Source organism: Cygnus atratus, chromosome 1 (assembly GCF_013377495.2).
Source record: "Cygnus atratus isolate AKBS03 ecotype Queensland, Australia chromosome 1, CAtr_DNAZoo_HiC_assembly, whole genome shotgun sequence".
Lineage (NCBI taxonomy): Eukaryota > Metazoa > Chordata > Aves > Anseriformes > Anatidae > Cygnus > Cygnus atratus.
This window is the reverse complement of record NC_066362.1, coordinates 115,052,115-115,113,062: the sequence shown is the minus strand read 5'-3', so window position 1 is coordinate 115,113,062 and position 60,948 is coordinate 115,052,115. Positions and strand designations below refer to the sequence as shown.

Below are 60,948 nucleotides of genomic sequence, written 5' to 3'. Positions count from 1 at the left end.
GGCCCGAGCTTCTCCTCCCCGTCGCCCACGGAGGCGGCGGGGCCAGCGCCATGGCGGCGGGGCCGGGCCCGGCCCAGGAAATGACGGCGCCGCCTCCCCCCCTTGGCCGCACCTGACTCACCTGGGCCGGCGCTGGGAGGGTGGCGGTGCCGAGCCGAGCCGAGCTGTGCCGAGCCGGGCAGGGCAGGGTCGGTCTCAGCCATGTCGCGGGACAGCGGCTCCCCCTGGGCCGTGGGGCTGCTGAGAGCCTTCGAGGAGAGCGAGTTCGGCAGCTGGGAGAAGATCGGCTCGGGGGGCTTCGGGCAGGTGTACAAGGTGCGCCACCTCCACTGGAAGACCTGGCTCGCCATCAAGTGCTCGCCCAGCCTCCATGTGGACGAGAAGTAAGACGGGGACCGGGCACGGTGCGGGGGGAAGGCGGGGTGGAAGGGCTCGGCTGTGCCCGCTTTGGGAGGAGACCCCCAAAACCTCGGGAATTTCGCTTTCTTATTTTATTTTTTTTTTTTGGTTCACCTACACAGTGCATGCAAATGCGTAACGGCAGTTCAGACGCTTCCGAGGCCAAACTGGGTTGTAATGCTGTCTGCCCTGCCGGGGTAACCTTATTTTTGGGGTGGCAAAGCAGGCGGTGTAGCCCAGAGTCACAGACCTTTGGCACTTGCTTGAAAGTGAGCAAACCAGGTGAGCCCAGCCACACGTGTGACCAGACATGGCGAAGACAGCCTCGGAATTAAGCATTCCCCGTGCAAACGTGGCCCTTGTCGCACTCAGGTGAAGCCCAGGCCACCAGGAGATGTGGTGGGGCCGGGAAGAGCGACTCCTGGCCGCTCAAAGTGGCTCGGGAAGAGCTGCAGCATGGGCCCGCCTGTTCGCTTGGGGCCGCTCGCAAGGCATTTTGCCCTGCCCCGGTCCCGTGCTTCAGTCCTTGCAAAAGGAGTGAAAACATAGAATGAGGTCTGGAGGCTCTCCGTGCCTCACGTCTCCTTTCAGGGCAAGGCACCGTTTGGTGGGAACACGCTGGAGCTCGGCCGCCCCCAATGGAGGGCACGGCACGATCCCAAAAGAAGGCGGACGGAGGGTTTTGGGGTGCGCTTTGGAAGCATCCCGCTGTTTTGAGGGACAGCGGTAACTTCCCGGCAGGTCAGCATCTGTGCAGGAGGTGGGGAGCGTGGCCAAATCGCGCTGATGGAGCTTTTCCAGCTCCACCTCGATTGCTGGGATCTCCGCCAGCTCACGAGCTGATTCTGCAGTTCGCTCTTTGGGGTGTGAGGTGGTTGAGTCGCAGAAGGTTTCTCTTGTTGCGGTTCCTGCAGCAGCAGGAGATAAGCTGGCCCGGGACTGATGGTGTTTGTGAGCCTGTCTTCTGCAAGACTGCTGGGGTAGGGGGGCATCTTGCCAGCCTGAATTTGCTGTAGGCATGGCTTACATAGCAGAGTAAGGGAGATAAGGTGCTCCTTGTTAAAAGGGGAGAGGGAGAATTGAATGTTTGCATAGGGTAGCTGTACTGTCTGTGAATAAAATGGAAAAGACCTCAAAGTGGCAGAGGATGCGTTATCTGGTTAACCCACAGGCCCACCTACCACTGAAGCTTCGGAGTAGGTTTCAGACTTGATGTGTAGCGAGGCCTAATCAAAATAGTACCATAGCTGGCTGATTTTGCCATTGAAATTAAAGCATCCCCCTAAAAATAAGGTAGAATGGTTTTTACACTTTTTATTTGTGGAATATGTTTAGAAATGTGTTCAAAAGTTAATTTTTAGAGTATAACACAAAGGATGCCACTGCCCACTGTAGTGTGAATGATTACTTTTGAGAGATGCTACCAAATCTCTGTACAAGTATTCAGTGTGCAATAGAGATCCACCCGTCTTTCAGTGGTTGCGAGGTTTGCAGATGTGAGAGAGATTGTATGAACATGATGTGTGGTGAACAAAAATGGTTTGGGAATTGGGGAACTTTGAGGGCTGGGGATTCCTGCAGCATGCAGTTCATCTTGGCAATCCAGTTACTGAAACACGGGTGTATTTGTTTTACTACAGAATATATTTCGTGCACTTAAGGGGAGTGTTTAATTAGAAGTTGGAGGGGTCCTTGGCCTTTGAAAAAGCTGTTTCTGCAGAATAAAACTGAGCTGAGATTGTATATTTGGGGGGGGCGGGGGCACAGACAAAACAAAACACCACCTCTGTAGTTCACAGGCTGTTCGAGCTGGTTGAAACAAGCCTGTATAATTAAACTGTTAATCCAGGAGATTCACTTGACAAGCTGTTTCTTGGAACTGTCTGGAGATGCAGAGTAAAAATTACCAGTGGTATCAGAACATTAACTGCATAGCACAGAAGCTTTTTTAAATTATTTATTTATTTGGTACCACATTAAAACCCTGTTTGTAATGGTTTGGTGGTGGTAGCACTCTGTAGTCTCTCCTACTGTGTTTCTGCAGACAGTAGGAGATTTGGAGCAATTCCCTTGGCAATTATCTCACTGGAGAGTGAAGTGGCCTCAAGCAGCAGAAGAATTGAACTTACCTCCAGAAGTATTTTTACCTTTAAATCCAAGCCCTCTCAGGCTGTCTAGCCAAATTCCACTTCTAAAACCTTATTCGTTCCCACTTTCTGTCCCCTGACATTGCGTTTCCCACATGCAGCTCCAGATGCTCTCAAGGTGGGGAGGTTCAGCGTAAACCTGAAGAAAAGAGTGTGTGGTCCAGAAAGGTGGAGGAGGGTACCCCCAGTACCTGCAGTGGAGAAAGTAAAGTCTTTTTTTCCTTACCTCCGTTGGCCAGAGCAGAAGTCTGACCTGGAGAAAAAGTGGGCAAGCTCTGCAAGAACAACCTGGAGGTCACGGTGATTTCTTGTAGCTGAATCTAATCACGCAGGCCCTAACGAGCCCGAACAACGTAACAGTTCCCAGAGAGGGCTCTTGGCTAGATGTGCTGCTTGGTGAGGGTGGCTACCAGGTGTGGGGGTGGAAAGGTACGCCTTCTTGGCTGGGGAAAAAATGAACAAAGCCCTCTGCAGGACCTGGATTTAGAAGCGGAGTGGAACTTAAACTGAGCCGGTTTTAGACATTTCTTGCTGTTAGCAGATGCTGCGTATATTCAGGTAGGTGACAAAGGTGACAGTGTCTGTTCTGGCAGATTCTGGATGTGTAGGTAGAACCTGATGCTCACCTCGCACTCCTTAAAGAGGAGGACCTGCAGTCCTGCCATACCAGGGCTGTACAGCAGAGATCTGTTAGCAGGTCTGAGGGCTCTGCTAACCTGAAAGAAGGGATTTTCTTCCTTATTTTGGGTCCCAAACATATTCTGCCCTGACCATGCCATGTTTTTCCTTCTCTCGTTCATGTTCTCCTCGGAGGGTCAGTCGTGCAGAGGTCACTAAAGCTGTGAATTGCACAGCAGAGGTGACAGCATGCTCTTAAATGTCTGCCATGGTGCAGGTGAAAGAGTGCATGAAAAATCCAGGGGTGTTGTGCTTTTGTGGACCCCCGTCTGCACTGCCAGCAGTCTGTAAAGAGGTAACTGGAGAGGAGCCTGGCGAGGGCTGCCCGGTGAGTTTAAAGTTGTATTTTTGTGCACAGAACACTATCTGTAGGGCATAAAGACTGGATGCATGCAAATGTGAGTACAGTTGTAATTCTCGCAGGTCTTGCAGCAGCAGGGTTTGTGGTACCAATGTCAGGCCCTGCTGCATCTTCAGGAGAATCCACACAGTGCAGCGGCAGCAGCTCGGCCTGACCATGAGCAGGAGCAGGGGCTGCTTCGGGGGTGCCCGAGGTCCCACGTGCTGATTTAGCCAATGTTTCTAATTGCTTTGAAAATGGCTGATCTGTCAGCATCTTCTCTGGCAGATGCTATTTGCCACCAAACCCAGGGCTAGATCTCTTCCAGTGCATGCCCCTGTCCCCCTAATGCTATGAAAGTGTATGTACCCTTAGATTTACAGGAGCTGAGCAGTCCTGGATGCAAACTTTTTAAAATCACTATAACGTTGGAATATTTGGAGGGGGAAGAGGAATGGAGCCAAAGTGGTTAGAGAAGATAATTCTGACTCTCCGGTCACATAGGTGCGAAATAAGACAGAGGCTAGTCCTATGCCTCTTGACTTAGAAACCTCACAAGCATCTTTTTCCTTTGGAGGGAGGTTTCTTGGTGATTATTCGTAGAATAGTTTCTAAGCACTCTTGAGTAACTGAGCAGCATAGAAAAACAGACTTTCATCTTCTAAAACTGAACTTCAGCGATACCACAGCGTCCTTTGTTGCAGCATTAGCGCTTGGATGTTGAGGTGATGGGCACACTGACCGCGCTGAGGCTGCCAGTGCCAGTAGCACTCTGTGCGGAGTGGAAAGGGGAGGTAAGGACCTTTCATCTTGGCCTGGTGGGGAGGATCTCAGTCTGAGGAGCTGTTTGTGTTAATAGGATTAATGCAAACGCACTCCGGCACTTGACTAATGATTTAGTTGTATTCTGTCTCTCTTATCTTTTGTCCCTTTTATGTTTTTTCGTTCTTTCCTATTTTCTGAAGCATAAGTGGGGAGTTCTGGTCTGTGTTTGAAACCTGTACTGCAGCGGCTATGCCGGATCATCAGAGGTTTTATTTTTGAATGCTCTGGGTATAGGAAGACCCTAATGGTGGTGATGGTTGCATGTCTGTTTATTTAAACAGACAAATGGGATAAAGGATGCTTGCCTGTTAATTAGTCAATTTATTTACTCAACTAACTGAGCCTGGTCGAAGCAGAAAGGGAAGGTTTTTATTTTGCTGGAAGTAGAAATTCTTTCTTCGCTGGGGAAAATAGGCAATTATTAGCAGCTGCTCTCTCTCTCTGATCTTGGTGACTCTTTCTAAGCCCGTCCTTAGCCAGGGAACCCATGGTCCCCCAGAGCCCGGCGGCTCCTGTTAGGTTTGGGCTGTTGCTGGGTTCTTGCTCTGCCTCGGAGGGCTCAGACGGGTGTTTTACATCGTGACTCCGGCGCTCAGCTCGCTGAAGCCTGGTGAATTATGCTGGCTATGCATGTGGCTTGGGGGCAAGGAGTTGGTTGTGTTATTCACAGGCGCTCCCTTCCAGCATGCCAGAGAGCAAACTGGGTACTTGTCTACAAAGGCAATTATTTCACAAGCAAGTTGCTGTAGGGAGCAGCAGGAGCCAACATGGTTAATGGAGAGAAACGATTTCGCTTATCTTTTTTTTTTTCCTCCCAATATCTTGTCCTTCCCTCTTAAATTGTTTTTTTAGCCTGATCTTTCCTTGGAAAAAGGTCTGCTGCTTCTTGCTAGGTCAGACCCACTGCTAAGGAGAAAAGTTGGGCATATCAGATCGCCGCGGCCCATGGGTGCTCGGTACCTCCTGAATACCGAGGATCAGCCTTGGACAGGTAGCGTTGCAGTACCATGGCTGGATTTGGGTGGAAGGGAGGCTTTCGCCTCGTCCCCCTGGTCGCAGCAGGGAGCTTCGCCTCCTAAAGGGTGAGTCCGAGGGGCTCTGGCTGCCAGCCCTGGCTCCGTGCGCCGTCAGCCTGTGTCAGCAGGGCAGCTGAAGCGGTGCCGTGCGTGTTGGCTGCTGGTGGGGGCAGCCTCGTGACTCACAGAAAGCTTCTGGCTTTAGCCCGGGGAGGTACGGCAGTGGTGAACCTGGGCATTACGCATCTGGGGCTTCTTCCTAGCAGCGCCGCCACGGACACATCAAAGCGGAGAGGCAGGCTGTGCTCTAGGGGGATTTGTGCTGCTGAAGTGTGCAGCTTGCCTGCGGTTCGGCAGCTGTGAGCTGTCATTGGCAGCACAAAACCAAGCCAGTAAATGTGACAATGTGCCTGGGGCAGAGGCTGGAGAGATGTAGTGTGGTCCAGCCAGGCAGTGATCACGAAATGTGTTTTTCAGTTTCATAGGAAATTAAATGCGTTGTGCGCTTTTTGGGGGGAGCAAGCAGCCACTCCATCCTTTACCATATATTCTCTTCCGTGCAGGGAGCGCATGGAGTTACTGGAAGAAGCCAGGAAGATGGAAATGGCAAAGTTTCGCTACATCCTTCCTGTTTATGGCATCTGTAAAGAGCCGGTTGGCTTGGTCATGGAATACATGGAAACAGGGTCCCTGGAAAAGCTCCTGGCTTCCGAGCCTCTGCCGTGGGAGCTGCGCTTCCGAATCATCCACGAGACGGCCGTGGGCATGAACTTCCTGCACTGCATGTCCCCTCCGCTGCTCCACCTGGACCTCAAGCCTGCCAACATCCTGCTTGATGCCCACTACCATGTCAAGGTATGCCTTGGGCGCCCTGAGCCCAAACCCCGCTTTGGGATTTTCCTGCTTCGCCAAGCTCAAAGGCTGGAGAGGAGCCCAGGAGCATTCGTTTTGAGTTAGAAAAATGCCCACCAACCCAACCGCTCCGATCCCCAAACTTGTCTACCTGATTTATGCACCATTTTGGTACATAAATAGAGGTAGAGTTGCAGGGCCTGTGAGAAGGTAGGGTGCTAGCACAGCAAACTCTGGTTTTGCAAACCCAGTGCCGCCTTCTACAAACTTCCTTATAGACAAGCCATAAAGCAGGTAAGAACACGGAGAGAAAAGCAGTGTGAATCTCCAAATCATCTCTGCCAGTTCTGCAGCTCCCAGTGGCAACCTTGTTCTGTCTGGGTCCTTCTGGCTTTGTGCGTTGCAATAAATACCCAAATCTCATGTACAGTGGGAGTCTGAAGAAGCAGAGCCTTCCTGGAGGCAACTCATTGTCTTCTGTCCTTTGCCCAGAGCACATACAATGAAAATGTATCCCTGTTGTGACTGCTTATGCATACCAGAGGTCACTTAGGGAAACTTTTCTGGCTCTATCGGTATGGAATTCTTTTTATCATCCTTTTCCAGAGTAAGCTAGCAAATTTGCTGGCCTTCTTTGTCGGAGGTTCTGTTTTGACAGCTGGGCTAAGGAGATTGTTTGCTTTCTAGTTCTTCCTTTTGGAGAGGAAAGAGACTGAAGTATACCTTTTCCCTGGTTTTTATTTTTTCAAATCAGTAGCCGAATTCTTGAGCTTAGAAGTGCAGGATTAACCATATCTGGCTGATATAATTCAGCACAAGTAGTCACAGATCTTTCAGCACTGTCATCCATCCTTTCCCTGTCTTCCTGTCCTCCTCAATCTGGCCAATGGCCGTAGGCTTGTTGTACTATTCTAGAAATGAAGTTTTCAGGAAATGGAAACACCTCTCCTGATGTCTTGAGAGGGCTGGAGCCATAAGAAACATGTGCCTAATGGAATCAGTCTGGACATGGTCTCAGCCTTTTTCTGGGCCACTTTATGGTTTACTTGTTAGGATTTTCTTCTTGAGGTACAAGGCAACTATGGACAGTCCTGGTATTATGACCAGAACATCAAGACCTGAACTGTTCAAAGTATATTCCCACACACTGGTGCTCAAAGGCCTTTGTTAAGGATTTATTTACCTAAACTTTATGCACACTTGCATAACTTCTTAAATTCCTAATTCTTGACTCATCGGTGAACCAAGATGTGAAGGCTGTATTTTTCTCACCATTTCAGGAGGTTGAAATGTTGCCTGATATCTGCCTACTGCATAGCCTATATCTGCACAGTGATGTAATACGAGGGGGCAAAGGGCAAAATGCACAAAAATTTTTTTCAGGTGAGGTCATTGTCAACATCCCTGAAGTGTTGCTGCTTTGTGTTTCGTATGTAGAGCACATTCTTCAGACCCTTTCCATTAAGCTCGGAAAAGAAGGGTCTAATCCCAACCTTTTTTCCAGCCAGAGCTCTTTTAGGTCTGCAGGCATCTTGGAAACCCCTCCATGCAGTGAAGCAGACATACGAACCCACATGCAAAATAGGAGATGTGCATATTCTGTGAGGAGTCTTCACTTTAAAAATGTGGCCCCAAACCTCCTTTTTGTGTGATGTGAAACTTGTAATTAAATTTCAGACCCTGCAGCTTGATTTAATGTGCATTTTCTTGCTGGAAGGCTAATGAAGCTAATGATTGAAGTGTTTTTACTTTTTACATGTTAGTGTTAATTTAGTAGGTGACCTGTCCCTAATAGGATCCTAGAGTGTGTGAAGAGATGTTGCAGACTGCAAAAGAAGAGTTTGGAGGTAGGGAGGATTTTTACAAGCTGTTTGCCCTTGAGCCAGGAAACAGACAGACTTACAGTGGAGTACATTAGGAATGCTTCTGTGCCATGTTGCTAGTTAAATGGAAACACGCCCTTCTTCTTTTACGAGCACAACACTTACTGTAAAAACCCCAAGTGAGGATGATGACTAACGCAGTAGTGTTGCACACAACTTATCATCAAGTGGGTGCCTCCGTATCATAAAGCCGTCTCCTGCGTGTTACATAAGTGCGTGTGTGCTGAATTTTGTTATTGGGAGGGTAATTAAGAGGATGAGATTAGCCTGAGCCGGGATATAGATAGCTGGGTATTTATTAATTTTCTCAAAGGCGTGCTGGGGGATTCTTTGGTGATTTTAAGTGTGTGTATATAACGTGCAACTTAGGATAAGGCTTTGCTGTCCTCTGTAGGATGCTTCCTGCCCTGAAAGGAGTCTTAGGTGGGAGCTCCCTTCCCCTCCGTGTCCTGTTGCATCTGGGTTGCCTTGAGCAGCGTGGTTTCCTTGGGAGGATTACTGCATACCCAGGCAAGCTTTGCTAGTAACAAACAGCCTGCATTTTTTTCCTTAATTTCAGCCTGTTGCTTTGCTCTCTATCAACGAGATCCACCCTGCCCCTTCCTCCGGTGTTTCACACATGCAGCCTTCCAGTACTTACGGGCTGCTTAACACCTCGCTTTTGCTCACCTCTACCACATCTAACGAGCTCGTTCTTCAGCCCTCTGTCCCCTGTACAAAATCAGGATCCCTCCTCCAGCTCCCTGGGATGTGGCAATCGTCGGCGGGGAAGCAGTGCCACATTCCTGCGCTGCCCTCGTGGCGGTAGTGTGCTCGCTGCTCGGAGATCCCATGGGATCTCTCTCCAGAGCCCTCCGCAGGTGAATACACCCCCTGTGCAAAACCTCTCCGCCTGACTTGTTGGCAGCTGCCGTGCCCACATGCTCAGTTACTGCTGCCCAGGTTTATCTTCTTAAGAGTTACTTTTCATTCAGGTTTTTAAAACAAAGCTTGCCTGCAACTTAATACCTTTGGGGGGAAAACATTATTGTCCTCGTTTCTCTTATACAGCTTATGTATATAGGTACATACACTAGCAAATCCCACCAGCTATTTTTTATCTCCCAGATTTTCTTTTAAAGAACTTGAATCAGGATGAGCTGGCAGTTCCTTTCCCCTACTGTGCTCCAACTTCAGCCAGTGTGAAGTTTGCTGCTGTGCTGGCAGTCCCCAGAGACAACCTCTCCATGTTTAGTCATTTTTCACCTTTATTTGGTTCAGCTGAAGGAAAAGGCAGCAAAATTTTTAGAGTTTGAAGTCAGAAGAAGCCTAGTCAGATGGAAAACTTGTTTGCCATAAAGCTTCTCCATGTACTGTAGGTCAAGGTAATAGCTGGAGGCCAGGCTGGTGACAAGAGGTTCTCTTTCATTAGAGTAGCTGATGTAGTTAACACAGCCACTTTTTTTTTATCAGCTGCAAATGCTTTCCTGTTATTAGAAAGGAGAAGAGGCTTTGTTTCCTGTGTCCCTTCTCCATTTCCCACCCCTCCTGATCAAGGTGTCTGTGCAGGGCTGTTGTTACCTGGCTCTTTGATCCAGGCCAGCTGAGCTGATTCTCACCTCGATCAATTCTCTCTAGTAGTGGCAGAGGAGAGCGAGCAAAACCATCCCTGCTGTGGCAATGCACACTTATGATGGATTACAGTGGATGTTTGACCATGGTTTCTGCTCTTCTGAAGAAAGCAATGCAAACATCTCAGCTAAAACAGATTTTAAAGTTCCAGGACGTGTTAGAAAAGGATGGGAATCCAATCTGTTTTAGAAGGACTTTGTTTTGTAGCTAGTTGAAGTCTTTACACCAGTGTTTCTGAACACACGTTTGAAGTTCAGGTGCTAGCTGTGTCTACGCTTGGAATAAGGAGAATTATTTTTTATTCCCAATTTTTCATATTCCAAATCTATAACCCTTGTAAGTCTTTTAAAACTTTCTTGCATTAAAAAAAAAAAACAATGTTTCCACCTTGCCCTCAGAAAAATAAAGAAGAAAAAAACAAAACCAAAAGCCTGTCATCAAAACCCTGTGGACACATACGGTGGCATCCTCAATCATCAAGTGCACAGACAGTTGGGCCAGAAACAAATACCAGGAATGCCAGCAGAGATTAAAAATTAATCTGACCACTTTATGTTACCTATTTGTTGAAGAAAACGTTTGGGTGAACTCTGTCCCCGAGTCCATTGCGGTGGATGCGTGAGCATGATTTGCAGAAAAATGACATGCAGCATCAGGAACTGCACACACTCTTTAGGATGGGCTATTGGGAGCCATCAGTTTCCAAGCATAAATTTTGTTTCTAGAAGCTAGATCCCTGCACTGCTTGGGTTATATATTGACTACTTTTTTAAAAATAAAAAAAAGAAAAAAAAAAGAGGGAAAAGAGAGATTTTGGTCTCTACAGAAGCAGTAAAAAATGACTCAGCCAACTCAAGCATCTAAAACCTTGCAAGTGAGTGAATTTTAACAAACTGCAATGGAAATGTTTGCCAGTGACAGAAGCAGCTAAACTGCGTGCACAGAACACTCTATTTAAACCAAACCACTACAAAGATTTCTGGAAAATGCCCTTCAGATCTGGAGCCTGGCAGTCATGTTGCTGGGCTGCGGGCCGGGGAGCACGTGCAGCTCCCCTCCCCAGTTGCTGCTCACGTGTTTCTTTTCACGCAGGCCTGTAAAAGGCCAAGAGCGTGTGAGCTGTCTGAACACGAACAATCCCACTGCCTGTGTGGGGTTTGGCCCACATTTCTACTCTTCTTCCTACCCCTTCACCGCGTGTTTTGCATGAAGCAGTCTGTCGCCTCCGTGTCTCCCCTTAGCTCTGCGGATATTAGGTATGCTTCTGAAGCGTGGTGGGATCCATCCGAAATGAGTAAGGCGAGGAGCAAGGCTACAGACTGAGCATGACAGAGGCACGGGGCAGGTGACAGGGTGGGCTTGGGGCTGCTGGGGACGTGAGGAAGGAGCAGGGATGCCTGGTGCGGCAGAACCAGCAATTTCAAGGCAGGAGAGATATGGCAAATGGCTGCCTTCCACCCACTGCGCAGTTCCCACTGACGTTAAAAGAAGCTGCATGACTAACTACCCCATTCAGCGTGGAAAACTTACCCTAAAGGGACTCGTGAAAGCCGCAAGAGCTGTCTGCGGCATCTTGCTCCTTTGTTGCAGCCTGGCAGGTGACAATTCTCCGAGGTCCAGTGCTCTCTGCTGTGTTTGGTGCGACTGAAGCTCTGCTCTGCAGATGAATTTCCTTTTATTTTGTGTAAAACCTAACCCTTCACAGCAGGGTTTGCAAGGGGAAGCTGTGCTAGCCTAGAGGGCTGTGTGTGGGGTACCCCGTGTACTGTAACAGTTTTTTGGTGTGTAGGCTCGGAGTGAGGCCTGTTGTGTGCCTTAGGCTCGCGTGGCATAACTGGTGGCCCACCGTAACACAGCAGGGTCACCGTGCTGCCTGTAATTCATTCTTCACTTCACTTACACAGCAGGAAACCTGGTATTGTTCGGGCAAAGAGGAAGGTGCCTTTCTGTAATTACACCTGCGTGCCATGTGGATTTCTTGAGGTGTGTGCAACCCTCTGCTTCGCGTTAATCAAAGGAGAGCAGCGCTCTGCCAGGCCGGATCTGTTCGGGCTTGCAGGAGTCGGAGCGTTTACTAACCTGACACCGAGGGCTTGCGCGATGCTGGCGGTGTGCTTTTGTGCTCCCGTGGAGCACCAGCTGCCCCCAAATCCTGCGGCTTCCTGGGGCCGTCGATTCGGCTCTCCCCGGGGCAGTTGGCTTGTTGATCTTGCCTACTCGCTGCTTTTTGGGCCTCCAGCAGGCCCCCTCTGAGAGCACAGCCCCAGAGGCATGGGAAACTGCTCCTCCAGACGACTTCACGTTTTTTTCTCCTTCCAAAGTCATTCCCGCATTGCCCTACAGATTTAAGTTACAGGCAGGCAGCAGGTGGGAACTACCTGCGTGCCAGGGTACAGGACTCCTCCTGAATGTCTCTCCGGAGCTGTTTGTTCCTGGGAGAAGTTCCTGCCGAAGCTGCGTGGGCTGGTTTGTTTGTTTTATGACAAGGGGAGATTCCTAGCATTTGAAGAGTGATGGCTGTGCAGCCTGCCTCGTCTCTGGCAGCGTGGGGCTGGCTGCAGTTTTACCCCTTTCCAATAATGGGGACGTGTTACAGCTAGCCTTGCGGTTATCTTTAGAGAGAAGCTTCTGAAAGCGTAAAGCTGGAGCCTCTTTCAAAAAATAAAATAAATTTTTTTTTAATTATGCCTCTTGTTTTGAGGGAAAACTTTCTCAAAGGAGAAGCTGTGAAGATCAAAAAGGTGCTAGGGGAATGAGTCATTGAAAAACCTGAGCATTTATTAGATAAATAGAATGTAAAAGTTTGTTTTTTTTGGTGGTGGTGCTGGGGGGATGTTGCATGAAGGGCAAATCTTATCTAACATGTAGACCAAAACCAGTGGGCTGAGTGGGTCAAAAAAAAGGCTTGGCTCTTCTTGAAATTTCCACTTAGCATAATAGACATTTTTGACCAGTGGGAAATAAGTAAGACAAAGGAAAATTCCTTGCCTATCTGTTTGCTCGATGATTGGTATGCCTTTGAGAGCAAATGAATGCATATTTGTTTGACACTTCAAATTAAAGTGGAGGTGTGTTTTCCTTTTTCTAAACTTGCTGTCACTTGTTTAGTTCATTTCAGCTGTGTTCACTGCGTCACTGCACCAACTTGATATATCTGCTAGTTGCCAAAAAGAATTCCCTGTGTGGGTTTAGTGTGTGTGTATGTGTGTTTTAAACACTTCGTGCCTCTGGTGTTGGGCTTGGTCCTTGTTGGTATGGTCAGTGGAACAGTGATATCTGAAAGAGCAATTCTCTTGCATTCATTTTCAGACCACGAGCTCGAAAATAGGTGCTCAGAACAGTTCAACATAACATACAGCGTGATGTTACATAGGGAATGGGGGTGGTGAGACCAGGAATTGCATTAACCTGTAGTTTGCACTAGCTGAATTTTGACTGGTTTTAAATTGCAATAAATTGGCTGACTGTTTGTTGTGTTTGCTGTGTAATGGGCTAACGTGCTGCTGCTTGCAAAAAGCTGCTTATTTTTTTTAGCTTAACCATAAAAAGAAAAGCCTACCACAGCGTAATGCTTCCAGAGTGTGCTCGCAATACTTTTTTGGGGTCACCTATCACTCTCTACAGAAAAGTTTTCAGCTCCTCTGAAGTCTAATGGTACTCTCCCCTCCTCCTCTGTCTTTTGCAGATTTCTGACTTTGGACTCGCAAAGTGCAATGGCTTGTCCCATTCCCATGACCTCAGCATGGACGGCTTGTGTGGCACAATTGCATACCTTCCTCCTGAGCGCATCAAAGAGAAAAACAGGTGTTTTGACACCAAACATGATGTGTACAGGTCAGTTAACTGAGAAAATACCTAAAAAAAAAAAAAAAAAAAAAAAAAAAGGGATTTAAATTTAAATAAATTAAATTTAATTAAATTTAAAGTCCTCTTTTCTTCTGTTTATAAAACGTAATTGACCATGAAGCCCCTAACTCTAGTTTGAGCCTCATCTTGCAAAGGCTCATCTTTAGTTCTCTTTATGCAAAGTCTTTACAAGGTAGAAGATTTTTAACAAACTGCAGCTGATCCTGGTCTTCAGCATTATGGAAATCATTCCAAGTGACATTTATTTATTAGCAACTGGCATGGGAGACACTCTGCCCACCTTTAATTTCCCCATCAAAAGGTACATCCTGACCTACTTTTCTAGTCTGTGACAAAATTCTTAGCTGTCTTTGGTGGATTTCATCACTATCTCTTTGGTTTTTCTTTCATGGTAAGGTTATTAGGAAAAGGAAGTCACAGATGTAGATTAAAAGAATGTCATGTTCTAAGAGGAATATTTATATTTTTTTTTATAGTTGTCTTGCAGGGTAGAAGTATTAAATAACATCCCTAGTAATTCTTTGCTGCTCTCTGATCTTGTTAGTGTCTTTGTGGAGTAATTGGTAGATGTTAACAAGAAATCAGCAGTCTCTGGCAACTCTGTGTTCACTGCCTCAGGTCCCTCCCTGCACAAACTAGACTCTCAGATCATGGTTCTTGGCTGCATCTCGCTGTGTGTGTTTCTCAGCTGAAATGCACGCAGAAGTGAAGGCCAAGAAAAGAGAACTTACCAAAACACGTTACGCTTCTGTATAGTAATGTTTTTTTTTTGTTTGTGTTTTTTAAAGCTTTTCTAGAAATAATTTTTTGTATTTATTTGTAGCTTTTCCATTGTGATTTGGGGAGTTCTTACACAGAAAAAGCCTTTTGCAGGTAAGTCTGATGTGTTGTGGGTTGTGTTGGACTTCTTTTTCCCCTTCTTCCATTGATAAGCACGCTTCCCTCCCCACCAGCCCCAGTTTACAAGTATGATGCATGTCCTCCAAATTCCTACAGTCTTATGCCATAAGCATATGTAAGATCTCAAATGCCAAGCGTAATTTTAAGTCCTCCTTTCACCTACATCCTAAAAGCAGAACCTATGGTGTCATGGCATGCCCTGATGTGCACCTTTTCTTGTAGTTTGCTGTCGTTTTTGTTGGAGTTTGCTGTACTGATCCATGTCAGTGCGTGGCCTGCTCAGACTTCCGACAGACGTTGGTGGCCAGCAAGGAACAGTTCAGGGCAAAGCCAACTGGCAGGCAGCCATCCTGTTTTCAGAAACAGCTTCTCTGTAGAGAGGTTCTGGAGTTTATTTGTAGATTGTGGGTACAGATTTAAAAAAAAAAAAAAAAAAAAGCTGCCTGTGAGAGTAAGCTTTGTTCCGCCCCACAGTAAATAAATGTACCAATCTACAGGCAGTTATTTATTCTTTATGACTATTTTCCTTTGTATGCAACTAGCCTATGTATAGCAAACGTGTTTGAGCAGGTTCCAGTCTACTGTTCGTTTTTCTTCTAGTGAGAGATCCCGTTTAGCCCAGTGGTTTACTTGAGAATCAAGAGCCTCATTGCTTCACTGCTTGACCTGTGGTCTTTCTTTACCTTTATGAAAAGTTCAGGTACCTGGTCTATATGAAAACTGTTCTTCAGTTTTCTAATAGCAGATACGGAAATCCAAAGAGACATAGCAAAGAACTGTTTTGTTGCTGTTTTTTCTTTGGTTCTGTACCTTTTATGGGCAGAAAAAGCATGCAGTCTCTTATTGACGATTGATTTTAACTGATAACTGGAAGTAGATGTTACTGCGTTGCTGAATATGGTGTGGGAGAATAGGTCCGATTTTTCCTTTTTCCCTGTTGGTAAAGAAATCTAGAAAAAATATTGCATGAAGAACAAGTTTTTGCCTAATACACTGTTAATGCTGTTAGACAAAAGAGAAATCCTTGCTTTTGCTGAGAGAGCTTCATTTGTGTGCTTTTGCTTTACAGAGGAAAACAACATTTTACATATTATGGTAAAAGTAGTTAAAGGCCACCGCCCAGAGCTACCTGCTGTTTCCAAATCCAGACCTCATTCATGTAATAACTTGATCAAACTGATGCAAAAATGTTGGCAAGATGATCCTGGTGAACGGCCAACATTTCAAGGTAAGATTTCCTCGTAACTTGGCCGCCTATTTCTTCTTCTATGAGTCATGTTATTGCTCAGGACTCTGCTAATCCTTGGGGTAAATGCTGTGAACCTTTGTGACAGAATAAACAGAGCACATTGTATGGGAGAGACAATGATACAGGCCACTTATTCATTCATGGAGGAAGAGATTATCTGGGGACAAGTCTGACCATGACAGCATTATGTAAACACGTCAGAAATAAGATCTGTACTGAACCAGTTGATCCATTTAGCCCGTACCTTGAGGGGAGGTGGTTTATGTTCAATTCTGATCGTTTGTATCAGGGTATATGCCTGCCAAGCTGGACTTGGTGTGCTTTTTTAGCATGCCAAAGTGTTGAACACCCTAGCTCTTGAAATACACCATTGTGTGCTAAGAAACGGAATTGTCTTCTTGTTACCAAACAATTTGTGCTGTTGTTTTTCTGCCCATAAAAAAGGCAGCTCTGCTCAAAGGTTTGAACTCATCCAAAGCACCTGTTATGAATTGAGATGTGCAGAAGTACTATCTCTAAGTAGCTTTTTTTTGCATTAATGACAGAGATTTGCCTCTTCCCCCCACCTACTTCCCTCTTCCTGCCCAAACAAAGTATGGGAACTAATGTGAAGAGGTATCGCATCTTTTTGGAACATATTTTTAAGTCTGCTAGCAGTAGACTAGTTTACAGTCCTGTGGTGTGGCCACCACGTACCATAAGTCTGGTCTGAATGTGAAAGTGAATTGTTCAGTCGGTCATTTGCAGTCTTTGCTTAGCTGCAATTCTGTACCTACTGATGAGGTGCTACATGGAATAGCCAAAACAGGAGTCCTCCTCCTAGAATATCAAATAGTCTTTAAGCTTTAGCGATAAGAAAAGCAGCAGGGCATCTCAGGAGAAGACTCCTGTTTAATAACAAACAAACAAGACAAAATAAACAAACAAAACCCTGTCTGTCTTTCTTCAAAGAAATCACTTCAGAAACAGAGGCCCTCTGTGAGAAACCAGAAGATGAAACAAAAGAAATGATAGCTGAGGACCTGGACACCAAGAGCTCCCCGAAGCAACGGTCTGAGGTATTTTCTCCTTCTATCTAGTGTTAAAGTGCACTTTTTTTCCTTTTTATTTTTTTTTTCCTTCTGAGAAGCAGGTTATTCTGTGACCTGTACCTTCCAAACAACCTTCTCTTTGCTGCTTTTTAACACCTTCTTGCCTGGTAGAACTGGGTCTTGCTAAAGGCCTGGAATGCAGAAGTGGCAGCAGATGTATGGATCAGCTGCACAAAACTGAGTGCCAGTGGATCCTTGGACTGCTGAGGGACAGCAGGACAGTTAGGAAGTAAAGGCTGGAACTACGTGGGTGTGTCTGATCTTAAAAAACGCTGTAGAAAAAAGAGCCATGTGGCTTTAGTGGCTGTGAGTGTACTGATGAAAGCTTCTCTCCCGCATCTAAAAGTTTTCAGTGGCCTTATTTGTAGGATTCATTTAGCAAGAATGGTGCTTAAAGGGTACCTGCAAGCTAACAAAATGAGATTTCCTCTCATAGAAGCTCAGACTCAGTTTTCCTTACTGACCTTTCTAAAATGCTTGTGTGCTTCTCTTGAAGGGGATGTCTGCGTTATCCCAGCCGAAACAGGAGCCTGTTCTAGCATCAGTTAAGGATTACAGTCTCTCAGAGTTGCTGTCCCAGCTGGATTCAGGGATTTCACAGACTATGGAAGGCCCTGAGGACCTCAGCCGCAGCTCTTCTGAATCCAAACTTGCTGCCAGTGACAAGCGGCTTTCAGGAGTTTCATCTGTAGATTCCGCTTTTTCATCCAGAGGCTCCCTTTCGCTTTCCTTTGAAAGAGAGAGTTCAGGTAATGGTTGGGTTTTTTGTTTGTTTGTTTTTGTAATTGTTTGGACTAGGGCATGGGAGTTGGTGGGTCAGAGAGTGGTCATATGAAGAATAACATTCTGGAAATCACTGTTAGCCTTGCTTTCTCCTGCTGTCAGCACTACACATTTGTTTACGGGAGGTAGTTATTTAAAGAAAATGAGTGAGGAGGCTCCTAAACACGGTCTAATGAGAAACAATAAATCTCATTTACTTTTGAAAACAAGTGACCTAAATTCCCATCAAAGCAATTACAGAATCAGACATGGAAAGGCTGGTTGGAAGGGAGGTCACCTAGTCTAGCATCCCGCTCAGAGTGGGACTAAGGCCAATGCCACGTCAGGTGAGATGAGCTTGTGGCTTCTTCAGTTATACAAAGCCCAAGTCTGAGCACCTGTCTTTTGAGAAGGCTCAAGCAACTTTCTCAGCAGCTCCCCTGAACATTGTAATAAGGACCCCCCTGTTGAGCGTTTTCAGTCTGCACTACAAAAAACAGGTGTCTATTTTCCACTTAGGCAAAGTATGATCAGTGCAGGGAGACCAACCACAGCATCCTTTGTTCATAGTTTCATTGGAAACAGGATAAGGACAAGTGTAGGCTCCAAATCTGACCTGTAAAATGGTTCTGAAACTTCTGCAGGTATGGCAGCAGGAAGGGGAGGCAGTTTTTGCAGTCTGAAGTCACTGCTGAAGCCACCAGCTGTTCTAACCAGGGGCAGGTATCAGCAGGTATCAGCATTGTGATGTTGTCTTTTTCCATCTAGATATTGGTACTACAGACATACAGAAAAGGAAGCTAACGGAGGCCATTTTAGCTGGAGACACCAGCAAGCTGATGAAGATCCTCCAGCCTCAAGACGTTGATATTGTTTTAGATGGGAACTACAGTCTTTTGCACTTAGCTGTTGAAGCTGGTCAAGAAGAATGTGTCAAATGGCTCCTCCTCTACAATGCTAACCCTAACCTCACCAACAAGAAAGGATCCACTCCTCTTCACATAGCCATTGAGAAGAAAGTTAAAAGCATTGTGGAGCTGATTATGGCAAGGAAAATCAATGTTAATGCCAAAGATGAGGATCAGTGGACTGCTCTTCACTTTGCTGCCCAAAATGGGGATGATTTCAGCACCAAAATGCTGCTTGATAAGAATGCATCCTTGAATGAGGTAGATTTTGAAGGCAGAGCCCCCATCCACATAGCCTGTCAGTATGGCCAAGAGAATATTGTGCGGATCCTGCTGAGAAGAGGCGTTAATGTGAACATCAGAGGAAAGGATGACTGGGTGCCCCTGCACTATGCTGCCTGGCAGGGTCATCTCCCCATCGTAAAGCTCCTGGCCAAGCAGCCAGGTGCAAATGTAAATGTGCAGACCGTGGATGGAAGGACCTCGCTTCACTTGGCTGCTCAGCGAGGACACTACCGCGTCGCTCGCCTTCTCATAGACCTGGAGTCAGATGTCAACATACCGAATGCGCTCTCGCAGACTGCTCTCCACATAGCTGCTGAAACGGGCCACACGAGCACGTCGAGGCTGCTCCTTAAACACGGTGCAGACATCGAGGCGGCAACGGCAGAAGGATGTACAGCTCTGCACTTGGCCTCTCGCAGCGGCCATTTAGCAACGACGAAGTTGCTGATAGATGAAGGGGCCAGTGTTCTGGCCAGAGGCCCTTTAAATAGGACAGCGTTACATCTTGCTGCGGAAAATGGGCACTCTGAAGTAGTAGAAGAACTCGTCAGTTCAGGAAATATCAACGTTTCTGATGATGAGGGGTTGACAGCTCTTCATCTGGCTGCACGAGGAGGGCACACAAAAACAGTGGAGGTTCTTCTGAAGCATGGGGCGTTCACTGACGTGCAAAGACCCACATTTCAGACCCTGCTACGGCTTGCTCAGCAGAGCAGTAATAGCTCAGTTACTGTCTTGTTAAGTGAGACTTAATCGAAAGGTACGGGACTTGCTACCTTTCAACCTGGTGTGAGAAGGTTGCTGGAGCTTGACTCGTGAGGGCCTTCTCCAGCTGTGCAGTGACCTGCTGCTCGTCAGCAGATGGACTGAGGGGCAGCCAGCAAGAAGCTACTCATGCTCGAGTGTGTGAGTGAGGGCGCGCATGGACTAAGGCCAAATACAAGTTTAAGAGCTGGAGTGCATCACACCGTGGTCTGGATCATCCATTGCGAGTGTGCCTGCCCCACCTGTATAGTAATATTCCCCTCCCAAGGATGTTGTGAGAGTCGGATACAACTCATGGGTTCCCCCCTGCTTTTTTTTTTTTTTTTTGACATGCTGAACTAATTTAAGAACTAACATTCTACTTTCTGATTTTCCTCAGAAAAAGGATGGGGTAGATTTCTGGCTTATTGCAGTGATCTATATTTTGGGCTTAAAGCCTCTTATGATAAAATAAACCCAACACAAATCTGCTTGAAATGAATGCAAGAGAAAAGGAAAAGGCTGTTTAAGGTATAGTTAATCATGAACCCTGGCTAAGTTTCGTTGTCAGAAGGTACTCTGTTTAATGGAGACACATTGTTTACAGATTTCCATGTAATCAAAACAGTTGAGGCAGACTATCATTAACAAGGAAGGATCCCAACGACACATAAGCAGAAGGAAAAGCTTACAAATATCTTTATATACAGCACCACCTCGTATGTGCTCTGAGATCACTAAGCTGAACTAGGTGCTTGGTGGTTTGTCTCAAAAATTCAAAAGTTACAGATTTCATACTGGACTGCAACAGGATGGTATATTTTAACATCATTATATCTATTTGCAGAACAATGTTTGGAGGAATATGTTAGAGAACTATACCAGCCATGCCACAGTACATGTCCTAGGAGAATGAACTGTGTGTTGACTACACTGATATACTGTGTATATAGTATTTCTACCTGTTGTATGCTTTTTTTCTACTGAAGAAAATAGATTGCTTAGAGTGGGTATGTTTTAATACACCTTTTAATTTCACTCTTTTCAAAGTTCAAATGTGATACATTATTAATAAAAGATTGTGTTCCATATCTGCTTGTATTTTGTAGTTTTTAAAGCGACTGAAAACCCAGCAGCCAGCAGCAGCACGCAACTGTAATGGGTTTAATGATGCTGAAGGCAAAACAGTTGAGTTGTAAGGCTCCCCTTAGGTTTTGCACAGTAGGTTAGGAATTTGAAAGAACAGAGGTGTTACAGACATTTATAGAATAAAGACTCGCATAACATAGCCTGTATGTGCCAAATGCTTTGATATACAACTGGGATGCTTTCCTCTAACGCTATAACTGTTGAGGGAGTTTGGTTTTCTTTCCCATTTTGAAGCAAATCAAAGGCTTCTGCATCTTCCCTTTGTCACTAAGTGCTGTGACTCCTGGGCTGCTCCCCAGCAGAGCATTCCCACTATGCATGCCACAGGGCAGGCACGTGTGTTGTGCTTTGCTCCTACCTCCTGGGGAGCCATGCTGCTCCTGCTTTCAGGACCTTTTTTGCACGTACCTGGCATGCGAATGCCAATGCCACCTCAGTATCTGATTTTAGGAGTCAAAGTGATCCTGTGGGAATCTAGCCTGAAAGTCAATACTTTTTTTCTTTTTTTTTAAAAAAAAAAAAAGCTCTCATTGGTAGCAGTAGTAGCTGAGGGCAATAAAAAAGGAGGGCAGGTGCTTGCAGAGGGTGTTTGGTGCTGCTTGGGACTGTTCGTGGCTACAAGTAGGGTTCCTCCCTGTACCTGCCTGCAACTCCCCTAGCTAAATTTCCTGTAGCATAGGGCTTCTCACTTTATATAGGTGTGTAGATGTGAACTGCTCCGTATTCAAGACATTTCATTGCCTGCCTAATGAAACCATATCAAGGAGTTAGGTAGTGAAGCTGAGCTCATGCCAATATATGGAGGTTACAAAGCAATATATCTCTTACCTGAGCATAGCAGTCACAGCCAGCTTACTAAACACGAAGGCAGTGAAACTTCTCCTTAAAAAAACAAAACCATCGTAATTTTCTTACTGCTTCCTTCAGCCTCTTCTGAGACCAAAGCAGTTGTCATGTTTCATGAAGCTGTACTTCATCACTATCTTCATATAGAAAAGTTAGCCACAGACCTCTTACTCTCTCAAGTCTCTGTGCCACTGTGATTAAACATTTGGCTTGGCCTGGGACACACCATACACTTCTGTTTCAAAGTCCTCCAAACAAACAGATTTGAGATACTTTAATTCCAGTGGTATTTGCCTGAACTTCAAAAGAAGAGCTGTAGGACTAGGTAACAGCAGTCTTGTGCCTCCTAATGCCAGTGCATGCCAGCTAGACAAAGGGAAAGTACACTTATGCTTTTAAAACAACTCAAGCACTGCTTCGCCAGTACATTCCTTCAGTGCCTAATAATAATAGCGCATTACCTTCTAATTAAACATGAAGCCACACTTATGAGTCTTTATTTTCCATGCAGCCTTTCACAATAACAGGCAACAGCTATGTATTACATAGAAGGCAACAGAGCCGTCACTGGGAAAAAAAACAACAAAGGGATTGCCCGACGTGCTGCCAGTGTTGTAGGGGGCATTTTTCCCCATGATCCAGCCTGCCTTGGGGGCAGGAGGGGTGAAATAGCAGCATGGCGCTGTATTAGCAGTAACGCGGCAATTATGAATTACTGTTTTGTAAAGGTCTCCTGCGGGTGACTTTCCTGGTCACGCATGTGCTGCTCGCTGGCTGGCTGAAGTCCCAGCTGGACTGCTGACCTGGAGCTTACAGGTTTTTCTTTCCCTTTTCCAAACCTTAGCCATGTTCCTTAAAAGCTACCTGAGAAATACTCAGGATGGCCCATGGGTGATATCTGGCCATGTCACTATGGCTGAGCGTGCAGCTGTTGAAAACTCCAGGTAAAGAAAAATATATCTATAAACCCCCAGGCCCCACTGTAACTGCACAGTTGGTATCAGATGAGTTATTTTTTCTCCTCCAGTTGTCCGGTTGTACAGAGCTGTACTGAGGCTGGAAGAAAACCTGCTCCCTGCACTGCTCTCCACCAGTTTCCCTCCCTCGCCCTCAGCTCATGCCCTGAGACAAGCAAAGGCAGGGGTGGGAGCCATCACCTCACACACAGCCTCTGCCCACTCAGCCCTCTGGCTCGAGCAATCACGCAGCCCCCTAAAAGCACACAAAACCCCCGTGTGTTTGGTGAATAGGTTCAGTTTGTGGTGTGAAAGCAAGGGGGGTGCTGCAGATGGGCTCCGGGTGCCTGGTGCTGCTCCCTGCAGCAGGCCAGGGCTGGCAGGAGCTGGGCCTGGCAGCAGGGACCATGCCTTGCACCACTGCCCTGACCCAGGCCTCTGCCACCAGGGGCCAAGGCAGCCCCCGGTGCATGCCCTGTCTTCCTGGGAGCCTGTTCCCAGCACCCGCTAGGGTTATTTACCCACTCCTCAGAGCGAGGAGCTGCAGCACCGTGTTTCTACAGGCCTCGAGAGGACTCGACAAGCCTGCGGTTCAAACACGCTTGGCGGCAGGCGAGGGGAGAGAATTGCTGGGTGATTGCAAAGAGGCCCGGAGGCAAACCTCAGCCCTTTCATTCCTGCCTCCTCGCTTGCACCACCTCGGCTCCGGGCAGCAGAGCTGCCAGAAAAACAAGGCGTGTGGGAGCCGCGCTGTACCGCCAAGGTCTCCTTCGGCAGAGGGGTGAAAACCCGCACGAGAGAGGTGCTGAGCTGCTTTGCATGCGAGTCCTGGGGCCCATGGTTTCTGATAAGATGTCAGCAGCACTTAGCCCATCCTGCTCTTCGGCCAGAACCGCTCACACGTGCGCCCAGGTCTCTGCATGAAGCCTTCGACTGCTTTTGCAATAGAGGCTGGGTAGTGCAGGAGGCTCTGTGGCCGCCACGCTCTCCCCGCTTTCAGGACGTGCTTCCAGCCCCAGGCTGCAGCCAAATACCAAATAACATCTCCAGGGACCCAAGCCGGGGAAAGACTCCCAACCTAAAGCTCCTGCTGATTAAACCGAGGGCAGCGGTGCAGGAAGCTGTTTCAACAGAGGAGGGAGCAGAGGGCAGATCCCGACATGTCGGGCGGCCTCGATAACGCCGCGGCTCGGCATCACGGCATGCTGGCAGCCAGACACGGGGCAGCTGTTGCAGGGCAGACTACAAGCAGCACGGGGAGGTGGCTCCACAGCTTTGCTTCATCAGGGAAGCTGTGGCAAGGAGGCTGAGGTGGGGAGGCTGCAGCAGGGAGGCGGCTGGCACGAAGCCTGCCTATCGATCCTGGTCCGGCCAGCAGCACCTTTGCTGCCACCGTCACCCCATCAGGGACAGCAAGATATCGTAGGGGACCGCACACTAGGCACTTAAGAAAAAAATTGAGGGTTGAAATCGCTGCCGCCGCTGCCACCTTATTTGCCTTTTGTTTTTGAAATGCTGTGGGAGAGAGTTTTGGGCTTTCCATTGCAATTATGTAGAGCAAAGACCATTTAAAAGCTAACAAAGAGCAACTTGTGACCTGCACAGAAACACTTGGCTTTGGGAGGCTTGAGAAGAAACATGCAAAGGCACAAAACAGATACTAAACCTATAGCAATGACAAGGGGAAAGACACCCCACACTCTTCCCTGGAGGGCAAATGGGCAAGGGTCCATTTGCAGGCGTTGCCCCGAAGGTTTTGCCCTGCATCTTCCTGGAGAGGGGGGAATTGGCCATCCAAGTGGAGGCAAGTGTCAGTGACCTGTAGCTGTCATGACAGCATCCTCTGAATGCAGTCTGCCCTGTGGAAATGCAAGAGGCAGTGCAAGATGGCTGCAGAGAGCAACCCCTGGCCACGACAGGATGAAAATGGGGCTGCAGACTCACAGTATGGCACGAGAGAGGACCTTGCCGACTGAGTGACACCAGTCTCTGTCACTTCATTGGATCAGAGGAAAGCCTGGCAAAAACAGTTTTCACCTGAGCTCATGCCCTGACTCTACCTCAAAAGGGCCAGGTCCAACACATTTCCTCTTAATCTTTTAAATAGGATCGCTTTCCTTAGTCCACAAACAGACTATGCATGCCAAGTCCAGTACTGCCATTCCTGATGTTTGCTGTGTGTTTTAAAACCACTGGTGAGGCTGGCTTTGTCCCAGCATCATCTTGCTTTTTGCAGAGATGCTCGGCTAAGGGCGTTGTAGGAGATTAAGCAGGCCACAGTGATAATGGACACTGGGGACTTTTATCAGAGTAGCTATATGTAAAAGTATATGTACAATGTGGTTTGGACATTTGCAAATTGAAGTCTAGTAGTTCATGTAGGGTGAATATAAAGGCTGACTTCAGTCTAACCTGTATTCCCTCTGCCAGTTTCAGGGGCTCACAAAAATCCCTAGTGTCTTCCTTTAAATATATATGTATGTATATTAATGTAATCAGCAGGATAGTCCATGCCAGCTTGAAAAAGATGCTTGATGCCTTGAGAGTAACTTAGCCTTGACGACCAGCTCCCCAAAGTACAAAAGCTTTTATTCCCCTGTATCTTCCCACTCAGTTCTGATTCTTGAGGACAGCAGCATCCCTCAGCCCGGAGCAGCCCTGGACCATTCTCCCTCCACTTCCAGCTGGGGCAGGACCTCTAGGACATGCAGGAGGTGCCTGGCTCTCTCCCCATGTCAAAGCTCCTGTTTTTTTCCACACAAGGCAGCCTGCAGAGAGTTGTCTGGAGGAAAGGGAGGAGGAAGCTGCACAGCACAGCCACTGCTATAGCAGTAACCGTGGCTGGGGGGAGCAGAACAGCACAGGGACACTCAGTGCTGATGAGCAGCTGGGGCTTCTCTTTCCACTCGACCTAGGGCTATAGTTGGATGGTGGTTTGTTAAGGAAAGGCAGCACAGCTCCACCAGGTTCTGACTCAAACCACTGACAGCACGACCCTAGTTCTCCCCTTGCCCTTAGCCCTTAGCCTTTCCATCTTTGGCTCTGCCAGTATTGGGTAAAGAGAGAAGAGCAGCAAAAAACACCCTCCCCAGACCAGTGTGACGGCAAGAGGGCTTTCTGCCTGGCCTGTCTGTTGCAGATGGTGGGGGATGGCTTCTTCAGACACCATCTCCTCGCCTCCTTTCTCCACCATGGGTGATAGGGGTGATGCTCTGTGGCACCATGCAGCCTCCTTCTAGCCAACAGTCCTGTGCAAGCACAAAGGCACTCCAAAATACACCCACAGGGCTTAAAATCTTGTTGTTTCTGTGTAAAAGCCCCAGAACCGTGGGCCAAGGTGTGCCACACAGAGCCCTCGTACATGCCACCAGCCCGCAGGCAGGGCACTCCCTCGGCCACTCTCTCACCCTCCCCTGCCCTTTGCTCGACAGCTCCCCAGGAGACGTGTCGCACACGCACACAGGTGTCACCACAATGCGTTACAGCTTCCCAGAGAAAGACCCGACCCGCTCAGCCCCGTAGTGAGCACGCACCAGCCCCAGCTGCCGCTGCGTCCCTGCTGCTGTTTGCAAACAATTAGCAGGGACGTGGGGCAGGGTGAGGCTGGGCGAGGTGAGAGACCAGAGGCAATAAGGATGTGATCTGAAGCTATTCCTGCTTTTTAATGCGGCTGTTTCTTCACTTTGATCACAGGGACGGCCCGGTGTGTGTGCATGTGTACCTACCTACACAGGCACGCGCACTTCCCTACCCACACACGCAGCCATGTGGGCGCACACGTGCCCATGCTCTGTCTTCACACACGTGGGCATGCATGCATTTGCACACACATTTACAAATGCTACATTCACTTCTTATTTTATTGGTGAAAATTAGGTGCTTTTGAAGGCAGAGAGCTCTCAGACCACCACATCTAGCAAACTCACCCTGGTCCAAGCCCCTTACAGACAGGGCTGCAATTCTTTGCTTTCAGAAACAGGCTACAAAAAGGAGAAAGGAGACAGCAGCAATGCACTGAAGTTCGTGTGATGCTTTGCTAACCTAAGCCCGCCAGCCACTCTGTAACACATCACTCTGCAGCTCTCCCCTTTAGCTACTCTATCCCAGCTCCCTGTGGTCTATCAGAGCATCCAGATGACCAAAAGCTGCCTTGGGGTGTATCCCTCCAGGCTGCCGAGTCAGACACATCACAACGCAGCCACAGCCCTGCAATCCAATCCCTCGAGGTACTGCTGCTGTCAGAAAGTAATCAAATCCCAGCTGCAAAAACAAGAGGAAGAAACATCCATTTGTGCAGCCACAAGCACAGGTTTAGTTGTTCCTGTTTAGGAACTCCCAGCCCAGTGAATGCAAGCTGGATCAGAGCAGCATTCACCAAATTCAGTGTTTCGCCTCAGAGTTTTCAGTGTTGAAACCAAAGGAAGAGTCCAAAAATAATCTTGCTCTGAGCAGCTGGGAAATAAAAGGCCCAGAGGGAAAACACCTTCCACACTGCAGTAACTTACCACAGTGTTTGCATTACTTATAATAAATATATAAAGATTTCTACACTGTTCTTAAGAGTTGCCATTTATTGTGTGTACATATATAGATATAGATATAGATATAGATATATGTATATTGTGTATATATATAGATGGATATAAACGCCGAAGCATCTGTTTGACCAGTCTAAAGGCATACTGCCTTTGGCTTCTGCTTCCATTTCTGGTTGTAGCAGAGTAAGTCGTGTTTTCCTTCTCTCCAGCAGGCACCTGAGCTACAGGACACAAACTCTCATGGTTTCCTCTATGATGCCACCCATCCACAACTGCTCCAATCCCACCCCATCCAAATCACCCAAGTCCAAATGCAGCAGCCTCAGCAGCAAGGACCTGGCTCCAAAATGGTGCATAAGGGTGCGGTTCCGGAGTCCCACCAACACAAAAGCTGGAGGAGCTGGGCAAAGGGCTGGCAGCAACTTATCAGTTTTTGAATCTCACATCTTTGCATTCCCTCCCCTATCCCCCATCTGCCTTCTTCAATATGCTTTTCAGTAACTTGCTTTGCTGATATGTGATTGGTCTGACTTTTACAGTAATAGGAAGTCTTTGGTCCATAGAAAATCTATTTATGAAGTACATTTATTTATTACATATTTCAATGCCCATGCATGCATACAGGGAGCATCTAGCTGCTCGTGGCCCTAGACCCCTTCTACAAGCAGCAACACACCAAGCCTTCCCATGCCCTACTGCTGTTTCTCCGAGCTCTGATTCTTTTCCTAATAGCCTCTAAGCCCTAAATATATTTCAGATTAACAAAATTGACAGGGGACTGAGATGCAAAGGGGCACGCCGTCGGCCAGGGCTGAGCCCTGCGGCCTTGCTGGAGGAGGATGTCTTCCTTGAAGGCCTCCCGCATGGCTGGAATCGCTGTCTTCCATCAGATACGGGTGCTCCTCCACCAGTCACGGAGAGGAACCAACCTGGGGAGAGCAGCAAGCAAGCAGCAAGCGAGCTGGTGCACGCTGGTGCTGCGGGAAGCTTGTTTTCTGGCTGGGCCTGTTTTGAGGAAAGGCGCAGGCCAGGTCTTGCAAGACGTCAGGGCCCGGGGCGGCTCTGCTGCTGGTGAGCAGGGACAGACAGTGTGGTGCTTTCTTGGCTGCCAGGAGCCAAGTGGTTTGGGGTTTGCACCCCCAACACCTCTTCTAACTTGTCAGTGACCCTCCTGAAGAGCCGGCCCCATTCCCCTCCTGTTTTGCCCCAAAGGTGTTTGGCTGCAGCGCAGTGAGGCTGCAGGCACCAAACGCAGAGCATGGCTGTGGCGCCTGGGTTGTGACAGGGCTGGTGTGTAATGAGGCTGGTAATGCTACATCGTGACACACGTACGGCCGCCGGATTTCCACTGATTGTGTGATTGTTGAGGAGCCAAGAAGAAATAATCCTTTAACTATGGATTAAACTCGGTCTATTTGGCATCCCATCCTCCATTCAAGCCATTGGAAGAATGTGGGCCAGGAAGCTGTCCATGTTCCTCACCAGGAATGCTCACATCCAGCTGAGATGTTCTCTAACATATACACAAATAGGAAGTTAGGAGGCTCTCCAGGGAATGGCTGCTCCAAGCCAGAGCCTGCTTTCTGTCCAAGTTGCACTAGAGGCTGATCCTTTGTCTTAAAAGGCTATCAGGCTACAAACGTACCCATCCCATCTTATTCTGGCCCCATTCTTGACCGCAACCTTGACCCAGCAGGCCTTCAAGACAACTCCTAGATGCCAACGCTTGCCAGCTGTGCTGGTCACCCCGGTGTGACCCAGCTGTCCCTCCCGGTGCGTAGGTGTACCTACAGCCACCGCAAATGCCAGCAGCCCAACCTCCTCCACTTCTTTCTCTTAGGTGTGCCAGCTGCTCCGGAAGGGTGCTTCAGGCTTGCTGTCTTCACCTCCTGCTCCTCTCCTTGGGCCTGCCCTTTGAGCTGTCAGTGACTGAAGACATCCAGAGTTGAAGGGTGAAGCCTCAGTGACTCATAGGGGGAAAAAAAATAAAAAGAAAAATAAAGGATGGGCCATGTGCTTCAGCCCCTGTTGCAGGTGTTTTCTTTGTATCCTGCAGGGCTGTACTGAGTGCTTCTGGAGGCTGGAGGCTGTGGGTGTCTGCTCCTCTGGAGAAGCAGTTCCAGAGGTTTCCAGGAGTGAAGCTGACAGCAGCAACCCCTGCACCTCAGTCTACGTGACACTTGGCCCAGTCACTGCAGATTTTTTCCTCCCTCCTCTGCAGGGACCTTCTTTTCTTCTCTCTCTCTCCTATGATGAAGGCCCTCAGAGATCCTTCATTCAATTCCTCCTGTCTTGGCTGGGCCACGTTTTTAAGGATCTGTCTCTAGAAGCAGTGAAATAGGACAAGCTGCTGGTAACTTACTGATTCAATGGAAAAAAAAAAAAAAAAAAAAAAAAAAAAAAAGCACCAACAACTCCTGAAACAGAAACATGGAGGAGGAGGCAGATATCAAGAAGGCAGCTGGAAAAGAGCAGCACATTGTGGCATTATGCAGCATCCCTGTAATAAAAATCAGTTATTCAACTACCTGTGAGGGCACCTATTTGCATTATTCATAGGGTATTAATTACACAACTCTTAATTTTTCTGAAAGTTTGCCATTACAGCTCAACACCTGCAGCAGGTAGCCCAGCAGCACTTTGCTGCCTCTGCTCCCCCCCAACACAGTCTATTCAATTTTCTCCTCCTGCCTAATTATGACAATTACTTTCTTATCCTCCTCTTTTATTTCCTTTTACTTGCCTTGTCTGAGCCAGCTGTTACAGCTTTAATGTTCGTGTAGCAAAGTTGTTCGCTGCGAAGACCCCACCCGAGATGGCACCGTGATATCAAGCTGGTATCAGGTAACAGCTGAAATCAGCTTTCCACCAGGTGTTTTTCTGACAGCTCTTACCAAAAAGGAGATTGTGGGTTTGTTTGATTTTTCCTCTGACTGCTGCATCTCCCCATGGCCTCCTCTTACCACCCCCTCCTGCTCTGCATGTGCTGGATGAACACGGACACGCGGTGTCAGGCATTTTTCCAGAGGTGGCAGGTATCCAAACATGGTGCCCGGGGAAGGGTTTGGCTGATGGCCTAAGCACAGCAGCGGCCCAGCTCCTCCAAGCTGAAATCCATGGCACCAAGTGGCTAAGCATCACCGAGTGCTTATGGCCCCCTTGCAGCAGGACCAGGCACCCGCTGCTGCGCTGGCTCCTCTCCTGCACGTCCCAGATCACAGTGCAGGGGCTGCATGCAGACCACAGTGGGTAATGTGCTTATTAATTATTGAGAGCACCAACAAAGAACCAAAAGAACATGCCTGCAAATGCTGGAAATATATTGCCAAGTCAGAGAAGAATGAAATATGGAGAATGGGGCTAGTCATCCCAGTCATTTAGATTATCCATTACATATAAATTTTTCACGGCCCAGTGGGATGCAACACGCCCAACTCCAGGCCTCCAGTAGGCCTCAGGCATGCAAAAACTCCCTCCCTGAACAGTCGGTGGAAAGAAAAAGAGGAAACCCCAGTGTGTTTATTCCTCCCACATCAACTTGTGTCTCTCTGTGAATCAAGTGACCTGTGCTAACCAGAGAGGGAGTGCAGACTGCTCAGATGAACCCCTGAGAACTGGGGTGGCCAAACTAGGGAAAGCCAAATCGCTCCAAGGCTGCCTACACTTTGTTGTTAAAACAGCTCCAGAAAGGGCCAAAAGTAAGAAGATCCTGTGGCATGCCTCAGGGTATCACCAGAGTTATCAGAGGGATTTGGTCCAGGAACTGAAGAATTGTGCTCATGACTGCTTGCTGTAGAGACTCTTGAGGAAAGAGGAGGACTGCGGTGGTGGCAGAGCCAAGTATCTCATCTGATGGGTCCTCCTAGGGCGAGCGCTCTTTGTGAGAGATTGCTGTCAAAACTAATTGTCTAATAGCTTGGGTTGGGCTGAACTGACCAGCCTAATGGGCTAATGCTAGGGCTAGGGTTTTGCCTACGGACAAGGACAGAAGGAACTGAAGAGCCAGGTCTACTGCAGTGTTAAAAGCAAGGACCAAAGACCTAGACTGAGTCTAGTCCTGCTGTCTATAGGGGTGAATGGGTCATCAACCCTTGAGCCAACCGTGCTTCACTGAGGTGGTCTCCTGTGTTGGAGTTGGGCCTTAGGGCAGCAGGATTGCCCTGACAGATGGTCCTATGATGCTCTGGGGCTTTGGGACAGGTTTTTGAGGGGCTCTAGGTAATTCTGAAATTGGCTGAGGACTCCTGGGTGTAGAGAACCTTGTGACTAAAGGAGTCAATTGGATGGCCGTTTGGTACAGATGGGTTTGAAGAAGTTTAGAACTGAACACAGCCTAAAGATAAGGGAACCAGAAGGGGTTATCAGCCTGTGTTTTGTTTTAGGCTATTCTGATAAATCTAGAATTAGGGTTAAGAACCATAGGATCAAAAGAAATAACCTGAGCAACATCTCCTAGGTGAATTCAGGACAGTGGTAGTAGTAGGGACAAGTAACAGCCAGCCTTCCCATTAACACATAGCTATTTCCATTTGCCCTAGACAAAGAAATTCTGTTCACCATTCCTGGCTCCAGTTTCACATTCAGTGACCAGCTGGGCTTGCCACACATACTCTTCACAATTATTATAGCTTCTGCTTTTCTGAGACCTAACGCCTGTCCTACCCCTTGTCTTGAGCCTACAGCACAAGCCCCTCCACTTTTATGCAGTTTTTTTTTTCTGTATACTAGGTGCAAATCATAATGCCTGTTCAATGAGTTGAATATGGCCCAGAATGATCAACGTTGAATTCAAGCCAGGAGGCACCAGCTCTCATTTCACCCTTACAGAAAAACCCATCCCACTTCTGAGCAAATCAAAGCCACTTTACCTCCCCAGGATGCAACCCTTATCTTAGCCAGACAGGCTTTGGAGATGCTTAAATTATATCAAAATTCGGCTTCTGCTCTTAACTCTCTAGTCCAGTGATCCTAAGCTAAGCCTAAATAAATCATGACCCTTTTGCCCCAGGTGATGCTAGTCTTACCTGGACTACAAGAACCAAGCAGAAATTGCAGCTTTTTGCAAACCAGCTTGAGCCCTAACCCTGAACATTGGCTAGATATCCTTGTTTACAGACCCTGAGCTGGTACAAAATGAATGAGGACTCTTTCACCCATATGATAGCCGTCCCACTTTTACATCCATCAGGACCCAGCAGAACAGTAACAAAGCCCAAGAGGCCTTCAGCCCATGCTAAGCCAAACGTTAAACATCATGCCTTCTGCCATGCTTTTTCAAAACACACCTGAACAAATCAAAGGCCAATGCCTTCCCTCAGGACACCACCCTCACTTTTGCTTGTTTAGCCTTGCAGGCATATACAACATATCGACCCAGGCAGTTCTTCAGACCTTTCCCTTTCCATGCAGTCCACCAGACGTATGAGCCATGAACACCCACCCACATGGCATCAGCACTAATCAACACCTAAAGGCAGTGGAAGCGCCCCAGAAAGCTCAAGGCAGGACCAGGACTTCGTTCAACAGGAGCCAAGAAGTTTCCTGTATTACCATATGAAATTGAGGGCCTGGGATATGAGCTTGTGTAGCATCCTCAAGGGCTTAATTGTGTTGTGTTCTTTTTTTTCATAAAGACAAGCTCCTGGAGATATTGTGCTAAGATGAGGGCCAGGCTTAGGAACATCAGGGTCTGAAGAGCCCAAGTAATTCACAAAGCTCAGATAAGTAGGAGGAGAGCTGGCATTAAAAGGAGAAAATTACTTTTGGACTATTTTGGGATAAGGTAGGCACTCCTACATATGTGTCTATGGGCACACACTTAATGCTTGGGTTGGAAGAGCCTGTTTTCCTGTAATTGGCCAAGTGGGAAGGCAGTCTGGGAGATGGTGTCACACTGTCGGGGTTATTCAGCCCTTCTCACCATCTCAGCGAGCACTATCTGGCAAACTCACCATCAGCTCCACCCTTGGGGCCTTCCCAGCTCCAGCAGCAAATCTACTTTTTTAGGCCATGCTGGCTCTCCTCTGCCCGATGGTAACATACCTCAGCTCCGGCATCTGGTGTCTCCTCACCACCCTTGGGCGAGCAGCAGACACTCACCACAGCTGCCAGCAGCCTTCTATTACATATCAAAGGGGGAGGATTGGGCAGGATTAGGGATCAAAACCATGCATGGAAGATCTCAGACTGCTGCTGCTGCTGCTGCTGAATCATTCAAAGCTTGGAGGCTAGGATTAGAGATGGTGCCACTGGAAGCCACTAGCTCTGGCTTTTTTTTTTTTTTTTCTGGGACAGGGAGAGTTTGCTGGGTTGCTATTCCATAGCAGAGTAGTTTTTAAATATAGGGTTGGCACTCTGGCCCAAGCTGTAAGCCAAACGATAAATCCTGGAGATTTGCATAAATACTGGTGTCAGAAAGCCTGGATGGCTTCTGTGTAACTGTGGGGCATGTGTGGATCTCCTGGTTATACAATAGCAGAAGCAAATAACTTAATAGGTCTGTTGTGAGTAAAGCCTGCTTCAAAGGCTGGAGTTGAAGCCCTGATTAAGAAAACCAAGGGCTGAAGAGCTATGCTGATTTACACATTTTGCAACACCTCCCAAGGTGGAGTGAAGGCTACCAGTAATAGCAGCAAGCGTCTCCTGGTTTGACTTGGGGCACAAATTGTTCTCCAGGCAAACATGGACAAGCCTAGAATTGGGCTTAATTTTAGGCAAAGAGACAGCAGGGACTGAAGACCTCTTTCTTGTTGTTTTCTCTGAAGCCTAAAGCATTACAGTGGGTGCTGCCCTGACAAGAGCTTACCAATCTGTTCAGCCCTCGGTGCCTGGCTGGTGCCTTGGGTTAGTCGGGGTGCTGTGGTTAGTGCTCAGACAGCAGCCCCAGGATGTCCACAGGGCTTAGCCCAGGGTCAACACCAGCAAACCCCGCAGCATTCACAGGGCTCTCCAGCAGCACCTTTGCTCCTCAGCCCTGGCACATGGAGCCATCTGAGCGTAAGTCCCCACACTCCCAGCCAGTTTCCCAGCACCCAGCCAGGCTTTTTACCTCCCTCCCTGCCACAGCTGATGTTGGCCTGGATGATCTCTTTGGATTTTTCCATTTCTGGTTCATTCAATTTATAGCCTTACTATGATTAAAGTTAAAAAGAAGGTGAAGCTTCACTTAGCAAGGTTATTTTTGCATATTCCCCTGCTTACATTTAGAGAACCCCCCTCAGCTCCGAATGATTGTTTTTCTGCTTCAAGTTAGCATCATTAGAAATTACATTGAAGCCCATGCCTAACATGAAACAATACGGACTACAGTTTATAAATTAATATTTTATTTCAGTAATCCTTCACACAAGAGGTACACAGGCTCGTTTATGTACCGCTGCCCACCTTCATGTGCAAATATAATGCTCCTGAATGTTAATAGATATTGGGAATGCTCACTGGAGTGAGAACAGACTCTCTTCACTGGCCACAAACATAACACAATGGCAGTAACATTTTTTCCACCCTGCTTATTTTTGATCCTGGTTTCTTATTTAATAATAAACCAGGCTGTGAACGCTCTGACTCATCTCTTGTTTTCTCAAAATAGTGAGAAGTTCTATTTATTTTTTTAATCAGTAACTACCTGAGAGAAAGGAATGCCTCATAAGATAAAGGCATTTAATTAGCTTGTTTGCTGGTAAGAAAAATATGTAGGTGGATGTTGGCTAAATGCCAAGCCTAAGTGGTCTGGCTTTACTGACAGTTCAGCAGAAGAAAAAGATTAAACGTCATGGAAAAAATGACTCCCTGAACAGGAAAAGCTGGACATGTTGCATATTTCTCTTCGTGATCTAGCTTTGTAACAGTAAAAGGAACCACTAGCACTAGCTAACAGAATGTACTGAGGATGCAAAATGGCCACAAAACAGCAAAAGGGCAACCGAACCAGAGGACTTGGCCAAATATGTGAGATTTCATTCAAGTATCCTAGTTTTTATTGTTATCTTTAATATTATTATCGGAAAAAATGAGCACTCCCTCATGTGCCCAGACTGCACAAAGGCCAACGTGCCAGCACTGTTCAGGGGCACCGTGAAGTTTTGGCTACACTACACAGGTTTCCAAGCAGACTCAAACATCAGGTGACTTTTATTTATAATGCAGACTGCTCTACAAAGCAGAGTACTATTTGTAACAGGGTTAGAAAACAAACAGCGCTCTATCAGTCATCCTAATCTTGGGTTTAATGCTCTTCACATTCCTGTGGATGCGAAGCACTTGAGATACAACATGCCGTAATCCCAAAGCACAACAAACACGGAGATCTAATACAGGAACACAAGCCTGCTTTGCCCTTGGCCGTTCTTCCTGAAGGCCACGATTGCATTGCAGCTGCAACTGGACATCCTTCGTGTTTTGTTCACAAGCAGATCCTTCTGCTCTGCTGGTGCCGAGGAGCTATTCCCAGCGTTTGAGTTCGCACCACGTCCTGGAGCGGAAGCGCGCCTGTCTGCACCGAGCTCCTCTCCAGGGCATTCAGACAAAGCTTTCCAGCTGGCTGCTACATCAGAAAGGCATATCGGTGTGTTTTGGTTACTGTGTCTTATTGCAAGTCATCCTTTGCCCTTTAGATTCATCCCAGGAAACAACTGGCCGTCCTCGTGCCTTTCTTGAAACCCGTGATTCTTATCACGGTGACCTGTACTACTTTGTGATCACTCAGTTAACTGCCACCTTCGGATTGTCAAATCAGTTTCTATTCACCAGGTTACGTACTGAAATGTCCACGTTTTGCTGCCTCCCATTTCTGAGGTGAGCTGTTTACAGCGTGTTGGAGGAACCTGGCAGCCCGGCTGCTTCTCCAACAGCACCTGGTTTTGGGAAAGCCAGATGTCTGTTTGCTGCAAGACCCCATCCCTCAGAGAGGTGCGACAGCTGCCTTAAAAGACGCACATCCATCCCCTCCCATACCATAGGGGCCTGTCACAGCCCCTCCTATCATACATCCTTATTTTCCCCTTTTATAACTGGGGGGGGTTGGTGCACGACCATATGGGTGCTTGTTTGCAACTCAAGAGGTGCAGTTCACAGTTTGTTCACAGCCTCAGCTGCCACCCAACATCCAGTCAGGTGTGTATGTGACATGTTTGCACTAAATCTCCAGGGCAAACTGAGCCCAGCTGTCTTGTTTTGAGGACCAGGTCTGACAGTTCCAGTAGCTGTTCGTGATGGTGCAGGGACCTGCTGGATGGGAGAGGACAGAGATGTGAACAGAGAACAGGAATCCACCTCAGGTCAAAGGCCACGAACCATGAGCAGATCAAAAGATAAAATAATTCAGGTGGGTGGTCTGGTCCCGACCAGCAGAGACACCTGTCTGTCACCGTTTTTCCTCCCACAGGCTCTTCCCTTGCATAAGCTTCTCCTATCCTATTACATCTCTCGTTTCCTTCTCGCCCCAGCAAGACTTCCTACCTGTGCTGTTACACAACTCCCATTTCCCTGGGAGATGGCTGGGAAACCTACCTGCATCGACAGCGACTGGCTCAGCACCGCTCACTGCTGAGACAGGAGCCCCGAAGGTTTTGCCCATGCCACGGGCTAAAAGAGTGCCACTGGCGATGTCCCTCGGCTGCCAGTGCAGCAGATGGAGCTCAGGTACCGGCAGCAGTTTGTTTGCCCTGGCATGGCACCAGCAATCCTCCTTGCACCCAGGCAGGGTTTGCAAGTTTTTATTTTACCCCATTGCATCAAGAGAGGTGTTGGACACCTTAAACCTCATCTGGTTACTTTACCTTTCCAGGGTGTCAAGAGGGGAAGAAGAGAGCCGGACTGGCTCTGAAGTTTCTCCTCTAGGAGAAGTCAGAAGTGAAATCCTAGGCTTCTAAATCTGTATTTCACCCAATATGCCCCTGCAAAGTGGGGCTGAAGGCTGGCAGCCACAACTTCTCCCTGCTACATCCACAGGCTGCTGTCTTGCCAGGGCACGTGGGCTCCAGCGAGTTAATTTATTCCTTCATATTTTATCATTCTTCTCTCGGTCACATCCCCTCTGGCAGGATGACACAACCATCATTTTGCAACGTGTTGCCTGCACTCACACCAGCGTGGTGTCCCCTCCTCTCCTGCCATTCCCCTCCCAAGCTGGGGAGCTTCTCCCTCTACCACAACCACAGCAACCACACTGCTGATCCGAAAGCTGACTCTCTAACGCAGCGGAGGGAAACCTCCACCACAAGATGCTGACAAGTTCACCAGGCACAGCCTGGAGCTCTCTGGAGTCACGCCTCAATTCCCCATCCCCTCTTTTAAGCCTTCCCCAGTCTCCATTTCCCCCCGCTTTATCCCCAAGGATGCTCTGGGACCCCCGCTTCCCAGCTCCACGCAGGTTGATGCTTGGTTTGGGTTCGCTGGGTGCCACGGGGAGGCCGAGCTCAGCAAACCGAAGAAACCTGGTGCTGTGTGGTGGGAGGTGCTGGGCATGGGGGAGCAGGGCTATAAGGGGTGTGCAGCCCATTTTTATAGCCCGTCCTTATTTTTATTCATTTGACTGGCATGTTTTGATACATATGCCAAATCTTTCTGTCTTGAAAAACCTCAAGTAAGCAAACTGGATGATCAGATGTTGTAAATGAAAGGAAAAGATTTGAAAAGTGGAAGGAAGCATCAAAGTGAAAATGCTTCTCTTTGCCAATACATAAAGGAGGATAGATTTAAAACGCCAATTAAAAATGAAAACAGGAATGACCATTTCATTTTAGTGAAACCCATGTTGACATGAATATTAATTTTGAAAAAATTAAAAAGTTTAGTCCATAAAACATCTGCCCCCAAACCCACTGCAAAAAAAATGTAAAGCCCAGCTCCTCCCATTCTCCTCCATACTTTCATTCTCCCTTCCTAGTGATGATCTGGAGGAGAATGGTGAGTTTCCTGGCCACAGGAGACGTGGCACATGGAAGCATGGTAGGAGGTGCAATGCTGTCAGAAAGAGAAGTAAGAGAGATGAGAAGAGTGGAAAATACATTCCTTAAGGGAGAAAACCAATACTTGATGTGTACAGGAGGAAGCCCATGCTCAGCTTTCACTCAAATGCCTTCTGAGCTGAAAAATGAGTTAGCTAATAACCTGCACGTTTCCTGTACAGTTCACCTGGGTACAGCATCATTTACTTATCATCAGAATTTTTATTTAGACACTGAGTAATAAGCTCGCCATGTAAATAGGTCAAAGGCACTATTCGAATGGCAAGTACTGATCCCAAGATAACCCCTTCATAAAATTTCACCTAGTTAAATATTGACACATGGGAAAGAACCTACATCTGGGGCATTTTTCACTCCTAAAGCCGTACCCAATTATTTCTATCCCTTATATCATTTTCTCCCTGTCATTTAGAAATACATATTTTTTTTTAATCTCATCTTTTGCCTTAAAAGACACCTTGACTTCTCTTGTTTGTTCACATATTGGTTGAACACACCCTCCACACTATCCGCTTTTCCCTACAGATGCATAGGGGAAGGATGTGCTGCATCCAGTGGCCTGTAACCGGCTGGCAGGTGACAAAACCCTTCCTCCCATCAAGCGCAGCCCCAAGCAAAGAGCATGCCATGAGCCCACCGACAGAGTGGAGGAGAATTAGGGAGGAAGAGGAGTCCCGATCCATGCTGGAACTGCTTCAGAAATGCATAATAACAGCAGCACAAACGGCCTCAACACGAGCAGCCGAGTCCCCCTCTTGCTGCGATGCAGTGCTGCAGTGGTGCCTGTGGGCAGCCTGGCGTGCATGCATGCACGCAGACAGACACATGGACACACAGACACAAACACGCTGATTTGTCATCGAATGTGCGTGACCAGTCCTCAGCACGACTGGTTATCAGCAAGACAGCTAAGAGAAAATGATAAAGGTCAAGGTAATCACACTTGCTTTTCTCATTGCTGGGTAAATATTGTGGGACTCATTCCTAAGAGTGCTCAGTCCCTTAAGTTCACTCAAAGTCACCCTGAGCCTTGCAGGATCTGAAATACCGGACACTCATGTGTTTAACTGATCAAAACACACGAGGGAAGAGTTTTTTATTTTGAGAGAAAAAATATATACAATTTTAATAGAATCAAGATGTTTTGCAGAAAATATTTGATATGTTTTCAAGAGAAAAAGTGATCAGACAAGTTTTCACATTGACAAAATGGAATGAGAAAATATTTTGTACTGATACAGTGATTTTTTTTTATTACGTTCTCACTACTAAAATATTTGAACTTGTATAACTGTAGAGCATAAGATGTCGATACTATCAAAATGGGAGGCTTTGGATAATTCTCATGATGAATAACTGAGTTTTGTTTTGCAAGGAATGTGGACTTCCTGTGCTCACGCAGTATTTAAGTGGCAACGTTGGAGTTCAGAACAGAAGTACTAATTCTTCAGCAGCTCCACCACTAAAAATGTGCTTCCCCTGATTAAGTTCTGTGGTAAGGCCTGTAATGAAGTCAGGAACCGGGTAAAGATACTTTTCTTCAAAGAGACGGGAAAAAGTCTGTAACCCATTCTTGCTTGGAAAAGGGTTTAATTTAATGCATCTTTCCGCAATGGCTTATTTCTTAGACTGGACGGAATCCTTTCAAAAAACACACAGAAAAACCTTGTGGCATGTATCAAAACCAATTAATTTCTCACTTTCCCACAGGGAGAACTGGCCATTGGGCATTTTCTTCTCTGCATCCCTAAATTGCTACATCCCGACAAATCCCGGGATAAACCTCGGCTAATCAGATCACACAGTCTCACACGTTTCAATCCTTGAATATCTCATAAAGTTTACATCATAACACCAAAAGCTCCTTGACACCTACAGCTTAATTTGCTGCCATTGATCGCTCCACTACCTCATCCACTTCCACTTTAATCAGATAGGCTGCAGTGTCAGAGACCCACTGAATTAGCTACCTGTGGCGTAACCTTGAATGCGTAATACTGAGTTTTATATTAATAAAGGCTGATATCACCATGATGCACTCCTGAGACAGATATGAGATGCTGAAATAGGTGGGGTAATGGTGAACTCCACCCTTTCCATATATACTCGTTAATAACTGGTTTCCCTTAATAACGCTCTTCTAAAGGACAGACCTTTTCCTTCCCAGCAGCCATACGTAAAACCCACATAAGCATAAATGGAGATGTTTCCCATCAAAGCATTGCTGTTGTGCCATGTCAAAAAGTACATCTCCATCAAGCCAGGAGCATGCAAATAGAAAACCTTGCATTGAGCTTATGAAAGTGAAGTCAGTGGGCACTGTCCTGCCTGTGAATAAGCCCTTGTGGACAAGATATTACCATTCCCATACACGCCCCACTCTTTTCCAAAGGTAATCTCTTCAGTGAAGAGGAGCCAGAAAAGGACTTATGCCTGCCCTGCACCCGCTTGGGTTCACAGCATCGTAATGCGGAAGAATCAAGGCCCAGATTCGCACACTTTATGTTTTTATCATTAAATTCCTGCTAACTGGCCTACAAGTCCATCTTGCATCCTGCTTTTGCTGTAAATAAAATCTTTTCTTTTTTTTTTTTCCCCTCCGCTATTGCCACACAGCATGACATTTTCTCTCAAGCCCTACTAAAACTTCCCCTCCTTCTTGCTGTGCTAGCTTCCATATAAGTTAATTGGAGAGAGATCACCAGCTGAGTGAAGTAAGGTCTGAACACAGCTTTGTGTCATATCTCTCCTTCTGTCTGTAAGATAAAGCTGGGTGGAGCGCGGAGAGGAAGGAGGGCAGAGGGGAGCTGGTGTGGGGCAAGCATGCAAGACCCAGGAGGGAGGTACATGGTACGGGGCGGGTGAGTGGGGAGCACTGGGAGGATAGTGACAGACCCTGGTATTTAAGTTACGTACGCAATCCCTCCCTGCAGGGAGACAAAAGAGATGGGGAGAGGGATACAGGGAACACCCAAAATAGAGTGGGAATGCAGCACGGCATGGGGGCAACCTCACCCCATGCCTAGCGGTGTCCAGTTCAAATCCTGAGAGCTGTTCCACAATAAGGGAGCCAGAACAACCTCAGGGACCTCCAGAGAGCCCTGCAAGGCTCAGGAGCAACACAGACTTGGGGAAAGGCACAAGAAGGGCCTTGTACATCCCTGCAGATTAGAAGCAGAGGGGTGCCTTGAGCTGGAAAGAGCGGTTGTGGGCGGGAGAGAGGCATCTCCTCACACCGAGAAAAGCATTCAAGAGTACTGTGGATTTACCATGACTGGCTCTGAGGGCACACGCGGGCCCCAGGCCTGCCCAAAGAGGTGGCCCTGCCTCCAGGAAGCTGCGGTGGGAGGCCATGGGCTGAGCAAGCACGTGAAGGCCGGGTGGGCTTGTGCACCAGATAGCAGTAGGGAGAGTGGGCTGAGGGCATGGCCAGGGGAAGACGGGGAGATAACGAAGGCGCTCGGCCTCTGATAGACAGCTGTGGTGATTTTGGCAACATGGTGCAGCAATGGAGGGATCTGCGGGAGGACAGCATGCGGCAGCTCAGGAGGTTTTGTCTCCTCCTGGAGAGGATGGGCAACATCCAGGTGCCGTGCCAAGCCTGGCCTTGACTCAGCACAGCGCTGGGTACAGGACACGCACCTGGCGGAGATCAGAAAGGACCTTGTGCTCATCACACAGAGAGCATTACAGCAGCTGGAGGGGAAGGCAGGAGGGCCAGATCCTGAGGTGATTACTCTAACCTTACTCAGTGGGAATTTTGCCTGAACAACAACTGACTAATGGCTCTGTGTGTTGGCACACGCATGACACACCGCTGCGTTTTACATGGGAGTTGTCTAGATTTATAATTAGTTTGCATTTGTCCTGGTTGCATTTTGACAAAACAGCAACAGACAAGCCTATTTTGTCCTACACCCCCCTGTATTTAATTGCATCTGTGATGCATGTAGGAAATGCCTGGGGGGCCTTGCTCCACACTACAGCGTGGCTACAAGCACACAACGAAGGCTCACGGAGCTACCAAACCCCGTGCTCACAGTTGGCCGGGGGCTTTGGCTGTGCTGCAGGGATGGTGGAAGGGAAAGTTCAACTCTTTTTTGGGTGACGGTATGGTGCAGGAGCATTTCCACCATCTTTGTGGACAAACCAGACACAGGCCCATCTGTGCCACAGTGCAAAGATATGACCCTGTGCTGCCTTTTCTGAAGGCTGTGGGGACAGCTGGGGTCTGTGGGGAAAGAAAAGCACACGAATGCTGCCTGCTCACCCCAACAGCAGCTCTGTGCACAGGCAGACACCACCCACCACACACAGCATAGGCCATGAAGCACCTCTCCACTCAGCTCTCACGCCCCAAGCTGCAGATTGGCAGACGCCTTGTCTTGTTTGTGGTTTATTGCCTCCTGTCCGCCACCACCATACTCGGGAAGAAATCCCTAAGAAGCAGTGTCTCCCATCTGGGCCTGCTCCAAGACTCCCAAGTCCCCTCCCCGCCAAGCATCTGTGAGGCCTGAGGCACACCGGGCTGTGGTGGCTGCCCTCCCGAGCCTGCTTTCCTGGCCACATCTCTCCGGCCCCTCTGAGCACACGCTGGAGTTGCTGTGCAATGCTCCTCACGTGTTGTAAGGTGTTTCAGCATCTCTGAACCACCAGTAATAAAGGTGAAAAATAAAACTCTCAGCCCCGCATATGTCTGCCACCAAACGTTACTGCAGAACTCATTCTGTTTGAGGCTGAAAGAATAAAAGTACGTGACAAGTTTTACAAGATGCCTATTATTACTTTGGATAGAGAGAAGAAAGGATTCCTCTAGCAGCACCTGCAATGTAATTACCTAAATCCAAAGGAGGACATCTGTGTGTCATTATCCAGCAACACACTCTCCGTCAGGGATTTAATAGTAAGATACAGAAAAGAAAAATGCCACGTGTGCCAAACTAAATATTGGCTTTCTGAAACATAACCTTTTGTGATAACAACAGATCGAACCAGAGATTGGAGTGCAGTGTGTACTGCAGAAAACCAAACAAGAAGTCAGATCATGATGCAGGACGGGAGGGTTCACCTCCCTCTCACAGCCTTGCCAAAGCTGATGGGAACATGAGGAACGACTGAGCCAATGCAATGCTCAACCTGAAACCTTCATCAGCTCTGACAAGTGCAAGCAGAGTACAGCATTTGGCACCCTCAAAATCTATTTTGATCTTCAGATAAGATCAGTTTACTAAAACAAACTTAGAAATTGCAAGGTTCTAGTTGCTGGCTTAACAAATGAGACCGGTTCCAGAAAAGCTTTTAAGGGCATAGGTCAAGCACGCAACACCAAATTTAATAGCAGCAATTTAGGATGCTGCTACCTGCTGAACTGTTTGTAACCCTTGTGCTGCATGGCCAGCCAACAGCAAGGCTGTTATGCAGACAACATACCATTACCTTGACCTGGCCAGCACTGACCTGCTGGGATAGCTCAGAGCCTAGGGTTAGGGGTAGACATTTGGGACCAAGAGAGCCAAAGTGCACGGACATGACTTCTCTGCCACCAAGGGCAGACTGCTGCTGCAGAAAGGCAGTTTGCCCTTAAACCACCACAAGCATTTCTGTTCCAAATATGGTTTTTGACCTCATTTTGCTGTTTAACTGGCAACAGTAGCAGCATGTTCAAATAAAGAAAGAAACAGAGATTGAATTGATTACACTCCAGGCTGGAGTGTAACACACGAGGGATTCCTTTCCAAGACAGGGAGGAATTCAGGCTTCCAAAATGACCAACCCAACAGTTTCAACTTAAGAATCCTGCTCAGTTTGAGCAGAGGCCAAATTTCCTATCTAGCTTGCATGTGGGGTGACTGACACCCCTCTAGTCTCATCAGCAGTAAGCTTTGGCATCACCATTGATCTTACTGAACTTGCTCTCTAATCTGGCATTTTACTGAATAAGTGTGTAGACCAGTTCCTTGACTGGTAAGGAAGTTCACACTGCTTCTATTTCTGAAGTTACCACACATGGTAACTCAGTCACATTACAACAGGATATATAAATCCTTGCATACATAAACTCTTAGGGGAAAAAAATGCCATTACTCACTTGGATTTTGTCATTGTTTGACTGCTTCAGAGACTAGATACAGATGGCAACAAGTGTACGTGCACAGTTCCACAAAAAAAGTCTTAGCCATTTTGGTGAGTAATATAAAAGACACAGAAGCTTGCATTTTCTGACCAAAATAATTTTGGATGAAAAATTACTCCAGCCTCAGAATCTACTTTTATTATTATTATTAATATTAATTTATTGGCTTGTTTTGTGCAGTTTCAGGTTTTTCTGGACAGCTTAACAGATCATTTCTAAGATGTGGACCCATCATACAGTACAGAAATTCAGTAGTATGGTTCCCTCATTGTTTTCTGCTGAGCTGAACTCCTTAGAATAGTTATATTTTTGTGATTATTATTATTTTTTTACTTACACAAGCCATAGAGTATTTCATCACTGGAGATGTTTTTCAACATAGAAGCTTGGTTCTAGAAGAAAAAAGGACAAATTGCCCTAAATTCAATTCCTAGTGGACACCTGAAAATCCGGTGGCATCAAGTGAAAGGCTCTAATCTGAAGCATTTATGGACCTTTTTCTTTCTTTCTTTCTTTTCTTTCTTTCTTTCTTTCTTGCTTGCTTGCTTGCTTTCTATAGTTTTGTATTCACCATAAAAGTAATTAAACCTCCAGAGAGGAATTCCATCTTATTTATCTATAAATACCTAATTATATGCTTGTATCTGCAGAGATACAGAATAGTCACCTACCCTAAGCGCTGACCTCTGTACTTTTTCAAGACATTCCTGTGCTGACAACAAACCTGTGCTTATATGAACATCTCTCTTGATTTCACTCTTTTATACAATTCAGTACCACTGATAATCAAACATAAATAAAAAATGAGTCTCCCCTCCCCTGAAAAATCTCAAGTATTTCAAGTGTGGATGAGTACTTTGTCTGGGAAGCAGGAAGACAATGTGTCAACAGACAAGTTGCCTTCCAGAAGTATTAATGTTTAGGGCAGAAAAACAGATGTGGCGATAAAAGTCTCACAAGGGCAATTCAATCCTGAAATTAAGTTGAGACACTCATCAGTTGCTGCATCTGCTTATTGTGAATAGTCTCCTCTCCTGGAGAAATTTCATCAAGAAGAAGAAAAAAAATAGTAGAATATAGGGAAATAATCTCCTACAACCACACCCCACAAAAGCATTTCCTTCCTTTACTAGTTGAAAAGTGCTATACTACTGATTTCTTGGGTTTACATTTATATATATATATACACACATATATAAATATATATATTTTTTGTCATTGTGGATTAGTACTGAAGTTAATAAATTTCTCTGGAGAGTGGTTTAAGAAACAATGGCGAGAAGGAGTGGCTTGTTTGGAAACATAGTGACACAGCCAGACACACTCAATGTCAACACAGATTTCAATGCACTTGCACAAGAAGATATTATGGGAGAGGTCTACACTGTAACTGGATGAAATACTTCTGTTTGAATCAATAATGTATCATCATTACGATGCAAATTGGCCTATATCAGGTTTTACCTTATGGCTTTGGGACAGACATTCATTACGAAGCCATCCTTTTGTCATGAGGAACAATAGGTCATTTCTTTCAGCACCCCATTAGTGATTTGTCTACAAATACTTGAACTCTCAACTCAAGCGTACAACTGGCATAGCAGCCCTAGAGAGGATTGCTTCATTTAGTAAGAAAAAGTAAGTTGTGTCTATTAATTAGATTTCTGTGTTGAAAGATACCATTTTTTAAATCTATGTATTTCATGCAAGTGACCTAAGCTGCTTCTTCTGACAGACTTTAATATGTGTATACATATTAATACATATATATACATATATATGTGTATATACATATATAATATATGCAATACATACATAAATATATAAAATCAGGGCTTTTTTTTTTTTTTTCCCCAAGAAAGAGTTTTTTGAAATAATTGTCCTGTTCCTCCTTGACTCCCCACCAAGAAACCTGGTATTTGGAAAATGATTTCTTTAATGAAGGTATTTCAAATAATACAGTTTCAAATCAAGGTAAAAAAGCTTCAAGGGGAAAATACAGTCTATTCCAGATTCTTTCAAACTAAAAATGATCAGTGTTTGTGAAGATGTTTTCTATTGTTTCTTTAACTCAAGAAATCAATTCAGAAATGTTTCTAACCGATCTTTGCTCCTTTACTTTTTGCCTTTGCTCCCCACACTGCTGCCTTCCCATGTCTCTCTTTTCCTCCTCTTCTCCTCAGACAGGATTTTGTCATGGACTTTTTCTGGGCTTGCTGTGCAGCTCAGGGTCATGGCCCGGACTTGTCTCAGCTCCCTCCCTGCCACCACTGCAGGGTGACCACTGCCTCTGCTCTGCCCCAGAGCTACTCGTGCTCGTGCTCCCTGTCCTCCTCCAAGGCAGGAGCTCACATCACGGCTCAGCAACTTGCTGCTACCAGAATTCGAAGCTCTTGCTCTCCTTCCTTCCTCCTCCACCCACCCCATGGCAGGCAGCAGGGCAGAGGACACCTTGACTTTTGAGGTGTGCAGAGGGAAGGCAAGAGAGGGCAACTAGGAGTCAGCCTGTGGGCAGTCACCTCCTCCTCTGCTTACCTAACACACATCTGGCCCACTTTCCGCTCTCTCTTTTTACGAGAAGCCTATTGGTCACATACAACATCTGGTATTATTTAACCATCATGTTTGTCTTTGCAGAACCTGATCTTGCTGCTGACTCCCACAGCGGTTGACTCAAGTGCACCATTTGGTTAAATAATTTAAAGACTACATTGGTAATATCCTCAAAAGAAGCACAATCAGCTTCTTGCACATGCTCCCCACTTTGCATATCTAAATCTGCTACTGGTCCTCTAAAATCACCCCTGCATACAAGCAATCCCAAACTTTATGGAGACCTAGATCCTTTACGTGGATATTAGGACTTGGTTGGACGTCTAACTAACAGCCTCAGTGCTACTACTGACTGTAGATCCAGTCTGCTCTTCATGACAGCTGAAGAGAAGCTCCACCAAACTTGGGCAGGAAGACAGAAAGGCAGCAGAGCATGCTGTTTGTAAGCCTCGTTTGGTCTAGTTACAAATCTAGATGCTAAGTGTCTGTTGGAGGGTTGCTTTTGTTTTTATTGTTTTTTAATGGACACAGCTCTAGCCCCCATTGTTGCAGGTGAGGTCTGCCAAAAAAAGAACGAAGCGGAGATAGTCCCACAGGCCCGAGCTCGCAGAGCTCTCCAAACAGTGACTCAGCAACCAGACCTCTCTTGGCCATCTCGCAGCAACCTCAGCACGGCAGAGTAGCAGCGATGACAGTTCAATGTCAGCATTAGTTCTTCAACAGATGATCCTTGCAGAAGGTTAAGCAAAGGCTGTGGCAGGTGTACAGATCAAGAAGAGGTAGAAAACTGTGCAAGGAGGGAAATGCAAAGTCGGGGGAAGGGAGGACACAAAGATGGAAATGGGAGGGCCAGGGCATGGATGGAGAGAGGAAGCAAGTAGAGTCAGGCAAGTCAGAAGTAGTAGCAACCTAAAGGGCAAGCTTGTGAAGAAACCATTAAAACAAACAAACAAACAAAAAATAATAATTAAAGAGTAGGGAGAATTTATATCCTTGCTCCTTCTATGCAAGCTTCTTCTTGACAGCAGGGATTCTTCTATAGGGAGAGACAAAACAAAGACCCGACCTTTGAGCTAGACATTCCTCTGATGAGGCTACACGTAGATCTACTGCCCACAAGGCCACAGAAGGGTCTCGGAGCTGGGACCCCCCAGACGGCCAGCATTGTGACTGAGGGAGCACGACCACAGCAGATGCCACCTTGTCTTTCCAAGGGGCGAGTGCCTGGGCAGAGGAGGAGGTGGGTGACGTGCCAGCCTCCTCTGGCAGTGCCATCAGCTGTGGGCCGTGGCAGGGCCGCCTGCCTCCCAGCAGCAGTCACTGCCGAGCTTTCTGCTCCAACCTGATGCTTGCCGGGGACTTTCAAAACATCCAGAAATGTGATAAATGATTTATCTTTTCCCTAACAGCAGTCGGCTCCCCTCCCAGCATCTCGCAACACCCCAAGGGCACAATTAAAGCCTTTCTGGATAACAGGAACACTCCCTAGAGTGTTCTAATCATCTCTAATCATGCTGGAAAGATTGTTGGAGAATTTGGAAACCTAGAGCTTATCTCCTGTGCCATACAAAAGGAGATCTGCTTCTGCAGACATCCTAATCTGCAGGATTCTATTTAAATTTCAGCTAATTCACAGTCCCACACTGGGAATAAGAAAAGGCTGATTAGCAGTTGGGTGAATCAATAAGTACCGAATGGCCTAGAGAAGTGGGAACATTCATTTTGACTCTAATAAAACTGGGAAAGCTGTGGGTGGATGACTAAAGGGAACAAAGGGCTGCTTAACAGCGTTGAGCTAGGGTAAAAAGGCCAGGAAGAAAAGCGCTTATAAAACTTTATGACTAAGAGCAGAACGAGATGAGAAAGGCACTGGAAGATGTGTTGGATCAGGAAGCACGCCACTCAAAAGCTACGATGAGTCACGCCGATTCGTGCCTTTTAGGACAGGAGGTCTTCCTTGCCGAAAGGGTCGAGCTCCCCTCTTTGATGCCCCCACGGATGGGCTGATATCCTTCAGTGAATCCATGGGACTGCTCAGGGGAGGGCTGACCTCACATTTCAAGGCAAGATAAGCACCAAGGTGCCGGAGCTGCTGGCTGCTCCAGAGCTGCATTAAGAACCTCAGCACTTGGAAGAGGGAAAAGATTGCCCAGAGGAGGCTTCGGGGCAACAGACGTGCCCTGAAGGACTCGAAACAAGGAGACAGGGAGGCAGCTCCAGCCTTCGGGAGAGGAGGCCAGGAGATCAACCAAGCCGGAAACGGAGCAACCCGGGGCCAACGTTGCAGCACTTTGTCAGGGCCTGTATTTCTTCTGCCCGGGCTTTGTTTGCCCTGTGGCTATACGGGGAACTTTCTCCTCTCAAGTTGTCAATTTGCAAGTCTCGTGAGCCATTAGCTTGCTTAATAATCTCTTTTCTGCTAATACGTATTTTGAGGAGCAGCCTGTTCATGAAGAAAAATTTTCTTCTAAAAGTACAGAATGGTTTCAGGATTTTGAAACAGCAAAAATGGAGAGCTGTTGCTCAGGCTTATTAAAAAGCTTAATGAAACATTCAAATCAGATTGTTTCCTGTTATGCTTCACAATCAGTATACAGTATTAAAAAACAAATACAGCACTGGGATAGATACCTAGAGGTTTTGTGACTTGATCAGCTTCTAATAATTTTGCCTTCTTTTTTCCCCTTAAAACCTAAAATCCAAAACAATCAATGGCATCAATGTGTAGCAGGCCAGAGACAACACTGAGCACGGATGGGCAGTTCCAAACTCTGTCACGAGGTCACCGTACCCCTCACAGAGATTCAGCCCAAATTTTGGCTGCTTTTAAAGACTTTACAAAACACTATCACAAGCCTGCTGGAGCTACACAGAAAGCAACCAGTGGGATTTTTGTTTTTCTCTGTTTGTTAATTTATTTATTTTTGGTAAGGCTAAATATGTTTTTTGGACACTTTAAACCACAGCCCTTTCCAACACGCTAATTTTCTTACTGAAAGATTTCAGAAATCTTTGTTTTCTACGGATATGTTGAACCTCTGCTATCAACAGAACCCAAAAGACAACAAAGAGGATGAAGCTAGTTTGGTGAAGCAGAGACACACTCGGGGTGCTGCCCAGCAGCAGAAGTAAACCCTCAGCTCAGCTTTTCATGGCAGATGACAGGGATGTGATACCCAACCTCCAGCAAAGCAAAGGGGGAGACCTGAGAAAGCAGTAGGAAAGCAGTGCTTGGGGTGTTCCTAACCCACCTTACAGCAAAAAAAAGTCCCAAAAGACTCAGAGGAAAGTCTTCTGGTTTCCACACAAGCTTCGTAGATTCCACAGGTTTGCAAGTTCAGGTAGAATTTGGCTGTACGCGCTTGTGCTTGGATATTTTCAAAATAATCCTGACAAATACTGAAGTTCCTGGATTGTTCCAGTTCCTTGGACAGAACAGAGCTGCTTATGTTCCAAACATGAAACACTTCAAAGCTAATCCTTCTTCTGGCTTTTAAGATGCACAGAGTGATCCATGTGCTCGCAGGCAGACAATGCATTTAACAGGGTATGTCAAAATGCATTCAGAGGACATGTTTACTCTCATACATTTAAAGATGTCTCATTGTAGCATGGAAACAGTGATGAGTGCTTTGCTTTTGACACAGGTATGCTCTCGGGGCCAGAACCGACTTTCAGGGCTGTTCCACGGGCATGTGGAGGAGGAGGAGGAAGCCCGCAGCCTTCCAAACCGCAACAGGGTGCTCCGGCTTTGTTTCCCACACCTCAGGACTACAACTCTCCTATGGGAAACTGCAACTTCTCAGGTCAAATTACTGACTGAGGACACCTAGTGGGGTTTTGCTTAGACACCAACACGACAAAAAAAAAAAACCACCCTCATTTCTGCCAGAGATTGATTTATGAAGAAATATTACTACCATTATCCCCTCTAAAGCAAACAAACAAACCCCCCAAAACATACTTTTTTTTTCTTTAATTCAGTTACTGATGCTATAGAAAAATCCCAGAGTGTTTTCCCAAATGTTTGCTAAGCTTGGACGTTCCATCACACGCTGTTTTGTTTTCATTTTCATTTTCTTTCCACTTCTTTGATGAGAATGGTTTTTCTCACCTAGATCAACAGGCCAATGTCATATTTTGAAAGTGTTTTATGGACCTAAGCCCATCAGCAGAGTCAAGCAGGACTAGCAAGCTCATCAGCACTACTGGTTAGAAGGGGCCCATCGCCTCAAACTAGCAAAACACAGGATGGGAACCAGTAATTAAAGTTGTGGGTGGGCAGAACTTTTATTTTTTTTATCCATTTTTAATGGCTAGACTATTATTCTGTTGACAGTAAAACAAATAAAATAAATACTTGAATAAGACTTTTATGGTTGAATCACTAACATATCGCGCTCAAATAGGTTATTGATGCAGGTGCAGTTTGGTGAGATTTTAAAGAGGATGCTGTAAAAATCCATCCACAGTTTCTGTTTTCTGTGGCAGGAATGACAAGACGAAAGCATTTTAGGATGCAATATGATCCTGGACAGAACTTTTTTGTGGGCTGAACCACCTTCGGACTTCTTTGAGATGAGCATTTTTGTTTTGTTTTACCTCAGTTTTGTGAGATGTTTTTTTAAAAAGCCAAAGTTAAATGCTGTGTGTCACCTCAGGACTCTTAGTCCCTCTTCTGCTTTAGTCCTGAAGCTGAGCTTTTATTACATCAGTGTTCTGGAAAAACGATTGCCTGTTCTCAGCTCCTTGAGAGCATTGATTTAAAGTATTATCTGAAACCATCAGAAATGAGCAGCTAAACTAACAAACTTTATCTACTTCACTGCAGATTTAATTAAAAAAAAAAATATCCCCAAACACCCCCTCTTCAATACCTGATGGATGTGCTCTGAGTACCCACACTGTTCTTTCACCTCACCAGATAGATCATGCAATGATTGATAACTCAGCCTGTGCTCCAGCCTGCCCCTTAATTGCCTTAAATACCTGTTTCATCATATTCTCCCTGCTGGTTCCCATGTTTGAGAGGCAGGTGAAGCCAGGCAACAAAGATGTTTGATGGCTTCAAAGTAAAATAGAGGCAAATAGAGACAGGAGAACTTCTTCCCACCCCTCCCAATCAAACCTTAGCCTGAAACACACTTCAGTTTATGAGTGGATAGACTGGGGAAGGTGATTTCTCCTCCTTTCTCTCCCATGGCAATGCAAAGTCAGCAGCCCCCAGGAGAAGCAAGCACCAGCCTGATGGGTCAGAGCAGCCAGGGTGGAAGAAGCAGCTCTAATATACTCTAATGACAGAATTCACAGTGGAAAAACCAGGATAATTCAGGATCTCTTCCTAGTATGAAAACCAAGGGAAACTGATAGGTGGACCACTGTTTAGTCTCCATCTGGGTGAATTCACCCCAACGTGCAGGAGAATTCACTGGTACAAGACAGTACTGTTACTTTCTCGTTGTGTGAAATCAAACTGCCTTTATGTTGAGTTAAGTAAGTGCTGAGTACACGGAGGGTACAAGGGCCATCATGAGCACAGCAGTGTGAGGAAGAGAATGAGGAGAATGGATGAGGCACCATAATGGCTTGTTCGCTGAAGCCCTATGGCTAAAAAGCAGGGTCATGTCCCCAAATACAAGGCAAGCGCTAGATAAGGACACGGCTCCTCGGAGAGCTGAAGGATGACGCATTTTCCATTCACTTAGGTGCTAGGTCAGCCTTTCTGAAACAGATTTCCTTTCTACCCACGCTGTGTTTGGCACTGTCTTACTGAATGAATTTCCATTATCGGGTACCGATAAGAGCAAGATACAGGCTCCATTGTTACCCCAATTTTTCAATTCCTATTGAGAGAATCATATCATGTTACTGAGCCAGCAGCTTGTGCTAGTTAAACAACACTCTCCGGTCGTCCATTTAGAATAATAAGCTACGAAATTCACAACTTTGGTAGGAAAAGCAGAGGTAAGATGAGCTCATAAGAGCATGAATTAAAACCTCTCAACACTGCTGAGCACTGTGAAGGCTAGCACAATGCTGCTTCTCAGGAGAGACATGCCTGTTCATGAGATGTGTGCTTTTGTGCTGAAACAGTCACAGCAGCAACATACCACTGCTTTTCTTCACAGCTTCCCAGAACACAGTCAGCTGATTCCCAATGACTTTAAAGCTTACCCGTAATTATACTACAGTGCAAACCCAGACATCTGCTCGGTTATCTCCCTTTCAGATGCAGTATAGCCAATGGCTCTCTAAGACTTTGTTCGGTGTTATCTAAACTATCTCTGATAGAGGAACTTTTACTATCCCTCTCCCTCGGAAGATTAGGGCTTCTCTGCCACTCTTGGTGTTAGGTGCTGGGGTTCCCTGGGAAAGGTAGCAAGGCTTTGCCCTGTCCCTTGTTCTGAGCAAGCCATGAATCACTGTGTAAACAATACAGCCCAATAAACACTCAGACACGGGCTCGACTTTTGCCCTGAGCCTCTTGGATTCTCTCTAGGCAGCTGCTTGGCACGGGGCAGAGTCACTGCCAGCACTACCCTTGCCCCCAAATGTGCATACACTTCAGATGTGTACCGTGATAAGGCAAGATTATCAACAAATAAGCAGCTGCTGGGAGGAGAGGATTATCCTAATAAAGGCCATGATACAAGGCAGTCTTTTTGGCTGAAGATCTCACTTTCCTGCACTTGCAGTGGGTACAGGTGACCTGCAGGCACCGTGGCCAGCCATGCCGTAATCCCACAGGGTTTCATCATCGGGAAAGTCTCCTGACAGTGAGGCTGTTTTCTTCTCCTTCGCAATGCTTCCCTACCTGGCTTAGAAATTTAAATGTGTTGCCAATTCTTATGATTTTATCACAACTGTCCCACTTTTTTTTTTCTTTTTTAATTAAAATCTCAATTCCCAAAGGCAACCAATTATGCAGGAATCTCAATTTTCATTTCAAAAAAATGTTTCCAGACCTCAGAAATGCTAAGAAAAAGTTTGAAAAGGAAAAAAAAATCTAAAGGTTAAAAAAAAAAAAAACCAACAAAAAAGAATCTTCCTGTTTAGAAACAAGAAACCAAACTTTATTCTAAAGTTATTATCATTATATATATATATTTTAATAACTTTTACTTTCTTTTTCCCACCTGGAAGGAATAGGGCTGAAGAATTAAGCTTGAGCCAGTTTTGACTGTCTGGGACTACTAACATTGAATTTTACAGTTAAGATGACAAATAAAATCAGATTAGTATAAAGAGGTCAAAATCTAATATGCAAGGAGGAAGGATAATTATAAAACTTGTTTATTGTTCTAATCCCTGTTATGAATGTCTCAGATTAATTGAAATTTAATTCTGTTTTGGTTTTGCTATTGTTTACACAGCACTAAGAGAACATCAGACACTTTACAAAAACTGCAGGCTGACTTAACTGAAATACAAATACATGACCTTTATATGAGGGATGGAAGCTGACTGTTCTTTAATTATGTTCTCTGACTGGTCCCAGACTGTACCTTTTGCTAAGCTGAATAGCATTAAAGACACAAAATGTGTGCTTTGTGGAGTACTGGCACCAGAGGAAGACAGAAGGATTCATTTCAACAATAGCTTTCCTGTTCCTACAGGACAGCTAGTGTCTTTGCTAGCAAAATGCTTAAATATTACCAGTTCCTTGCACGTGTCTTTGCTTCATTACAGCCATGCAAGATCTCGCACAAATGCATCGCTCCAGTTACCTCCTCTGATGGAGTCTTTCAAAGAATTTATTGCTACCCTGGAAGGGCACTTCTTCAGGTGAGAACACCATTACAAAAGGCACCATATAAATGAACACTGAAAAAAACATACCTGGCCAGAGAGGACTTGCAGTTTGCAGCCAAGAATTCAGGCAGTGATATCCCAGGTGAGAAAGTGGACAAACAGGACTAGGTGGAGAGAGTAAGGCTGCAGACTGGTCTAGACATAGCAAAGTGGCCACTAAGGAGTTTGGAATTTTATTTATTTATCTATTTATTTAACAACATCCACTGAAGTGGCACATTTGAAAAATACCATATGACATGAGCCCTTCAGCTCTGTAGCAATGCAATGCAATGCATGACTCCAATGCACAAAATAGGACAGAACAAAGACAAAGATGATCTGATCAGAATTAGGCTCTCAAAGGGAGACTTGGTCAAGGCGAATTCTCATCCAAGAGCTTCCCGACTGAGGTGCAATTAAAATTGCAGCATTGCATTTATTTGGAGGGGGGGAAGGTGTGCTTTCAGTATTCCATTTCCTTGTTAAGCAGCCACATACTAATATGTGAATGCCAGACATTTAATGACAAAGGTATGTGGAAAGCATGCGAAATCCACATTCCCACAATCCTTGATGCAACTTTGTTTGTTTGTTTGTTTTCTTCTCCGATCTATGCAGTTTTAAGCAAAAAAAAAAAAAAAAAAAAAAAGCCCATGACAGAAGCCAGAGTCCGGACCATTGTTTGCTCCACTCGCCCCAATGGGACTGCCCTGACCCGACAGCACTGGAGCCCCTGGAAAGCTGTGTGTGCCTGGAAGCCAGAGTTTGCTGAAATGTCTCCCTCACACTCCTCATGACAGACACGGTACGAGCTCTGCAATGCCCTTGGGCAGCCCTGAAATCTAGGCAAGGGCAAAGGGACTCTTCTTGAAGCTCAGGATCTGCACCAAGCACCACTCAAAATTTAGGTGAATCTCCAGTTCTGTGTCAAAAGAGTAGTTTTTCTTTTAATTTAATAAAAGATTATCCCGAAGGGGATAGGATTTCCGTTCACGACGACGACGCTTTTGGTCGCTGGGGCCCTGGACGAGCGCTGGGCTCCATGCGGACGACGCCAGGCCCGGCTCCGGGCCTTGCTCCCGCCCCACCGCCGGGGCGGCGGCGCCCCCTGGCGGCCGCGCTGCGCCGGGCAGGGTCGCTCCTCAGCGACAGGCCGGGCTCTTCTCGGGTCTGTGGGCTCCCCGGCACCGGTGACGAGGGAGCACACAAGGGAAGGGGTACTCTCAGAGCTGAAAAGTCGACTGATTTCCTTCTCCTCGTGCCAGCCTCAGACCTTTCGCTCACGCTTTTGTTTTGAAAGCAGAGAGCGCCGGGGCAGGTTCGCGGTGAAAAGGCAAAATCCAGGAGCAAAGGAGCGAGAAAGGGAATTGCCGTACCCTGCTTTCATGCCCACCTGTTATCTCGTGGACTAACCCTCCGAGATGAGGCCTCTGATGTTGCTAAAGGGGAGCTGTAGTCATCCAGTGGGCCAAAGAGGCGCGTAGCCTCTTGTAAAACTGTGGTGGGCACGATCAGAGACAGCAGCAGAGGAACTCACTGAAACTTGCTCACCTTACACTGATCCTGCAGGCATTGAAAAGGACCTGCAAAGCATCTGGGAAACTCGTAAAAATGACAGCTGCAGGCAACTTTCCCACGTGATGGAGCTGTAGAGGTCTGGCTCTGCACAAGAGAAGGCTTTCAGCTGCATTTTAGGGTGGGCCACAAGCTTGAGCAGGGGGTTGTTGCTGCGTGGTAATTTAGTTCTTCTGCAGTGACCAGGGTGGGTCTTTTGCTATGGGGTAACAAGTCAAGACAGCTTTCATGGTTGTCCAAATTAGCACGTGGAGATAAAACTTGTCCTGGGCCCCACTGCTGCTGTGAAGGATCTCTTATGGTGCAACAATTAATGTGACAGCTTGTGCAGAAAGAGAAAAGAGCAGCCAAGAGGTTTCTGTGGCAAGCAACTGCTGTGACATGGCACCACAAGCTGTCCTGCTGCTTCTAAAAAAACCCAAAGTAGGAGAGCTATGAATTCTTCCAGACAATCTGAAACACTGTCCAAAACAAGAGACATGGTGAGAGGTTATGAACCCAAAATAACAGACTGCAAATAACCACACCAGTCAATAAGACTTTACTTACAGAAGTTTGATTCTCTTCTATCTAAAGTATAGGGTCAGTTATGCTTGATAAAGTCTGCAAGGTCTGTAACCTTTCAGTACTGATAGGTCAAACAGCACCCTTGTTTGTGAAGCCCAGCTGTGGGCAATGGCTTAATTCCTCTGTTCCAGACCTTGTCAAGATGAAATCATTGCAGTTTCTTGTTCTAGTCTTCCATGTTCTCTGCACTGCTTCACAGCCACCCTGTTATGTGTACACATCTTTTTCCAGTTCCTCTCTCCTTTATTGCATCTCCCTTTTGATTCACCTGCTGTTCCTCCACACAACCACCTTATATGTAGCTTTAGTTCCCCTTGAGCATTTCTCCTGGCCTTCAGAAAAAAAAAAATGTTACTTGCTTTTCTGCCTCCCTCTACCATCTCTGTTTCACATCTCTCAGTTTCCAATTCCTCATTCTCTCCTACTCACCCTGCAATTCTTGTGGACTTGCAGTACATGGGACATGAGTTACCTAATTCTGAGGCAAAGTGTACTCTACAGTTTAAGACATGAAAAAAAGATTTTAGTCAGATGAGGGCAGTGTTACAAAACATGTTGGTTCCCAGTTCCCCACGTCACTGCTTGTCCTCCCAGTACAATTAGTTATGCGTCAGGATTGCATTCTAAAACGATCTAGGCTGAAAAGATATAAACTCAAAAAAAAAAAAAAAAGAAAGAAAAAAGGGGAACTAAAAAAAAAAAGTGAGGGATTCATGTTAAATCACTTCAGAGATCTGGTTTACAGCAGGGCCACAGTGACATTTCTCCAGAGGCAGCAAGTGCTGTGGTGGGGGAGAGAGCAGCCAAGGACAGGAAAAGAGTCCTCAAGCAGAACTTGCCTGCCAAAGGCAACATGTTGCTGCAGCCCAAGATTTCTGCACTTCTTTTTAATCCTGAAATTTTAAATTAGAATGATTTGACCCCTGTGCATTAGAGTTACTTCGTGCATATATCACTCTTTTATCTTACTCTCTAGCCCCTTTCTCTTACTTCTCCCAAACAAGTTGCCACAAATCCTTTGACCTACCATAGAATGACAATTTCTTTCTTTGTGACAATGTGACAAATGGCAAAGATGACAATTCCTGCCTCAGGATAAAAGCAGATGCCAGTCTCTAGCATATGATAAATCAATATTTCATGAGTTTACTTGGGGAGGAGATGGAGTAGGTCAATGGAAAGCCCCTTTGTCAAAACTAACTGAAAGCATTGTTTGCCAGGGTAGAAGTAAAGTTATGTACATATCCAGGGGCATTTCTTTTGAAAAAGCCCATTTAGATAGAGTTCATTTTCGGTGCAGTAAGCTGCCAAGCAGCTGCAGAATTCCCAATCGTGGTTATATAAAAGTTGTGACTAATTGTGTGGGGAACATTATTCTTTCCCAGTTTGATTCATGTGGATCTTTAGTTCTGCCAGCTTGATTATTCAGTATCTCCCAGTTACACAAATAATGAAAAAATACTGAGAACTTTTCCCCAAAATAATAGGTAACTGGAATACAAAATAAGGAGAATGCTCACATGCAGCTAGCATTTCATGCAACAGACTACGGGCTGGATTAGCAGGGGCCATGGCTGAAAAAGGATCATGTAGATGACTGGAGGTGTACAGGCTGAGGCTGTATGTTGAGGCTTCACCATAGGCTGGAGAGGAGGCCTTAGTCTGAATCTTCACGTACCTGTGTACACAGGGCCTGAAGCTCATTTCAGTAACCGACCGAAATCACTGCTAAATGTCTTGATGAGTCACAGGTTTTCAGAGAAGCGGCTGATTTAGGTAATTCTCTGTGGAGCTGTATGTTGAAAGTTGGGGATATTTTGCCTGTCTACTTCCAGAGGTGTCCACGAGCGCTTCACAACCTCCTACAATGTAATTAAGTGTAGGGCAGGAAAAACTTTGTGTTACAAAATAGTAAAGAGACTTGCCCAGGTTTATAGAGTAGCTCAGTAGCAGAGAGTACAGTGAAAATGAGGTAACTGCTCCTTGTTGTGGTCAGGCAAAAGAGAAGGGTAGAGAATGGCTTTCCATCAACTATTGGGAGCATTTGGTATCTATGTAGCCTATTCCATGGCATTCCTTGCACCAATAATTATTAATTAGGTTGGTATGGTATGATTAGCTAATTTGATAAATAGCTGGGCCTCTTAGATAAAGCCCTTGCTCTTCCTCTTCCTACATATTGCCTTATGCCTAACCATGTGCTTCAAAAGGCAGTCCCAAGCCAAGGAAGCAATTGGTGCTTGAGTTTTTAGAAGCCATTAGATCAGTTTAGATTAACGTTAAACTTCATCTCAGTGTGCTTTTTCTTACAGCATAGCGGCTACCTAATGCTATTCCCCTGGAACTGAAATACCTTAAATTATAAAATCTATGTGATTAATACTAACACAAATAAAAAAATGAAATAACAACATAATTATTACCCAGAGGAATTCTTACCTAATAGTTTACCCAAAGGGAGAAAGTGGTATCTGTAAATTACAAACAGGTAATTGATTTACAATATCTCCTCTGTGAAATACAGGATTAAGATCATTTCTCAATCATTTGTCAGATAATGGCCTGTTGGCACTCACGATACCTCCAAAAGCTGCTCAACTCCTTGGTAGTTGCTAGGGAACACTGCTGCAGCTTAAAGGAGTGTAGCCGTGCCCATTGTTCTGTTGTCATTCACCTACTATAGTGACATCATTTGGGGTTTATAAACATTTATTTAGTTTGTGTGCTTTCAGGGGACCAATTGTTGCTTGAATCCTCTTTAGTCTGCAGGTTACTCTCAGGATGTATACACCAGACAAATAAAAATGAACCCGTTTCAGATGCGAAACTGTGAAGTCATGCTGAAAATAGAACATAGACATAATTCAGAAGTGGTTGCTAGAAATCATAACTTCCCCAGAAGTTACCTCAAAGAAATTCAGTGACACTGCCTGTGAAATTGCTTTTGCACCTGAGAAACCAGGCTCTTGTCCCAAATCAGCATCAGCTGTACTTAGATCATTCTTATCAGATGTTTTCCTGGTGAGGTTACTTAGCTTCCAATAACTGGTGTGTATAAAATCAGATTAGACTGTCTACTCCTGTTCTACTGTGACATGATTTCCCTAAATGGCTGTCCTAAAATTCATGCTGTATTATGTAAATGTATTGGTGCGGAGAACATGCCTTCCATCTTCTGTGTACTTGCAGAATTCACATTCCCCCTTGACTTCATCTGCTTTAGGTTAAAAAATACTAAATTATGTGCTATTTACTTGAAAGTCATAGGAGGGAGGTTACGCTACTGGTCTTTCTCACTGCTCTTCTCTAGGCTTTCTTTAAAAGTGCTAGATCAGTTCCCGATATGCTGAGCCCAAATCTCCAGCTTCATCAACGCTAAAGCAGGGAGGAAGGATTCCTTCCCCCATTTGAGACAATCCTCTCCTTTATACTTCCAGACCATGTTTATCTTTTTCACAAAATCATGACATGGATGACTGGTGCTCAGCTTTTGACCTCCTATAGCCGTAGAAGTCTTTTCTACAGAATTTGCCACCATTTTGGCAGCAAACCACTGAAAACTGCTCTCAAGGAATGGCTGTCCAAGCCAGTTTTCAATCCTGCCTGCTGTAGTAGTTTTATCAAGTTCAAAATATTTCACTAGCTTACTTACAGAAACATAATCAAAGAAATTATTGTGCAAATATGAAATGAATCTGTCACCAAAAACCAATGCTCTATCTCTGTCTCTGTAACCCTAAAATAGAATGTTATCTTTAAAAATGAAGAAAATAAGAAAATTGTATAATTCAAAACTGAATTCGAAACCATTACTCAGGCTAGGGTAAAATGCCAAAAAGCGAGAATCAGCCCCAAATGCAGGTATCTTAAGCTCATGTTACTGACTATGACTCCACTATACAATCAGCAGTGGCTGGAGGGCAATCCATCTCGTGCTAATATAGAAACTTCGCTCACATAAGGTCGTCTAGAAGGCAGGTACCTAAATTTAGACATCTGTATCTGGAACCAAGTCCTACCCCTGTCTGTCTGTCTGTCTCTCTCTACCTTCTCTCCACAAAGCCTGTTCCCTAGTCACAGAAGGAAATTAGACTGATTTGTCACGTAGAAGTTTCTCTCAGCTTTTCTGAACCAAAAGGTGGGATTCTCCTTCCTAAAATCCAATCCTATTCACTCAGAATGCCAGGCAAACTAAGCCTACAGCCAGAAAAAGCACAAAACCAGCAACAGAAACACCACAACTTGACGTGCTGTTATTTATATGCACAGCACCCCCACTGTTCTCAGTGAAGACCCTTCCTTTTGTTCAAATC

The 60,948-nt window shown here is 46.1% G+C and overlaps 1 protein-coding gene across 1 annotated transcript; it reads left to right on the top strand.

The window, feature by feature from the left end:
- The first annotated feature begins 201 nt into the window (after nt 1–201).
- On the top strand, nt 202–20,648 carry RIPK4 (receptor interacting serine/threonine kinase 4). The gene is made up of 8 exons (XM_035545757.2): nt 202–383; nt 5,969–6,260; nt 13,437–13,585; nt 14,442–14,491; nt 15,588–15,746; nt 16,719–16,825; nt 17,355–17,607; nt 18,389–20,648. The coding sequence occupies exons 1-8, from the start codon at nt 202–204 to the stop codon at nt 19,564–19,566; spliced, it is 2,370 nt and encodes a 789-aa protein (XP_035401650.1). The 3' UTR covers nt 19,567–20,648.
- The last annotated feature ends 40,300 nt before the right edge of the window (nt 20,649–60,948 follow it).

Bases quoted from the DNA above. Each gene is read 5' to 3' on its own strand.
- RIPK4 (XM_035545757.2), top strand. From the start codon at position 202: ATGTCGCGGGACAGCGGCTCCCCCTGGGCCGTGGGGCTGCTGAGAGCC. The intron at 14,492-15,587 runs GTAAGTCTGATG...TTTGCTTTACAG, and splicing joins ACAGAAAAAGCCTTTTGCAG to AGGAAAACAACATTTTACAT. The intron at 16,826-17,354 runs GTATTTTCTCCT...CTTCTCTTGAAG, and splicing joins CCCCGAAGCAACGGTCTGAG to GGGATGTCTGCGTTATCCCA.